At 30.8% G+C, this 72,089-nt stretch overlaps 3 protein-coding genes, 1 long non-coding RNA gene and 2 pseudogenes across 9 annotated transcripts; 2 read left to right on the forward strand and 4 right to left on the reverse strand.

Moving 5' to 3' along the window:
- Positions 1-2,148: 2,148 nt before the first annotated feature.
- Positions 2,149-3,504, reverse strand: LOC107641339 (uncharacterized). The gene has a single exon (XM_016344834.1). It carries the CDS (start codon positions 3,502-3,504, stop codon positions 2,149-2,151), a length of 1,356 nt encoding a protein of 451 aa, XP_016200320.1.
- A 20,132-nt stretch (positions 3,505-23,636) lies between these two features.
- LOC107641340 (blue-light photoreceptor PHR2 pseudogene) lies at positions 23,637-25,028 on the reverse strand (annotated as a pseudogene).
- Positions 25,029-27,423: 2,395 nt separating this feature from the next.
- Positions 27,424-39,991, reverse strand: LOC107644510 (lupeol synthase). Of its 6 annotated transcripts, none has more exons than XM_088488602.1 (19): positions 39,823-39,989; positions 38,552-38,747; positions 36,611-36,796; positions 36,292-36,381; positions 35,319-35,516; positions 34,725-34,809; positions 34,477-34,643; positions 33,376-33,564; positions 33,152-33,265; positions 32,273-32,392; positions 31,445-31,567; positions 31,211-31,309; positions 29,676-29,732; positions 29,336-29,382; positions 29,092-29,235; positions 28,701-28,878; positions 28,207-28,287; positions 27,898-27,981; positions 27,424-27,804 (listed from the first exon to the last, which is right to left on the reverse strand). In XM_088488602.1, the coding sequence occupies exons 1-19, from the start codon at positions 39,906-39,908 to the stop codon at positions 27,691-27,693; spliced, it is 2,358 nt and encodes a 785-aa protein (XP_088344728.1). In that variant the 5' UTR covers positions 39,909-39,989; the 3' UTR covers positions 27,424-27,690. The 6 variants fall into 6 exon arrangements, with proteins under 6 accessions (XP_088344728.1, XP_088344729.1, XP_088344731.1 ...); XM_088488603.1 differs by having other exon boundaries at positions 38,552-38,772; positions 39,823-39,959; XM_088488605.1 differs by having other exon boundaries at positions 38,552-38,754; positions 39,823-39,951.
- A 1,065-nt stretch (positions 39,992-41,056) lies between these two features.
- LOC148566235 (uncharacterized) lies at positions 41,057-41,790 on the forward strand. The gene is made up of 3 exons (XR_015883516.1): positions 41,057-41,112; positions 41,653-41,687; positions 41,769-41,790. It is a non-coding gene; the product is annotated as an uncharacterized LOC148566235 (long non-coding RNA).
- A 5,836-nt stretch (positions 41,791-47,626) lies between these two features.
- On the reverse strand, positions 47,627-48,833 carry LOC148566236 (uncharacterized; annotated as a pseudogene).
- A 15,248-nt stretch (positions 48,834-64,081) lies between these two features.
- Positions 64,082-65,686, forward strand: LOC107644512 (signal recognition particle subunit SRP54 2). Its single transcript, XM_021103026.2, is given in 3 exon segments — positions 64,082-65,586; positions 65,589-65,646; positions 65,649-65,686. Coding segments are annotated over 3 exon segments (1,473 nt in total). The 5' UTR covers positions 64,082-64,209.
- The last annotated feature ends 6,403 nt before the right edge of the window (positions 65,687-72,089 follow it).

Consider the following 72,089-nt stretch of genomic DNA (forward strand, 5'->3'; position numbering starts at 1 on the left):
ATTCTCTGAAGCATTTTCTATGAGGTCTTCTATATCATCCTCCCTTGTCAACAGTAAATCTGCAATGTCACATTCCGCTGACATGTTCAACCCTGGCTGTAGAGAAAAACCAACTTCAGCTTCTTCATTCTCTTCTCCCATGTCATACAAATCCCGTGGTTTCACATGAACCATAACACTCCATTCCTTAGCTACTTCATCATCCACATAGTATACAAGCTGAGCCTCCGATACCAATATGTACGGTTCATCTTCTTCTCGATTACCAGTGTGTATCAGACGAGAGAAATCAACGCTGGTAAACCCCAAATGGTCTTGTTTGATGCCTCTATTGGTAGTAGCATCAGCCCAAACACATTTGAACAATACCTCTGTGAAGGAACAACTATAATTCAATTCAATTATGTCTACAATTTTTCCGTAATACGGAACACCACCAACTGCCACTCTATTATCACGCATGCTTGCATAACTTCTTGTATTAGATGATACATATACTCCACTATTTTGTGTTTTCAGCCCGTTTTCCTTTGTGATAGTTCTAAACTTGTACCCGTTAACATTGTATGCCCCAAAACGTCTTGCTTGAATCATGGGACCGCACGCAAGCAACTTCAAATCTTTCGAATGAAGCGTACTTTCCATTGGAACTTGGAACCACATAACATTCATGCTTTATATTAAAATCGGTTTTCATATAGTACTAATTCCAGGCTAAAAACACATTGCTCAGGTTAGTATTCTGTCAACCTCATGCTTGAACCACCGAGGAAATTCTGCATGGACGACACTATCTATCTTAGCTTGCAACCTTGTCTGATGACACAAGCTTCGCTTTTTCTTTTCCCTAAATGTACTTTATGGGAGAAAAGAAAATTAGTCCAACTAGTCACTGGGAGAAAAGAGTTATATTGGTGTTTTAGAAATATATGTGTATACTTACTCAACAAACAGAACCACGGCATTGCAGTTGACTAGCACATGGCGATGAGCTTGATGTTTTTCCATTGGAGTGAGTTCGAAATGCGAAACAACCCCTAATGCCTTTCCAATAGCTGGGAACATCCTTTTTCCTGAATTATGAAGAACATCAACGGGCTCATCATCAACTCGCCCTGGTCGGTTGATTCTAGTCTTAATATTATCCAAATATCTAGAACAGAAAGTCAGAATTTCCTCAGATAAATAGTCTTCTGCAATTGAACCTTCTGGTTGTGCCCTATTATGAACATATTGCTTCAGACGTCCTAAATATCTTTTTTATAAATACAATAAAACGCTTAGTATATACACAATTAATTCAACTGAGTGTACTAAAGGGGTTTATCAGCAAGCTAACCTTTCTATTGGATACATCCACCGATAATATATTGGTCCACCAAGAGTAACCTCATCAACGAGATGCACTGTGAGGTGAACCATGACGGTGAAGAAGGATGGAGGAAAAATTATTTTCATCTGACAGGTTTGCACAACATGATTCTGAAGTTTAGCAAGCTGCATAGGGTTTATGGCTTTCCCACAAAGTTCTCAAAAAAAAAATGATGACAAATTTGCAATCACATTGGACACCAGACTCGGAAGTGCATTCTTCACCAAAATTGGGAGTAATTGTTCCATCAGAATATGGCAATCATGACTTTTCAACCCAGATAACTTGCGCTGTCGCAAATCAACACAACGAGCAACATTGCTAGAGTAACCATATGGAAAGATCACATTCTGCAAAGTCTTCAGGAATACATCCCTCTGTGAATTTGACATCGCAAATATTGCAGAAGGATATTTACCACCTTCCCCCGGCCATAATTCAGGCCTTATGCCCATGTATTGTAAATCTCTGTGAGCTTTAACATTGTCTTTTGATTTGCCGCTATCGTTTAGGATAGTGAAGACCACATTGTCACACACATTTTTTTTTACATGCATCACATCGAGGTTATGACGCAACATCTGATCCTCCCAGTACGGGAGGTCAAAGAAAACACTCTTCTTTTTCTAATGCGAGTCATCTTCATCTGCATCCTGACCATTGCGTCTTTTTTTGGATGTCACAGTTGAACTCTTCCCAAATGAAAGGTGCACATTAGACTGTTGCCTCAATACATCTGTTCCGGATAACTTCTTTGGTGGATCTCTACCTTCGACCTACCCGTCAAATCTATTTTGGTCTAGTCCGTATTTGTGTCCCTGATTCAAAAAATGACGATGGCCCATGAAACACCATTTTTGACTGTCTTTCAGCCGATGTGGCTTAGCGACCAAGTTACACGTAGGACAGGCTAACCCACTGTGCGTATTCCAGCCAGATAGGCTTCCCAATCCTGGAAAGTCGCTGATAGTCCACATCAGTGCCGCACACATCTTGAAAGTGTTTCCCTCTTTGGCATCATACGTTTCAACGACATTCCATAATTGCTTCAACTCATCTATCAAAGGCTGCAAGTAAACATCTATATCGTTACCTGGTATTTTCGGCCTAGGAATAAGCGTGGATAGAATGAGAGATGTATGTTTCATGCAAAGCCAGGGTGAAAGATTATACGGAATAAGAATCACATGCCAGATGGAATACTTTGTGCTCATATTCCCAAAGGGATTAAATCCATCACTCGCCAAGACTAGGCGAACATTGCGCAGATTCGTCGAAAAATTAGTATACTTTGCATCAAACTTTTTCCATGCTTCAGCATCCCTTGGATGCCTAAGAAAACCATCGTTATTACACGCCTGTTTATGCCATAACATATCACTTGATGTCTTGTTGAACATGAATAATCGTTGCAACCGTGGTATGAGAGGAAAGTAACGAAGAGTCTTGGCTGCTATAGGTTTTTCATTTCTCTTCACAGGTACGTTGAGCCTAACAATAGAGCCCTTTTTAGTCTTCTGCTTCCATCTTGAACATCCACATTTCTTGCACCTAGTCAAGTTCTCATCATCACCTCGGTACATCATATAATCATTTGGACAAGCATCTATCTTGATATATTCAATACCCAACTTTCTTATTGTCTTCCTGGCTTCGTACACTGTCTTTGGAAGTTTTGCTTGTTCGAATGCGTCCCGCAGTAAGTTAAGAAACATGGACATTGCCTTGTCACTCACACCACGCATACACTTGATATGATAAAGCTTCACTAAGAATGATAATTTGGAGTACTTTGAGCATCCGTGATATAACTCCTGCTCTCCATCTGACAGTAGATCGTTAAAATCCTGCGCGGCGCGACTTGGACCTTCATATAAGTACAGTAACACGTCTTCATTGTCTTTTGCATGTTCGATTGTTGTGATGTCCTCACTCCCATGTTGCATCATGAAATTGAATGCCTCGTTGACCATTTGGTGCATTTGATTCACTTGGGATACCAGATTTTCATCTACTCGTCTCAATCCAGATCTCTCTTCAACCGGCTTCTTACCATGACGCAGCCAAATAGTATATCCAGGGGAAAATGGTCGTAACAATAAATGATCGTATGCATCCTCTCTTGTTTGCATAAGTTAAAACCCACATTTAGGACATGGACACTTTATCATGCCGTCAGAGGACGCATTCGCAAATGCAAAGTCTAAAAAATTGTTCAATCCTTGCCTATATTCCACACTATTCTGTGACTTTGAAATCCAGGTTTTATCAATATCTAATATAGTATCAAAATATATCGAACTAATTAATAGTGGCATAAGAAAAATGAGAAAACAAACTTGTAAAAATTTTCCTCCATCAGAATTATCACGATTTAGTTTTAGCTAGCAACTTAGGTTTAGCGAATTACAGTTGATATGAAATTTAGTGAGGTTTGCACAATATAAAAAATATCTTTCCTTCACTTGCTACTATTTTCATAAGAGAAATTGTGACGAATAATACTTAAATAAAATACAACCACATATAGTCTTGTTAGCACTTTTTATAGTTTTGGCATTGTTATTATTTAAAATTTTTGTCAATGTACTTTAAAGTGAAGAATGTGTAACTAATATCTTTATTATATATTTTATTACTTCTACTTGTTTTAACTAAATTATGGTTTAGGTGTCATTCAACTTGGTCGAACTTGTTTTCATTTTATGTTAACTAATATTGAAAAATTAAATATTAAAATCCAATAATGATTCTATTGTTATTTTAAAAGAAATTATAAATTCAAATCAATAAATTATATTTTATTGTCAGTTACTTTCTAATTTAGAATAAAAGATCCCCTACGATTTCAATTTGGATTTCTCAATTATTAGTTGATTATCAGGCATTATATATTTTTTTAGACTATATTATTTTTAAATATACTTTAACATATGATAAATAACATAAAAAAAGATGATTCATCTCCATCATTATATATAACATGTATTTCAAATAAGTTAGTAGTTAAAAATTTAATTTTACTATAAAACTAAAAAAATATAAAGAACTTAAACTAATAGAAATATAATAAAATTCTTGCCCACAAAACAAAAAATATAACCACTAATAGAAAAAATAATTACAGAATATTGGAACCCTAAACGCGTTGCCTTTCGTGAATTTCATTTTAACTTTGGACCTTTTAATCATCGTCACGATATCTATTTTGGTTAAAAATGATTACTAAATTGCGGGTTGATAAAAAAAGATAAAATGAGTATAATTGCTTTTTTGACCTTTGTTTTGTTATATTTTTTGTTTATTTATATTTTCAAATTAGAAATCTAAATTTAACAGTTGAAATTAAATTAAAATAATAAATCAGCTTAGGTTATCTAACATGTAAAAGAAAATGGAGAGTACTATATGTACTCTGTAGAAAAAAATCGAAGACAACATGAGTAAAAGTTATGTGTAAATAAAAAATGGTGTGAAAAAAATCGAAAAATTGATTGATAATGACATTTTGGACCAAATTTTAAGATGACAATTATAGTTATCATTGTTTAGTAATTAGAATAAGATGAAAAAGTGAAAATTAGACTCCAAACTCTCTTATTCCCTTTATATATTGTTATAGAAATGGTTTGAGAAAGAAAAAATTGAACAAAGTCAAGATTTAATGAATTTTTATAATTTGCAAAAATTATTATACCATAATTAGTTGTAGTTGGTTTTATATTAAATAAAAAGATAAACTTAAACATAAGAAACCACTTCAATGCATCAAAAAAAATTTTACACATGTAATAAGACATAACTTATTCTTTAAAAAAGTGTGAATTATTTTTGCAATATTTTTTTATTTAGATATATTTTTAAAAAATAAAAGTAAAATAGTTCTTCATAAAAAAATATATATTTTTTAAAAAAATTAAATTTACACATAATTCCATTTCTCTTCAAATTATTATCATACAATTTTAATCATAATTATGAAAATCGAATCGGACCGGCCAGTTCAACTGAGTTAACCAGAAACCGATCACTAGAACGGTTCGATTCGTCCCAAAAACTGTATAACAAGAAACTGGTAAAAAAATCGGTCGAATCGGTGGTCAATCGGTGAACCGGCAGAACCGATCAGTTTTTTTAGTTCTTCCGTTTTTTTTTGTAAGATCTTTTGCATGTGTAAATTATATGGTTGATAAAATTTTCAAATTTTGTTTTTCACATGTTTATTTAAGCACTTCTCATTTATACGTAATTGCGACTACTTGTACTGGATTTGAGTGTCATACTTTATTAATTTAAATTAGCCTGTAATGGTGGTGGCATTTCTTCAAATTACCAGTGTTATGCTTGTTAGTTGGTCTTGGTTAATGACAACGTCAACTAATTGCAGCGGGTCTTTCATTATGTGGACGATGCCGGAGGAAAACTAAAGTGCGAAATTATGAAGAGGATAGGAAAGAACTGAAAGGATACAAGGCACAACTTGTATCATAAATGTTACAAAGAAATAAAGACTTACGAGAAAAATCTTGAGCAATGCCCGAAAGGAATAGAAGAAAATGAATGGAAAAAGTTCCTTGACTATCGCCAGAAGGAAGAAACAAAGGTAAGCTTTAGTATTTTTTATTATTTCCAAAAGAACATACATGTGTACACATATTACACCCCTTACCTTTTATATTCAACATCTCTTTCTCATTTACATTTTTTCTGTTATTTGTACATAGAAAAAGTGTAAACAGAATGCTTTAAATCGGAGCAAGCAACTTTACACACATACTGGGGGCTCCAAAACACTGGCAAAAAAAAAAGACGAAGTTGTAATAAGTAATTATTTACATTAAGATTTTGATTAATCTTCCTGAATATGTTGTTGTTGTTTACATAATTGTGTCGATATCAATGATATAGGAGAAAGAGCAAGGAAGGCCCGTTGGTAGAGGAGAGTTGTTTATCATGACTCATAAGAAAAAGAATGGCTCGTATATCCATCCCGATGTGCGTGTTGTTAGTGTAAGTCATGTTTGAAAATTTCAAGCAACTTAGCTTACTGTATATATCGTGCTACTATTTACTCATGCCTTTCTAATGTGTTGTATATTTGTAGGAAGCAATTGCGAATGTTGAGAGGCAAGATGAATCCTCTAAGCACCTTTCACAAAATGATTCGCTAGCACAAGATCTCAGAAAGGAGCACCCAGGACGAGTTCGTGCCCTAGGTGCTGGATCATATCCCACCCAAGTCTTTGGTAACACTGCTGGACAACCATTGGGTTCTGTAGAGCCCAATGAAGAGTACGAGAGGAGAATTGCAGAATTGACGGCCAAGCTAGAAGAAGAGCAGGCGAAGAGACAGTCGATACATAAGGTCTTGGGATATCTAGTCAATAGCAAGGAGGCAATTTGCCAGCTGAAGTTGCTGCAGAGCTGGCTTTTTTGGGCAGTACACTGAACTCGTCACGCGCAGGGCCATCTTCATCTGGCAATCACGACCTGCAGCAAAAATTTTGAATTTCAATCAATGTTCTTAGATACTTTTGCATTTAAGTTGGTTTAGTGCTTTATGCTTATTTTCTTCAAGTTAAGCATTCCTACTTTATTTTGGATGATGTTATGACAATCTAATTATATATGTTATGTTTGCATATATTTAATTTGGTTTGTTATGTTATTTGGCTATTTTATTTAGTTGCAATTTCTGTAAATTAATTGAAAATAAAAAAATTAAAATTTAATAAACAGACGTTTTCAAAAGAAGCAAAATAATTAAAAATCTAAAATTTTAATGGGAACTTTGAATTTGGCGGCGGTTAATAACCGCCGCAAAATAGGTATATTGTCCATAAGTTTGCATTTAGCGGCGGTTATCACCTGCCACAAAACAGCTTTGTTTTCAAATCACTTGCATTTAACGGCGGTTGCAAACCGCCGCAAAATTAGAAATAGCATTTTTCGTCCTCGTACTGCAGTGGGTAATAACCGCCGCAAAACCAATTTACATTTTGCGGCGGTTATTTCAGCGGTTAAAAAAAACCGCCGCTAACCATTTGCCTGCGCCTCATCTTCTGGCGTTTAATTAACCGACGCGAAATGTTAACCGTCGCAAAACGACTCTAGAAACTGCCGCAAAGTATCGGTTTTGTTGTAGTGATTTATAATAGGCAAGCAAAAAAGAATGAAAACAGAAGAGAAGAAAAAAAGTTAAAATATATAATACGAACCTCACATTTTTTTTATATTTTATTATAATTATTAACAACATAATATTATTATAATAATGTAAACTCCACTTTCATTATTATTATTTTTAAAAATCTTCTTTCCCTTTGACCTTTATGTGATGGTGTTTTTTTTTTTAATTATTATTATCACCGTTTCGCAAAACAAAACTGCTGCCCTTCCAATTATATGTAGAATGATGAATTAAAAGATAAAAACAAATTAGAAACAGCTTTTTATTTAAAGTTGTTAAATCGTGATATGAGAATTAGAAAATGCATACCTGTAATTTTATATGATCAGAAAGTTAGATAACAAGGGAATGACAATTTTTAGAATCTATCATTGGATTATTTTAAAATTTTTTAGATATACTTTTGTTCACTCTATTCTTTTTTGCTTACGATTTTATCCATCTACTAAATACATGCGTCATAAAATTATTTCTCTTAAAATTTAAATAAATAAGTAAAATAAATAATTATATTTTAATATTTTTTATATTTGTTTAATTTTTTATATAAATTTTATTTTTTATTTATCTTATATAATTTTATTTATTTATCAAAAATTAAATTTTTTTAAATATAAAATTTTAATATTATATTATAAAATTATTTTTTAAATTTAAATTAATTTTATTTATTACTCTCATTTTTTTGGTCACTCGCTCGGTGCTTCGTAACGGAACTATAATTAATAAGGAAGTGCAACTCATGTACTGTCTAAAAGCGGCGGTAGCTTCAACATTATCCAGTCATATTCATTGCTAATTAAATCTCTGTCAGAAACGGATGAGAACTACTTACAAATTAATTGGTTTTTTTGTTTATTTACTATATTTTTTAGTTTGATAGACTAAAAAATAATTTGTCATAAATTTAAGTTTTATTTAAAATTTTGTTATTTACTAATAAATTATTATATATTTAAAACGAAATTTAAGTTTTTAATATTTATTTAAATAAATAAATTAATTAATTATTTGATCAACTCAAATTAATTATCTGCATGGTTATTTACTAAGGCCAATGCTAGTGTGAAGAAAAAATCTGCTGATGAAATGTGTTGGCCTCATTGAAAAGGAATACGTGTTCTTTATATTAAAAGATCTCCAGACAAACGATGTCTTCTGCCGAAATATCAATTGGTGTCTAGAGAAGTGTGATGATGATAACGATGAATTATGTAGTGATTAATATGACCACTAATTAGTTAGGCTTTTTTGGTATTTCAGAAATAGTTTTTTAGTAAAACAAAGTTGGACCGAGTGTTTTTTGTTTGTATTAAAAGTTTTGTGGAACATGTCAAAATAATGAACTTATTAAAATTTTGAACTGAAGATAATAAATAACAATAGCCGATCCAAATAATAATAATATAAGTAAATTTGTTGTTACCAAATTAAAATATATCATTAATTTAAGTTATATCTATTTAAATTTAGTATGAATTTTGAGATTAATGGAAATGTTTTTATTTAAGCGTTTGTGTGAAAGAATAAATATATTATTTATTTTCAATTAGTCCAAGAAAGAAGTCAGGTCTTATATTAAAATTGATAATAACGAGTAAACTAATTCGGTGAGCGTAAAAGTTTAATTAATTTTCTGTTATGTAAGTAATTTTCATTTGATGAAATGCAGTAAATTAAAATTTTGAGTAAAAAAAGTTATATTTTAAAGTATAAAATTTCAGAATGTAAATTATTAAGAAATAACTTTGTTACAAATCAATTATGTCTATTATTTTGTAATTAAGTGTAGAATATAACATGTGTTAACATTTAACAATAATTCATTTTGTATGGAGTGCGTGGCATATTTAGGGTTGGGAGTGGATTCTTTTCGGTAAAAAAAATTGAATAGTGTGCAGTATTTAATTTAATTATTTATTATTTTTTTTATTTATTTTTGATCTCACTTATAGAATCAAAGATGAGAGATCACGTTAAATTCTGTCAAATATTAAAAAAATTAGAGAAGATCCAGTTCCTTTAGAGTTTTATACCCATGTTTTTGTTAAGTGAATTGTATAAAAAAATTTAATTTCAAAAATAAATTAAAAGAAAATCCCATTCGAGGATTGGTTTTTTTTTTTCATAAACTTGCCTAATAGAGGGAGGAAGTTGTGCAATTCATAGGCAAATTCGGCGATTGGCGAAGTCGCCTATTTACCAAAACTACACTCTTTTTTTTTCACTGAAAAGTATATCAATAGAACAGATAACAAAGAATTAAAAATTAGAATAATTACTCAAATCAGTCTCTGAGTATTTTAGAATTGGATATTTTAATCCTAAAAAAAATTAATACACAGATCAATCTCCAATCTTTTATTCCAACAGATAAATTAGTCCCCAGTTTATTTTCTGGCAGAGTAATTACCCAGATCAATCCCTAAAGGTTTTAAAAATGGACATTTTAGTCTCCAAGAAAAACTGATGTACAAATCAATTCCCAACGTTTCTTTCTGTTAGACATAATAGTCCTCCGTCTAAAAATAAAATAAAATAATTATTATTATTATTAATTGCACAATAATATTGTACTATATTTTTTGTATTTTTTGGACAAAAATAATAATAAATTTATTCATTAAATTCTTATATATATATATATATAGTCACTCAATAATAATAATAATAATAATAATAATAATAATAATAATAAAATTTTTAGAAATTATTTTATAAGAAATTTAAAATTAAAACTATTTGATATTTTTAAATTTAATATAATCAAAAGATGTCCTAGGTAAAAAAAAATATAAGTTTGTATTAAAAAATATGTATTAAAAGAAAATATTTTAATTTGAATTTATATTAAATACATATTTTTTTAATATAAACATATTTTTAAAATAATACATCTTTTAATTATATTAAATACAAAAATATCAAATAATTTTAATTTTAAATTTTTTGTAAAATAATCTCTAATAATTTTAATTTATTATTATTATTATTATTATTATTATTATTATAATAAGAATAATAATAATAATATTATACCATAATTTTTTATATTTTCTAAATAGAAATAATGATAAATTTATTCATTAGATTTTTTTATATATATATATATAGTCATTCAATAATAATAATAATAATAATAATAATAATAATAATAATAATAATAATAAATAATATTATGAGAGATTATTTTACAAGAAATTTAAAGTTAAAATCATTTGATATTTTTGTATTTAATATAATCAAAAGATGTATTATTTTAAAAAATATGTTTGTCTAAAAAAATATGTATTTAATATAAATAAAAATTAAAATATTTTCTTTTAATACATATTTTTTAATACAAACATATATTTTTCTTACATAGGACATTTTTGATTATATTAAACACAAAAATATCAAATAGTTTTAATCTTGAATTTTTTGTAAAATAATCCCTAATAATTTTATTATTATTATTATTATTATTGAGTGAATATATATATATATAAGAATTTAATAAATAAATTTATCATTATTTTTGTCCCAAAAATACAAAAAATATAGTACAATAATATTATGTAATTAATAATAATTATTATTTTATTTTATTTTATTTTTGGACGGAAGACGATTATGTCTAACAGATAGAAACATTGGGATTGATTTGTACATTAATTTTTCTTGGGAACTAAAATGTCCATTTTTAAAATCTTTGGGGACTGATCTGGGTAATTACTCTGCCGAAAAATGAATTGGGGATTGATTTGTTTGCCGGAGTAAAACCTTGGGGATTGATCTATGTATTAATTTTTCTTGAGGACTAAAATGTCATATTCTAAAATCCTTGGAGATTGATTTGAGTAATTACTCTAAAATTATTTAAAAAATAAGGTAATTTCGTTGAATGTTATTTTAAAATAAAGAAAGTTTTTACTTGATGAGCATGAGTCTTCATTGTCGTCTTTGACATGATGTCTATCACTTTATTTGTATCTCCTAAGATTAACTGAAGACACAAGATGTCTCGAATTTTCAACACCAAAAGATTAACAAAATTAGAGTTATTCTGAAAAGGATTTTGCTAGGTAAACAATGACTTTTGTGAACAATGGACTCTAAATTTAGCCTAATAAAGTAAAAATACACTATATTCCCAAATTATCCACCTAAATCTTAATATTATGATAATCATTTGTACATCTAATGAATTGAACATCCGATATATCCATTGTTCACATTGTTTAGTATTTTCACTGTTTACCTATACTTTTTCTTCTGGAAATTATTGACAAGAGTAAAGTTATCCACACAATTTGTTTCATAAATAATATCTCTTTGTCCTAAGTCTCACGCAAAAAGATATTCTCTTCAAATAGTAAACAATTCTCCTTGCAAAATATTACGACTCTCAATTGTATGAGTTTCAGTCTCATTGTCAACTTCCATTCCAATTACTATTAACACAAGTAAAACCAACACGATCACCAGTATCAGGATAACTTGCATCACAATTAATATTAAAAGTACCCATCGAGAAGGGAATCCATGAGTCACTAATGGTAGAGGGTATAGAAACTTATTGTAACTCAAAAACATTTCGAAACTCCTTTTCCAATGACAAAGCTACACTAGTCACCTTATTCAGGGCAAGACTCATGTGAATGAAAGATCTCATTATTCCTGAAACGTCAAATCTACCATAAACCAAAAAAGAATCTAAAAAGGCGCTCTTTGCTATGAAGCAAGAATTTGTTCATCAAATCCAGAGGTTGACTAGAAATCTCCGAAACTTGCCAAACTAGCTGAGCTTCCGGACAATCCCAAATACAATGAACAACTGATTCCTGGTCATAAAAATATCGTGGACAGCTGTCTGTCGATGAGATGCCCTTCCTGAAATGAAAAGTAATAGTGGGCAAAGCCTCCCTAAGACAAATTCAGGCCAAAAATTTATGTTTTTCCGGAACAAGTTGACGCCAAAGCCGAAGTCAGCTAATTTCCTTGGTCCTTGCAACCAAATTTCGTCTCATTGAGTTATAAGTAACCACTATGAGAGTCATAAACCTTTGATATCAAACCAAATCAAAATCATCCTACCATTGAACCTGCTTGCACATTCAAATTATAGAAAATAATGTTGTCTTGCAAAATTTAGATTAGAGGAGAATAGATATTCTGAAAGTGTCATTGTCCAGATAGCCAAAGATTCAAGATCCAAAAATCCGAATAAAAAATATAAACATAATCTATCTCGTAATAAAATTGTTCTCTCTTTTTTCCAATTAGAAAATCAAAATAAAGTTCTAATTTAAATCCCATTGCACTAAATAAAACTACCATCCTTCAAGAGATCCTAAGTTTATATACAATCTTTTAACTGAAATAGCCTTTGAAAAAAAAAACATTATTTTTTTGCTAATAATTAAACTTATAACTTATTTGGATGATGAAAAAAATTGTTAAACTAATTTTTTAAAAAGAGCTTACACAAAACAAATTTTAAATCTTTAAACTACCAAATTTTTTAGGGATGACCAACACTTTTCAATTAATCAGATAAAGTTTACACCCATATTATTTTATATTAGCTAGTTCTGTCTCTATATATAAATTAAAAGAAATGCAAACTTCCAAACCTTCTGGAGATGGATAGCCATGCATGTCCACACATTTTGATGTTGATGATAAATTATTAATTAAAGATCAAAACCCACCTACACGGCTACACATGGATAGGTCATAGGATAAGAATTGTTCTCGAACACTGGAAGAGTAATGAGAGCGTTCAATGCAAGAAGGAAGGTTGGAGCATGGAGTAGATGAGGACGTTGGATCCATAAAATTTTAGTAGTTGAGATCAAAAGAATACAAAAAATAATAAAAAAATAATATGAATTTATTTAGATATTTAAACTTTAAATTATATTAGTCAAGATTTTAATAATTTAATTAGTACATAAAAAATAATATTAATTTAACGGTATTTTTTCATTTCAATATTTAGGCAATGTTACGTATTATATTTATTATTAATACTATTGTTTAGTTGGATTTTCTATGTCCGTCAATCATATTTTTATTAATTATTTTTATATAACACAATAAATAATTATAATTCAATAGCTAAAAAAATTTATAAAGCATATCATTCGGATAGAAAAACTTTAATTTTTTATTATAATTATGTGAGAAAGATAAAAAAAATAACAAAGATAATAATTTAACAATTTTTTCATGTGATTGCAAAGTTATTCTATAATATTCATGGTAGAAATTTTTTAACTTAAATAATTATTATATGTGAGATGAAAAGTAAATTAAATAAAAAAAATACAAACAAATAAATGGTATAAAATTTTATCTCAATCAACTTTAAAAAAAAAATAAAGTATTCTTTTTTGTTCCTAATGTTTGGATGAGGTAAGTCTTAAAGTTGTCCCTAATATTTAAATCGTCCTATTTAAGTTCCTAACGATCCAAAATTGGCTCAATGTTGTCCTACCGTTAAGAATCTGTAAATAGAATTGACGGCGAGACAAAATTGAGGCGATTTTGAAACGTTAGCGACTTAAATAGGACAAAAATGCTGGAGACAAAAACGATACATATATAGAAATAAATTTTAATTTTATCTTTCAATATAATATCAATTTTTTACGGTACATAGTTATTCAATTATTTTTTAATCACATTTAAGTAAATTACACTTAATCACATTACTTTTATTCTAAATAAATTTATTTTTTTATAATTTTACTTTTAAAGATTTTTATTCAACATAAAATATTTGTAGAATAACTAGTACATAAATTTGTGGGAAAAAAGATACATATACAATAAAGTAATATGATTCTAGTCATTTTACAAATATTTCATGATGAGTAAAATATTTTAAGAGTATAATTATAAAAAAATAAATTTATTTAGAATGAAAGTAATATGATTACGTGTAATTTATTTAGATGCAATTAAAAAATAATTGAATAACTATGTATCGTAGAAGATTGATACTATTGAAGGATAAAATTAAAATTTATTTCTATGTATCGTTTTTGTCCCTAACGTTTTCGTTCTATTTAAATCCCTAACGTTTCAAAATCGTCTCAATTTTGTCCTGCCGTCAATTCTGTTAATAGATCTCTAACGGTAGGATAACATTGAGTCAATTTTGAAATGTTAAGGACTTAAATAAAACGATTTAAACGTTAGGGACAACTTTAGAACTTATCCCAAATGTTAAGGACAAAAACGATACTTTACTCTTAAAAAAAATATACTAATAACGGTTTTATTTATATTTCTGAAACCAGACTTACCTTTGAGTAATTAATTAATTAAATAGTATTACAAAATTCATTATTATTATTATTATTATTATTATTATTATTATTATTATTATTATTCCTTGAGCAGATTTGATTTTTTTTTCAATCTCGATATTAGATTAAAGTGTATAGACAAATTAATCCTTATAAAATTGTTCATTTTTTAAATTCGTCGTCGAAAGATTTTAATAATTTTATCAATTAAATTAGTTTTTTAAAAATTATAAATTAATTATTTTTATTTTTCAATCACTCGTTTAGCAGTTTTTATTAACGATTGATGATGATAGGAAATATTAACTCACGTTATACACATAACACCTAACATATCTAATTAGACGCTGAATAAATATTTATAAAAATTTATCAATCTAGTGTATATCGTAGGGGTGTGCATGACCCGGCCCGGCCCGAAGACCCGGCCCGGTCCCGAAAACTTTAGGGGCTAGTTTGGTGTGATTTCATCGGGTCTAGGGCCGGGTATGGGTCTTAAAAATAGACCCGGTCATAATTTCGGGTCGGGTCCGGGTCATAGCTCAGGTCACCCGAAATCGGCCCGGTGGCCCGGTCATCATATATAATTAATATTTTGTGTTATTAGTGATGGATGATGGCTATTATTATGTGAAATTTAAGTGTTGTAAACCTTAATATTTTGTGTTATTAGTCATTATATATAAGACTATAAGTTAATATTTTATGTTTAAAATGCATAAGACTTTAGACTAATGCATAATATTGTGTTATTTGTATTGATTTAAATATTTGGTGTTATTAGGTAATATTAGTATTGATTATGGTTATGCTTTAATTTTAGAGAAGAGTTGGTTCTTAGTATATATTTCTAAGTGAATTTTACCATGTCAAATAATGATTGGAGTCTTGGAAATTTGGATATTTTTACATGCTAACTTACAAGAAGGTATCAAGGTAATATAATATTAACGGCCCGGTTTTCACCCGATTTTTACCTGGTATAATCGTGGCCCGAAAGTGTATAGATTTCATCGGGTCTAGGGTCGGGTTCGGGTCTTAAAAATAGGCCCGATATATATTTCGGGTCGGGTCTGGGTCACACCAAACCCAGTTTCACCCGACCCACACACACCCCTAGTATATCATTAGGTTATATTAGAATTAAGATTTATATAATTAAAAAAATTGACTAATTTGATAGATTTTTCTAAATATATTTGTATTGAGTAACGAAAGGACAAAAGTTGGTTAATTTGTAATTTTTTAAAAGACTAATTTAATTAATAAATTTTTTAAGAACAAATTAAAAAAAACCCATTTTTAGAGATTAATGTGACCATTAACCTTTATATTAAACTTATGTATTGCAATAAATTTTATCATTGGGACATATTGATATTTTTTTTTTGGTGACTGGACATTGATATTTAATAACATAAATTATTCTCTTATATAAATAAATATTTTTAAATGTGAGAACAAACACATTATTACAATAGGAACCTTATATATATATTGATAAACATTTTTAGAGTCACTATAAGATTTTTGTTATTTTGTGGCGGTTAAAAACTTTCCACAGATAAATTTGTGGGAGTTTCACAAACTTCCAAAATTGGAAGTGACAGGAGCTTATTTTTAGTGGTTTTACAAAATTGCTGGACCTCATTTAATGGTGGTTTAAAACTTTCACAAACATAATATTTAATTTAAAAAAAATTGCCACAAATTAAACAATAGTCACTGTATGCAGAATTAAAAAAAAATCATGTCACACAATAATTAACGTTATTTAAATTTAAATTGACACCAATTAAAGTACTAAAATACATAATTACACGAGAAATAATAAATAATAAAATTAAAATTATGTTAAAGAGATATCAATTCCAAATCGTAATATATATGCAAATCAAAGATTCTCCTATCGGTTCTTTCTTTCTTTCACGTTTAATATGAGGAGCAATCTCTTATTAGTAGCATGACACTAACTAGAAATTCACATGACCAAACTAACTAGAAATTTACAATACATAAGCAAGAAACCATACCATTTTTGGTTGTGAATGTCCTCCTATATGTGTTTGACATACTTTTTCACCTCATCTTCTTTGAAAACAAAAAACAACTTACGGATTTTGGAGGCTCTCTTTGGATCTCTCATCCTTGGCTTTTCAATGTCTGTCAGACCAGATAAATCATTGTCACCCTTTTTCACAATTACCAAATTCAGAACAGAAAGGTCTTAAATTGAAAAAGCAAAATGTATACAACAACAAGTTTGTTTCGATCATGTTGCCTGTGATTTTGAAAATTTCAAGAAATATGTTAAGAATTTGGTGTACTTAAAAATGAGGTCCATATTGAATCATTATTATGTATCCAATTTTAGTTCTCTTCTGGCTTCATAACACTTTGTTGAGGAAATATAAATCAGATTGGGAACAAGGTTTATTGATTTCATTTTCACTAGCAATTCTCAATCTGAATAAACATGTGAGATGTCCAAAGCATGTCTAATTCAGTATCTTTAGTATAACTACATCTTCAATTTAGATGTCCAAAGCAAGTAACATACCTATTCTTTTCTGTATGACTTTTTCCAGAGCCTTCAGCTCAATCAACCTCCTTTGTGGCCTGTGAAAATGCTCATAGTAAAATTTGTATCACTTCTTGGTAGGGATGTAATTGGTTTGGTTTGGTTTGGTTTGGTTTTAGACCAAAAATCAATCGAACCGGTCTGTTCAGTTCTTTCACAATATCAACTATTTGGTTTGCTGTTTGTAGGACAACCAAATAGAACTGAACCGAACTAATTACGGTTTAATTCGGTCGGTTTTTTTATTTTTTAAAAGCTAATAATCAGAATTTCAATCACCATAATATGAAGTTTAAAACGGTCAATAAACTAAAATAACAAGACTACATCACATCCAAATTCAATATAATTTCAACTTGTCCTAATAATTAAACACAAAAATAAAGACAATTAGAAATGTGTAACAAACAAAAAAAAAGTAAACACACTTTAAAACTAAATAAAAATCGAAACAGCCACTTTAAAACTAAATAAAAACCAAAACAGCCACCATGCTTAATCTGAATCCACACCAGATTCATCAACTTCTTCGGTTGGTGCAATTTCTACAAAAATAAAACAAAGAAATCAATATAGATTATGAATTATAAACATAAACTATGAAAGGAACTTCAATTTTTTTTTTTGCATACCTAATTCAAGTTTCTCAAACTCCTCACTAAACTCTTCAAAATCAGTTGTTATTGGAGAAGCACGAAGCCAATTTTGTGTGCAAATCAATGCCTCAACTATATTTGGAGTTAAAGAACTCCTGTAGTTGTTAAGCACTCTTCCACTAGTGCTAAAAGCCGATTTTGAATCAATAGTCGAGGCCGATTTTGAAGCAACAGTCGAGGCCGATATTGCTAAGACATCTCTAGATATTTGGGATAAGATAGGATACTTATTGGAATTCACCTTCCACTAATTCAATATGTCAAAAGTATTTTGATCACGAGGCTTCTCTAAACCATCTATCAAATACAAATCCACCTCATTCTTGTTGATGATCTCATGAAAATACACCTCGAAAAAATTACCAGCCATACTTAAGCTTCATCCTCTCAGCCATACTCCCAAGTAAAGGATCTCGACTACCACAAGAAGCCATGAACACTTGCAAGATCTTACAAAACTCATGAAAATATTGAGAAGAAGTCGCAAGCAAACTGCTGGACACACTCATGAGATGGAGAGCGTTGTCGTCTAGCCCGACGACGGCGTGAACTGGACAGCATCACGGGTTAAACGACAACGCTCTCCATCTCTCTACTACACATGAAACAAAGATGACTGCTGCAGTTGCGACGACGTCCTCGACAGCGACGATGGACAACTTGCGACTGCAGGACGGCGGCATGATGTAAATCATGTTGCTTGTATGCGAAGTTTGTATTCGTAGGTTTTGATGAATGACAAACCAACAAACGACATGAAAGACAAACCAACAAACAACTTGAATGAACAAGCATGTTGAAAGATCAACCAACATTCAACGTTGAGGAATGAAGAGTTGAAAGCAACACAACAACAACAAGAAACTCAAGTCCACAACATTTGAAGACAAGTATAGTGTCTTAGGACTTAGGTAACTTCTGTTAAGAACCAATTGCTAAATCTCTCAACACACACTCACAAAATGTTTTGATGCACATCTTGCAATTCGATGCTAGCCAAATGGTTTAAAAACTTGTTTTCAAAGGTACAAAAGCATAGGAATTGACTCCAACAAGTTTGAGATCAATCCTAAGCATTTTGAAGTGATTTTAAGCCATTCTTTAAGGTTTGCATCGATGCACACTCATCTTGCATCGATGCAACCTAGCTGAAAATTCAAATTTCAGCTTCAAAGACACATTTGCATCGATGCAAAGTGTTATGCATCGATGCAAATGATTCAAAAACATAAAAAACGGCTAGTTTTAACAAAACGGATCCATCCCATTAACTCCCCAACGTTTCTAAGGTTTGGGGAGTCTATAAATAGATGGATTGAAGCCTTATTTCATATATGTGAGTATTTGCAAACTATCTTGTTCATATTCTTTCATTCTACACATTTTTAAGGTGTTATAATACACAATTTGAGAGAGCAATATCAATTGGTTCAATAGTGCTAAACTTGTAACCATACACTCTTCTAGAGAGTACTCATTTCATCTCAACAATTCTTTGAGAATTGTTTTCTTGTAACACTTTGTAAATTGGAGTGTGATCTCCAAAGTTGAGTCAAGAGTTATAAACACTATAGTTGGTGAGGATACCAAAGAAGTATACTAAGTACTCAAGGCAAATCTTAGAGAAGGTATCTCTAAGTGGAGTGGGTTAGTATACGAGTGGTGATCATATACCGTGAGGTGTTAGAAACTAAGGACTCGGACTGTAAAAGGTTTTGCGCGAGCACCTTGAAGCTTGGCAATAGTGGAACTTCTCAATAGCGATTGAGAAAGAAAGTGGACGTAGGACAAGGATATTGCCGAACCACTCTAAATAGCGTTTGCATCTCTCCAAACTCATCTCTTCAATATTATTGTCTTTTACCTTTGAGCAAATAAATTGTGATCGAAAAGTAGCTTCGTAAGTACTTAAGGAATAGCTTAAGTCCGATTGGTGAAAAGCTTGATCAATTTATTTGAGTTGGTGTCTATTGGAAAGTAAAAGCTCCTTATAAATGCTTAGCAATTGAGTTAAGCTCTTGGAAAAATACTAGTACAATAACACTTTTGTATATTGTCTTTAACTTTCGCAAAAAGATTAATTGTTGTTGCAATACTCAATTCACCCCCCCTCTTGAGTAATTGTGCATAGGTTCTACACATGACACTCTCTGGCTCTCTAGCTCTTTGGCTCTCTTAGGCTCTCATTCTCTCAGGCATGGAGGAGGAAGATGGATCGGAGTTTTGGGCTTGTGACTACAAGAAAGTTAAAAGGGAGTTAGAGTTAGGGATTTGGAGATTTTGTTACTAGGTTAAAGGGTAAACGGATAAAAAGACGCATTACTGAACCACTTCTTCCATTCGGTTTGGTTTTGCCAAGTCAACCGAAAACCGAACTAAACTGATCGGTTTAATTCGAAAAAAAAAACAATTTTTTTTTGTTTTCATTCGGTTCTTGTAAATTTCGGTTTGATTTTGCGATAAATTTCGGTCCGATTCGGTAACTTACACCCCTACTTTTTGGAATCATCCTTCATCTACAATCATTTGAACCAAGCTACAATAAGATACATAATTAAATAATTTATCAAAAGCCTAGAAACCAATGAAGAAATTAGACTATAATTTTGAGCTAATTGAATGTTTAAGAAATTAGATTCTAAACTTTACAGTAAGCACAAAAAAAAAACAAAGAAACATGAGTAGTGATAGAAAATTAGGAATTTAAAAACCCTAAATTGAGAGAAAATGTGAAAATATGTAAAAAGACCTAATGTGACATTAATGGATGGACTTGGCCATGCCGAACTTGAAGACGAAAATATGAAGGCAGCGCTCGAGGAAGTTCTCAACGGTGAGAGAGAGGATGTAATCGAGCTTATTCTGCATCTCGTCGAGAAGGTCGTAATGGAACATCCTCAGAGGCTTGGGCATTGCGACCAGATATGGATAGGCGATGAACTGCGGTGGCGACAGCAACAATGACGGCGAGGCGAGCTCTCTCTCCTCTCTGAATCTCTCTGTTTCGCTAGCTCTTCTCTCATATCTCCTCAGCCAGCAGCACTGAGTCCACGCCCAAAACGTGCTTCGAGTGCTTCACATCCGTCGGAGCAAAAGCAGAACAAGCGGCAAAACTTACTGGGGAAGAAGATGCAACAGCGACACTACGCAGATTTGACGCGCCATAGTGAGAGGGGGCTGGCCTTGCGCTTCAGAGTTCCGGCACAGTGGCACGTTGATGTAGGCTCAGATGCAGATGAGTCGGTGGTGGTGGAAGAAGTTGGAGATGCGGCATCGCAGTGTTTGTCCTCTATTGGAATCGAAAAATTCTTATTAGAATTTTGGAGTTCACCATTCTTATTGTTTCGGTGTGTTTATTTTGTTTGGATGTGAGTTTCAATCATGCGTAAATAGCAGGAGTTTGTCGATAATTATGGAAGGGAGTTTAATAAATTGCCATAAACAAATTATTTTATGGAGATTTTAAAAACTTTTATTAAAAATTTCCACAAATAAGTAAATATCCTGTAACGAGCATAATTAGAAATACATATTTTAAGAATAATTTGAATGAATTATTTTATTTTCAAATATTTAAAATTAAGTAAAAAATAATTATAGCCATAAATACTCTTTAAAGTACATATTATATATATTTTTTAAACAAAAAAAATTAAAATTGACTCTTATTCTACAGCCAATTTGAATAGCACCCGAATACATGGTCACTTTGTGAAAATGTGCATTTTAATAAATGCATACACATATTTGAATAATTAAAAAAGAAAAGTATTTATCTCCTAATTATTTACAGAAATAATTGAGACAATAAAAATCAATTTAAATCAGTCTAAAAATATTTTATTTTATATTCATTAATTATTTTTAAAATAAATATATAATATTAAATATAATAAATATATAATTTTAAATTTTATATGTATAAAATTATAAATATTAAATTAAATAAAATAATTTTAAATTATATTACAAAAGATTAATTAAATAGCTCACTAGTCCGGTTAAATAAGTGTCGGGGGTTCGAATCCCGCCTTGTGCATGCAGCAACCCATTGGCCAGCGGCAAACCCTTAAATGGAGCTCAGTACCGCGACGGATTAGTTCTTGACCTGCCGGGTTGGGGGATACCCCAAAAAAAGCAAGATAACTAATGATAGATTATTCTCAATTGCTACTTTTCCGTTATGTGAAATTAGTCCGTTACAAACTAAAACTAATTGTCACCATAGGAATAATAGGATGAGTTTTCCACTATTCGTGCAAAACACACCTTAGGGCGACTGTAAAGGAAAATGGATAGTTTTATTTAGTTAGAAGCAGTTAGGTTAATTATTCTAGATAAGGAAAGGTTGTTATGATAGTTCAAGAAGTCAGGATACATTCTTGGGTTGACTAGTTCAATGGATGGGTAGCTTGACTATCCTTCTAGCTAGTATATTCATGTATCAATCACCTTCTATGAAAGCTAACCATGCGTTTAGTTTATGTTTTTATTTTTTATTTTTATTTTTAGAATTGTATAAAAAAAAAAAGAATAAAATATATTTTTTGTTTTTAATATTTGTGATTTTTTTAAAAATAATCTTAACGTTTAATTTTATTCAATTTTATTCCTAATGTTTTCAATTGATTCAATTTTGTTCTTAATGTTTTCGATTTGTTTCAAAATTATCCCTAAACGTTTTCAATTTTGTCGTTAACATTTTAGATGAAATTAACATTTAGGGATAATTTTGATGCAAATTGAGAACATTAAAAACAAAATTAAATACAATTAAATGTTTAAAATATTTTTAAAGAAAATTACAAATATTAGGAGTAAAAAATATATTTTTTACTCCAAAAAAAAACAAGAGGTGAAAAAATTTATTGTTTTAGTTGTTTTCTTTTTTCCTCCACAAAATCTAAAAAACAAAAAATATTAAAAATAAAAACAAAAAATAAAATACAAACTAAATACACACTAAGTTTTAATTCTTCATTCATATACAATTTCTACAATACCCATTTTCTCGTATCTGCTTTCACATGACCATTATTTACTTGCTGCTCAAGCTACTATCCTTTCAGCAACACATATTAAAGACACTAATCTAGCTTGCTTTGCAAATAATAATAATAATAATAATAATAATAATAATAATAATAATAATAATAATAATAATAATAATAATAATAATAATAATAAGGGTTAAATACTTTTTTTGTCCTTAAAATTTAAGATCAAAATCAAAATTGTATCCAACCTTTTTTTATATTAAAATCATCCTTAACATTCAAAAACATTTTAAAAAGACAAATTTACTCTTGTAAAAAATAAATTATAAAATAAAAAATATAAAATAAAAAAAAATTAAACCCCATCCCAGCCACCATCATCATCAATTCCACCATGTTGTAAGTAAATTAGTCCACCATCATTATCTTTCACCTCCTCTTCGGCGTCATTATCATCCATTACCGTTCAACCTCACCAGTGAACCTCTGAACCTGACCCACCCACCACCACATGCACCCAATCACCCACACCTCTACCTTCATCCCACTGTCCCTCTCTTACCACCAGATATAACCCACAGGCTCTTTCTCATAATCCACCAACACTATCAATAGCAACAATAGAAAAAAATACATAAAGAAAAACAACAACAATAATTAATTTATTCAACAACAATTTTTTTGATACAACACCAACGACTTTAACAATCTCAACAAAAATAATTTCTGGTTTCCCAACCCTGACAACGAGATCTGACCCACGCTCTTGAAGATTCTTCCTGAGATTTGAAACCGATTGGATCAAGAAATTGGCACAAAAAGGACCGGTCTTATCGAATCCTGAAGAGAATTTGCCGTAATTTGAAGGGTCAAAGCAGTAAATAGCTAAGATTGAGTGTAATTCGTTGTGTGCGGTATTTAGGGTTTCATTGTTGTGGACGCGTAGGTCGTTACGGGACCACACGACGGCGGCACAGCGGAGTGCGGTGATGCCTAAGGGGTCAAAAGGACGGTGGGGGAGAAGAGGGAAAGGGGATTGAAGTGGATTGTGGGAGATTATTAAGATGAACGAAAGTTTGTTGTTAATGGAGTTTGAGGAGAGAGAAAGTGGGGTTGGTGTAGAGAGAGAAAGGTGGGCGAGAGAAGAAGCTTGGGTTGGGACTTTGAGCGTATTGGGTTGTTGAGGAGAGAACCAAGTTTGGATCTTTGGTTGGAGGAAGAAATGAGTTGGGAGGATAATGGAGAAAGAGAGGGATAATGAAGCCACTGCAAATGGTGGAGATTAATTTTTTATTTTATAATTTATTTTTTATAAGGGTAAATTTGTCTTTTTAGAGTAAAAATGATGATTTTAAAGTGATTTTGAACGTTGAGGATGATTTTAATAAAAAAAAGGGGACGATTTTGATTTTGACCTTAAATCTTAGGGACAAAAAAAGTACTTAATCCTAACAATAACAATAACAATAACAATAACAATAACAATAATAATAATAATAATAATAATAAAAATAATAATAATAGTTTTTTTTACTAGGAATAGAAGAACTATCAATTCAAAGGAGTCAAGATATCCATCAAGGCCAGGTTCATTACATGAGTAGTGCATCTTCCATCCCCACTCTGTTTGGATTGGTAAGAGCATATTGTGCTACTTTATGAGCTACTCTATTTTTCTCTCTCTTCACATGATTAAAATAAATTGATCTAAAATTACCTATTAAATATAGACTATCAGCAATGAAGGAACCAAAACAAGAATCATTTATCTTTCCTTGTTTGAGAGCTTTCACCACTTGCATACTATCACTCTCCAAAATGATGTTTGTAAAACAACTTTCTATAGCCATCTTCATTCCTCGATAAGCAGCATATACTTCTGTCTCATGGGCCTTAAGGGGGAAGGGAATAGCCCAACAAGTTGTTGCCATGACTTGGCCCAAGTTATCTCTAATAACAACTCCTACACCTCCCTTATTAATATTACCAACTGCTGCATCTACATTAACTTTCAGCATTTAGTTTGGTTAGCTCTTCTCACTTCTGCATAAGGAAAATAGGTGGGTTATGACTCTTCCTCAACTCTTCCATAGTAGCTTGGGTGTTTCAGAATTCTTCGAAGGAGGTCAAAGCTTTTTTTATTTCTTCCTCAATTGTTAGCACTTTCTTTTCAAAAATCATCGAATTCCTTGCTTGCCAGAGTTGATTTAGTAAGGTAGAAAAAAGGCCCTGTTCTTTCATCTGAAACTTACCCAGAATCTCTGTAATCTATCCTTTCACATTAATTTCTCTATTTTTTTAGACCTTAAATTGAATGGTGATGCAAACCAGAAACGCCTTGCAAAATCGCAGTGTTTGAAGATGTGTTCTTTCGTCTCCTCTCCTACCCAGCATCTCTCACAAATTGGTGGGCATTCAATTCCTCTGCGCCTTAGGTTCTTCATAGTTGGGAGGGATTTATGCATCAGTCTCCACAGAAAATTTAGTGTTCTTGGGGGGCTTTAATCTTCCAAATCTGTTTTCAGGTACCTTCCTCTCTCTATTCTTCTTGCCAATTTGTTGATTGATTCCTGTTTTGTGCTTTAATTTCGTGGTATGCTAGCTTTACTCTAAACAGTACATCTTTTGCCTTTTTCCAAATGAACTTGTCTGTTTGCTCTGATTTGAAAATTGGGATCTCTAGGATTTGTTTTGCTTCGAAAGGTAGGAAGACTTAGTTTATCAGCTCTGTATTCCATTCTTTTTCCTCTTCCTTCAGAAGCTCCTTTACTTTAGTATTCTTGTCTAGAGATAGTGGGTTGGGAGACCATACTTTTGAACCGTTCTGTTTGGGTAGCCAGGGATCTTTCCAAACTTTAATCTCTTTACCATTACCTACCTTCCAGAAACCACCCATTTCTAGCACACCTTTTGCTTGCCATATACTTCTCCACGTGAAACTGGGAGTGAACCCCAAATCTGCATTCAAAAAGGTTTTTCGATTGTAGTATTTTTTTCTCATGGTTCTTGTGGCCAGAGATTTTGAGTTCCGAATGAGTCTCCACCCCTGTTTAGCTAGGAGAGCTGAATTAAAAGCCTCAATGTCTCGAAAGCCTAATCCACCACTTTGTTTTGGATTACAGAGTTTTTTTCACTTTACCCAATGTATCTTTCTCTCTTCACTCTTCGAGCCCCAGTAAAACTTACTAATCATAGATGTGATGTGTTGACATAGGCTAGTTGGTAACCTAAAACACCCCATGATGTAAGTTGGAATTGATTGAACCATCGCTTTTATGAGCACTTCCTTCCCAGCCTTTGATAGAAACTATTCCTTCCACCCTTTGAGCTTTTTTCACACCCTCTCTTGGACGTACTCGAAGACTTGTTTCTTGAATTTTTCAACGAAAGTCGATAGCCCCAGATACTTTGATTGCCTTTCAACATCCTTTACTCCTAACCGTTCTTGGATCAGCCTTTGTCTGATAGTAGGTACATTTCGCCTAAAAGACAGCTCTGATTTTTCCATATTAATACGTTATCCCGAGGCTTGTTGGAATCTGACCAGCACTTCCTTTGTTGCTTGGATGTCCTGGTCCGTTGCTCTAGTAAAGAGTATACTATCATCTGCAAAGAAGAGATGGTTTATCTCTGACCCGGTTCTAGAGATCTTGATCCCGTGAATTATTTTGCTCTCTTGCGCCTTCATGAGGTTGCCCGATAGCACTTCGGCACAAATAATGAAGAGGTACGGGGAAAGGGGGTCTCCTTGTCTCAATCCTTTCGAGCGTTTGAAAGGTTTCGATGGGGCTCCATTCAGCAGCACTGAGAAGGAGGTTGTACTGACACAATTCCAGATTGTTTGCACCCATCTATTTAAAAAACCCATTGAAATTAACATCTCTCTTAGAAAAATCCACTCGACTCTATCGTACGCTTTCTCCATATCGAACTTTAGACCTACATAACATTTTCTTCTCCCTGTCTTCTTTTTTATGTAGTGAAAAATTTTAAAGGCAGTCAGATTATTATCTGTAATTAGTCTATCCGAGACAAAGGCACTTTGATTTTCATATAATAATAATAGTTACTTGGAGGTGAAAGCAATAAGCTTTTATGAGCATTATTTATTATTTAAACTCCTTATATTACTATCTTATATTACATAGTATTATATGTTTATATTCTCTGAGACATAATTACAATATGAGAAATGTTAGAAAGTTAATATCTTTATCATATTAGTCAATACTTGGTCATCAATATTTTATTCTTATATTATTAAAATTTAAGATTTAAAATTTTAAATTTAATTTATTGTTTAAAATTTAGACTGTTAGATAAATATTGATAAAAAATAATAAATTTTATTCACCATACAACATTGTTCATATAATATTACATAGAATTGGGAAAAACCCATTATTGTATCGTTATTTTGGATTGTATGATTGAGTTTTGGACTCTTGGTTGAACAACATATACATGTATAGTTTTCAACTTTTCATGCTGTAGAGAATAGAAAAAAGCATATTATATTGTTGATGAAAATGAAGAACAACGAAGAACTTTTGATGAAGGTGATGAGTTGATGCATTTGATCATCTTCTTAATTCATGGATCGTTTAAAACTCTGTGGCGATACTCTCCCAGAGCCCATATAGGAAATATGTTTCGATACGATGCATAGGTCAAGGCACAGTTCCTAAAATATACTCCTACAATATCCTGTATTTTTTTAGAGTAATAAAAAAAATGTACATTAGTGAAACATATATAATTACTAAATCCATTAGGTATTATTATGAAGAATTATATTACCTGTTCTGGAAAGTCTCCATCTTCCATTTGTGAATTGATTAGTACCTTCATTCCACGGTGTATGGGCGTAGCATCTATCTCAGCCTTTATTTTATTCATAAAAATTTTAATAATTAGCCCAGTAGCGTGTACTATAATTACATAAATAAAGAACGATTGTATTTGGTAATTACTTTAGCTAGTGTACTTCAATTTTTCCACCTTGACAAGACCATTGCAATTTGTAGGATCTCTATCCAAAAGACTCAAGAACTTAAAATATGTAATTAAAATATGTAATGGAAAAATTTATATTTGCCTACTTATTACCTGTCCTGCGGCAATTAGAGATAATAAAGCCCATGATGTTTGAATTATATTTGCACGGTTGTCTTCTAGATTTGTATACACCTATTTGACAAAAATAAAAATAAAAAATAAAAAGTAGCAAAATACCTTGAGTATACAATAACTTTGATGTGTGCATGTATGTTTTTTTTAGATCATTCGTATAGACTTGATCCAAAACATGAGAGAAATAATATCCTTTAAGGAAAAGTTTAGGGGCAGCAACTTTGTTAAATTTTGGCCAACATGTAACCAGCAAAGGAAAGTGAGTCATTGGATGAAATCTCACACCAATTTCACACCATTAAAACCATCATTGATGGCTATTTGATGGCTACAAATCACAAAAATTGCTGGCCCCTTAGCATTCCTCATTTTTTAATTTGTAGTTCATCTTTTTCGATATTGCCATCAAAGACAAACACAAATCACAAGTTTCATCAAATAATTGTAAAATGGATAATTACATGTGTTACCTTGTTTTGGCTTGACAAGTAACTTTCACCCCAACCACCATTAGGAAGTTGTTTTGACAACAAAAATTGACATGCTTTGCGCAATGAAGGACAGTTATGGTAGTTCTTTCCAACGGTTTTTAGTGCCTCTACAGCAAACCATGTGCCATATGTATAGCAAACCCCCCAACAACCATACCTATATATATATACATAAGTGCCTCTCATCAATTGTAATTATATATGTGTAAGTTAGTAAAACCTAGCTACAATAATTGCAAAGTAAACATAGAATAGGGTGTAATTTTGCACAAGGTAAAGTAGCTCTTTATCTAATTTTTTATTTTGTTAAAATCTGAGGACAACAAAACAAGAAGGACGACACATAAAACATAGTCTAGTAGTTAATTACCATGAGCCATCAGGATTTTGTGTGTCTTCAATGTATTGGATTGCTTTGGAAATACAATTATCTATTTCCTTTCTTCTATGATTCGGATATAGCTTTTTAAATAGAACCAGGGCTTGCACTGCCGATGATGTGCACTCCACATAACTATTATATTTCACCATATGGAACACAATTAATTAAGTGGCAAAATTAACCGTTCAGCATGATGCAATAGCAGTTGAAAAATACGAAATATATATCTTACTCCTTCTCAGTGAGGCAGTCCTCAAAAAACTCTGTTGGATTGAATTTCTGTCCGTGACAAATCAAATTTTTTTAGAAACGGGAACAAAAATAATATATGCATGTGTAATAAAAATTTCACATTGGCTTTGTAGAGTTATTGTATATAATTTTTTTCTTTTTTTATTTATTTTATATGTTTTTATTAATTTAGAATCAACAATAATCAAATTCTAATTTTTTAATAATAAAATTTTTAATGTTATAAAATTATTCATTCTAAAAATTAATAAAAAAAATATAAACAATTTATTTTATTAACTTAAATTTTTTAAATAAATAGTTTCTTTGATATATCATACCTCTAGCCAATTATAGGCTCTTCGAGATTCCCAAGCTGAGAATCCGCCGCTACTGCTCTGTATTAAAATGGGATATAACATATAAGATATCAAAAATGTTTAATAATCAAAATAAATTAGTCAAAAACAATCAAAATTTGCAATAATAATGAATACGAAATAAAATAAGTTCTGAATTTTTTTTGTCTCTCTAACATTACCATAAGATATATACATGTGCATCTAATAACTATAAAACTCAAAATTGGGAATTTAATGGTATAAAAATTTTACTTAGACCTTGTTAATTATATATTGATTTTAGTATGGGATCTATATATGCATCTAAACAACAATAAAGCTCCATTTACTTATTACATGTTCATGTAATTGCCAAGGGATTCCATCAATACGAGGGAATCGATTTCCAACAAGTTTTTAGCCTTGTTATACAGCCTACCACAGTTAAAATTTTTTGTCAATAGCCTTATTTAAAGGTTGGTTGATTAAGTAACTTGATTTCAATAATAGTTTTTTGGACGGGGACTTTCGTTAAATTATTTTTATAGAATAACCTTTTGATTTTATTTAAGGTTCTGGAAATTGGTTTGTAAATTAAATAAGAATTTGTATGGTTTAAAACAAGCTCTATGTGAACGGTTTTTGAAACTCAGTTCAATTTAAAAAAAAATTGATTTTAAAAGTATTAAATTTGACACATTTTCTTTTGTGAAAATACACACCTACATTTATCTTTTTATGAAAGTGTCATGGGACTAATAGATTTTGTGATTTGTAGCCATAAATTAGTTATCATTAGTGTTTTTATGAGTGGTGCAGTTCATATGCCAACTCTTATGATTAGATCTCTTTAATTACTCTATGTAGGTTCAGAAAATTCTGAAGATCCTATTTTATATTGATATGAGTAGATGCTTTATAGTATATCACCATCACAAGTTCTGATCTCTCATTTGTTGTTTGTAAGATCCTATTCATATTTTCTTGGCACTAAATTGATTTTTTGGCGATGCAACAAACAAACTACCATTAATAGATCAAGAACAGAAGAAGAGTTTAGAAGCCTAGCTATGTGTAATACTAGTTGAGTCTGTTTTAGTCTTTTGGTTAGTTTTCAGTTAGAGTTATTTATGCTAAAATTGGAAAAGAGTCTGTTAAGTTAATTTTGACTGCATTACAGTGTTGAATTAATCAATGCAAATTCTTGTATCATTTCTTGAGTGCCTAAGGCTTATATATTTGGCCCTTCACTCATGCAAATTAAAGCTAACTCACTGTAATTCACCAATTAATTCTGAATTCTCAATACAGATTGCACAAATTCTCTTCGTTTCTATGCTAACTTTCTGCATTTTCTAAGATTCGTTCATAGATATTAGAGATATAACTATTCATGTATCTCTTCCTATTAACTTAAGTTTTTCGAAGAAGTAGTATCATGACATGATATCAAAGCGACAGAACCTGGCTTATCTCTGTTCTTTATTTCTTCAAGAACACTATTAATGAGGATCTAAATTATTAGAAAGAAATACCTGGAGAGAGAGAACTACATTAACAGCATCATAGAATCTCTCTGTCTCCATGGCTTCCCCAACAAGATTTGTTGGCATTTTTGACAATAGGAGTGTAACCTACAAATTAATGTTGTCAAACTTTCAAAAAAAAAAAAAATCTAAATAATGGATATCTATTTTAGACCAATTTTTGTTTTGAAAATTAAACAGTTATTTAAAATTAGAAGTAGAAACCAAGAGATATAGGGAAACCTTTAATCCCTCGGCTGTGCAATCAGAGACGGTCAAACCTTGATCTGCCATGGAAATGGTCCATGCTCCTTTTGAAGTTTGTCTAAACATTGCCATGTAGTCTCCACTTGGGTTTTCACGAACCTTAAAGATAAATAATATTCAACTCTCATTTCACACTAATTACTAATTAGCATTGCTTCAAAAATATAAGTATAATCCTTTCCATTATCTATGTTTAGATATTTATATAATCCTTTCCATTGATCTTTGAAGCAAATTGATTGAAACATTTTTTTTATTATTTATCATGTCAGGTTAGGACTTATTGTGTGTTAGTTATAATGGTCTAGGCCAATTTTCCGTCAACTTTGTTAACTAAGCAACTGATGGAGACTAATATTAACAAGAATTTAAAATTTTAAAAGTTGTATGAAAATATCGTAATAATTTAAAATTGTCCTATAGCAAAAAATTATAACATAAATTAGTATTTTAGCGACGATTTCAAACTGTTGCAAAATATAAAAAATACTTCAATAAATATTACAAATTAGCAATGGTTCAATACATCAAAAACCATCGCAAATTACTTAGCATCACTTTTACCCGCAGTTGTCTAAACCCTTTACTAAGTGCACTAGTGATGCTCAAATTGACTATAGTTTTAATCGTTGCAAAAAATTTTACACTAAACAATAAACAAGTCATCGCAAAAATACTTTTTAGCATAGTGAGAGTGGTCTATAATAAGATATTTAGGTTTAATGTTTTAACAGTTAATTTCATTGTCGTCGTTATAACAATATAAAAAATTGAAATCACATATTATTAATAATTAATTACTACCTGGGATGCCTTTATAAAATCATGTGCTTTCTTAAGTGTAGGTCCATACTCTTCGTTCATATTGCAAGCAAGAATTGCCTGTATAGCAAAATTTGCATTCCAGGCTTGAGCACCAACACCCTTCATTCAAATTCATCAATAAACCAAAAGTTACAGTAATTAGTACTAATTAATAATCAAAATAATACTACTATATATTCATAAATATTAAATAGACCAATTCATTACATGTGTCAATCAAACTCTAAGAAATTAGTTAGTTATATATTTAGATCACTCTAAAGTAATAGCTCAATTATTCATACCATGAAATCACCAAATTAAATTTTTGGAATTTTCTTTTTTATGCATGAAAGAAATAATTTTATTAATTTGATATAAGAGTTTAATTCTGATGCACTGACAGTGTAAAATATTTTTTTTCGAAGAAAGGGAGCTCAACACACTAACGTGGAGCATGAGGAACAATACAAAAGTAAACAAGACAATAAATACAGAACGAACATAATATAATCCGATATCATCTCCGGCATTGCCATCAACAACCAAACGGATCAACACCACGCCATTTTCTGTAACTCAAAAACGACTTATTCTTGATACCCTCAACACCTGTCTCAGAGTTTTGGAATATTCTGCTATTCCGTTCCAGCCAAATGTTCCAGACAACTGACAGTGTAAAATATTATATATAATCGTGTAATCACAACCGATTTCTTAGATAACCATTCACATGATTAATATAAAAGGTAATTATTACTTTTGCTAATATGATATTATATGATTGGATGCACGTGTAAAACGCACGTGTAAAATAGTTTTACACTGACAATACATCAAAATTAAATTCTAAGATATTAAGAAAAAAAAAATGCAAACCTGAATTTTCAAACCATCTTCAGCAATCCAAAAATAATCAGGAACACGAGCTAAATGATGTTTATATGCCTTTGAGTTGGGATCATCAACCCAACATGCCATCATACACAAAACCTTCCATTTCCAATTCGTAATGAATAATAAGTAAATGTGCCTATGGATCAAAATATAAACAAATTCAATGATTTAGTAACGACTAATTTAATCTAATTATTTATATATACCTTGTCTACAACTCCAAATGAAAGGTAATTTGTATTCTCACTATCATAATATACATAATTAATTGAGCTGTGTAGTGCCTTTTCTCTAAGCTTAGTAAATGGCCAGCACTTCAACAAAGGCTCCCCAATGTGATAAAGAAATTCCCATAAGATATCTTGCATTATAGGGTGCGGATAATAGAGATCTTCCTGAAATTGAATAGCCGTTTCAGTAATTATTATTTCAGATTATTTAAACTTATCATGAGTTGTCTCACTTATGTATCATTTACTACTAGATCAAATCTGGCATTTAAAAAATTAGTTAGAATAATGTTGAAATTTTTCTTTTGTTTATTTAAAAAAAATTTAAGAATTAGCAATTTTAATTTATATTTATCAGTACTTTTAGTCAACAGTAGTCCAACTTCATATTTTTAATTGATATTTTTAAATATTATTAATTAATTATTGATAAAAAATAATAAATTATGTTAATTCTGTAGCATTATCATATTTTAAATTTTAGATTCTAAATCATAAATCTTTAACTATAAATTTTACATCATAAACCTGAACTCTAAAATTGCTAAATGTTAGTTAATTTCCTAAACTTTTTCAATCATCAGTTATGGGAACTGGAAAAAAAATATATATTTTTCGCATCTTCATATAAATTTGTATAAATAATTATTTTATATTAAATATAATGATGATTAGATGCTTATTTTCTCAGAATATCTTTTTCTCATTTGAGGGGATTAATAAAGAATTATATTATGTGTATACTAAAATCAGCCACCAATATAAAATATATGTTAAAATATAAATATATATTGAAAATAAATTAAACCATACATGTATTTATATACAAATACATTAGTGGCTGATTTTAATATGGAAAATACTATTTGCACACTAAAATCAGCCACTAAAATTAGCCACCAATGTATTTGTGTATAAATTTATGTGTGGTTTACTTTATTTTTAATGTGTAGTTATATTCTAATATATATTTTATACTAATGACTAACTTTAGTAGCTAATTTTAGTGTACTAATAGTATAACTCTTTCAATATACAAATAGCAATTTTGTTAATGAATATAAAGATTGCCTTAACCTTAGCAACATTGTTTCGAGCATTGTTCCAGTTGATTTCATGATATGGCTCATTGTACATCTCCTTTCTTAAAGATCTGACTAAGCCGGTGATAGGACCCACAAATTTCTTTCCATAAACATATGACATCGCCATATAAACCAACCGACAATAGGGCATGATCTTTCCTGCCATTTGTTTAATAAGGACAAGATTAAGAAATTATATAATTAAATGGTTCCTTAAAGAAATTGAAAATGATTATGAACCTGGATGAAAAGGGGTGGATCTAGGTAGAAGCCATAGCTCCGGTGGAAGTGGATTGCACCCTGACCACTCATAAACTCCAAGTACCTTTAGATAAAATAATATATTTTCATCTTAATAATAATGATCAAACCTCCTAAAATTGTTCTTAATCATATTTATTATTTTTAAAATTCTAAACAAGAAACTATTTAAATGCATTCAATATCTTAAAAAAAACTCACGTATTTTCTTTTTGAATTTAGAGATTAGGAAAATTATTAGAGAATGACTATTTATATTATGAAGATATATAAATCATGTTTAATTTGGACATACACTTGTTTATTTGGATGCACAATATCAATTAAGAAACTCTAGCAATTATAAAAGGATTAAATATAACAGAAAATTATTTTATTTGACCTATAATAGGTTTCATTTTTATTTTTATATGTATATTCATAAATAAAAAGAGTTATATATATAGTGTATCTTAATACATTAATTTATGAATATATCATATAAACAGAAACTATGTAATTATAATAATTTAGTGATGCTCAATAAAAATATAAATCAAAGATACTAATAACATAATTGATGTACTTAATTACCGAGACCCAGAACTTTCCCCATGATGGAACAGCTACTAAGCCACCATGGTCAAGAATCCATTTTCTGGCTCTGGCCATTGGCATGTTTTGATTATCTTCAAGTTCTTCTCCAAGTATTCTTAATGCAATGTAACTCAATGCTGATCCAAACATTGTGCTGTGTCCCTCTATATGGAACCCCCAACCACCATCTTTGTTCTGTCTCATTCATTATCATGGAAAAATTCCAACCAAATAACAGAAGTTAACACTGTTCAACAAGGCCTTAGCTTGTGTAGAAGCAGAATGTAACATGTTTACTATACTCTTCTCACAAGTTGGGTCAAGAAATAAATAAAAAAAAATAGAAGTCTTGGTTGTCTAATACAATCAGGTTAAGAACTAATTCGTTGCGGATCAAAATTTTATTTAAAGGTTTGTCGTCAGCCAACAGATTACTACATACACAAAGCAGAATTCGAATCTCCTAACACTTATTTTAACGAACTAGTAAATTAATAAGTAATTATCACAAAACCAAGTTAGTTAGTTAAACGGTTTAATTGTTAGAGAAAATAACAAATAGATCCTGACCTTTTGTTTCACGGATATATTCGTCCCTGACCATTGAAAAATACTTTTAAGTCCCTGACCTTCATAAAACTTGGACGGATCAGTCCCTGACAGAGGCATTTAGGATCAGTCCCTGATGGAGACATTTGGACGAAGGGACTGATCCGTCCAAGTTTTGTGAAGGTGAGGAACTTAAAAGTATTTTTTAATGGTTAGGGACGAAAATGTCTGCGGAACAAAAGGTTAAGGACCTATTTGTCCTTTTCTCTAATTGTTATATGGTAGTATATTATTTTTATTAATGTATTGTTTATTGAAAATTATATTCATAAGTAACACTACTTTGAAGCTAGCCTTGAAGTTCTGTTTGCATATGCAGAATCCTTGAGAAATGAGAGATAATAATAATTTTTATGGCTACCTGATGATTATATAAATATCGAATAATTTCCCTCTTATGCTCAGCACCTAAAATAACATCAAGTGATCCCGTAACATACAGTTCAATTACCTGCGAAACACACCACACAATATCTAAATTGTAAAACCAAAAGAAAAGAAAGTGATCGATATTATTATTACTTACAGTGTCCATATATTAAATATTTTTATCATCTATTTAATTAGTTATTATATATATTCATATTAAGTATATACTAAAATCAATTATTAATATTACTACTCACTAATATTACACATATATTAAAAATAAATTATATAAGATAAAAGTTGAAACTCACCAAAGGCTGAATGAAAAACAAAGGGCCAGCAAAGTCAGCAGGCCAATGACCATCATGTGCTTGAATAGAAGAATAGAAAGTGAGAGATCTTCTCATTGTTGCAAGCAATGCTTCTTTTCTTATCTTCTCTTCTTCTCCCACTTTCACTGCTTCTGGTATTGGTCCACATTGGTTCTCCTTTTTCAGCTGAGAATTAAATGCACATGAATAAATATCGAAAATGTTTGGTAAGTAAAGAAAATCAACCAAAAACAGCCATAATTTACCTTATTTAACATTCATTAATTATTGCGATAATTAATGAATTCTAAATAAAACAAGTTTTGGCTATTTTTTTTTTTGTCTACCTAGCATTACCCAATAAATATATACATGAGAAATCAGCTACTAAAATTAAATTTTATATATTTATTTAAAAATATATAATAATTATTTTAGTAGTTAATTTTAGTGTATAAATAATATTTTTGATAAAAAATATATGCCATTAATACTTTTTATTAATGTTAGTAAATATTTAATTAATATTTTATTTTTATATTATTAATATTTAGTATTTAAAATTTAATACTTAGAATATAAAATATTAGTCGTCAAGTATTAACAAAAAATAATAAATTTTTGTATTAGTTATATATCATTATTCTAAATAGATACTCATCAGTAATGTTATTCACGTATTTGTGTCAAGCATTAATTAATAAGATTATTCCACTCAACAACCACACAACAACTTATAATTGAAAAATAAAAGTACGAGTATTTGGAAAGTATGCATCATCATTAATGGGATAGCCTGATAGGTTCTGCTTTATATAGACACAAAAACCTATTACTAATAAATTTAATAATCTGTCATCATCCACTCATTCATTCCTGAATAATAATTCAACGTGTTTTAACTTTTAACTAAGCATTTTCTTTATATCCGATGTATCTCGTGTGTACTTTAAATATTCTACTTTTTAAATAAGAAAAAATATGTACGTATAGTATAATCTATTTATTAAAGTTTGACTAAAGTATTTTAAACTTTTAAAATATACAATTTAGCACTCTAAAATTGTCACATAATGCGATAGGGTTTCTCTATTTGAGTTTCATCAAGAAGGTTTCTTTTCAGAAAATAAGGAAAAAATATTATTATTATTTTTAAAGTAAAAAGTTGTTACATTTAGATATATAAAATTCTTTCTTAAATTTGGAATAGTTGTTGGAATTTCTTGGTGAGTTCTTTAATGATGATTTCTATTTTGGAGGGGATGATTGTGCCTTGTTTAATTTGGTATGTTGTTCTTTCTTAATCTGTTTTGAGTGAATGGTCTTTTCTTCCACAGAAAATTTTATTATATTGCCCTTTTTTTTAAAAAAAAATCTTGAGATTTTAAAGAGACCAATAATTAAAGATATATAGGCTGTGTCTATTTAAAATATGGAGGTTATGTGAACTTGTTTGCCTGTTTACAGGTTTAAGCCGTTATAATTATTATAAAAAGAATGTTCAAATATAATGTCAAAATATCCTTTTATTTTATTTTTGAATATCCTTTTAAAGTTATGAAAAATATAATTTTTTAAAAATTTATATACAACTTCTCAAAAAAAAAAATAGTTTTATTTTTTTGTGATTTTACTTTTATTAAATTAGATTATTCAAACAAAAAAAAAACATACTTCTAAACAAAAAATAATTTTTAACTAGAATAATACAGTAATATCCAAATATACTCTTAGACTACTTCAATGAAATAAGGATGCTCTTACCCAAAAAAGTAAAAAAAAAAAAAAAGGTGCTTATACGTTAGTCAAACTTCCATATGCATAATGCATAGTTGGATTTCTGGTTTGATTTGTAAACGGTGGATCAAAATCAATTACATATTATTTAAAATTATATCATTAGTTTTTTAATTAAAAAAATTTCATAATTAATTAACATACCTGGAGTCTCATTAAGAGGTCAGAACTTTGTTTAACGGAGAATCGATTGTTGGTGAATTTTTGGCGCAATCTTTCAACTTCAGCACGTTCTTCTTCAGTTCCTGCATTTGGATCAAACTCCCAATGTTCACGTCCAATGAAATTGTTCCCAGAAATCAAATATTCTCCATCTTCAGCTATCTTCAGCTTCCACATGCTTAAATCTAACGATTATTATGTCACTGGTGAATTTAAATACACTCAAACATTAACTCATCAAAACTACGAAGAAAAATGTTATATTATTATTATTCAAGATTTCATGTAATATCTATAAATGAAATTAAAGAATGAAGCTAAACATATATGTACCAGGAGAAAAAAAGAGCCTTCAATTAAAATTAGACAGAACACCGAGAAAATAATTAATGCTCAAAAACAAAAACAGCTAAAGACATATGAATACGTGTGATTATATCATTCTAACATATAACATCCGTACAATTAGTAGTTGGGTGTTTAATTAAGAGGTATAAATTCCTGTATATGTAGGTAAGTATTATAAATCTTAGATCTCTTAAAAATAAAATTTTTAGAGAATTTACAAACGTAGTTATTACTTACTTTATGAGTTAATTTTTAGAATTCAGTTAGGCTCATTTAATTTTAATTCGAAATATCTTATTAGAATTTATTCGATTCAATATTTGTTGAATCATCCACTTAAAGTTAATTTAGACCTATTCAATTTCAATTCAAATAATAAGTATTTATAATTATTAATCACTGCTAATTATTTATTTTTGGAATATGTATGTTTGGTTTGAAATTTTTTATTTTTATTATTTTATATTTTAAGAAATATGTGTATATGAAGAAAAGTGTAAAATCATTATTTAGATTATTTATTTTATTATTTTCACTTACTTTAAATAAATTTTTAAAAATAAAAAATACTAAAAATAAAAATAATACACATTTTCAATAACCAAAATTAAAAGAGTTAATCTTATATATTATGTATGCAATTTGTCATGAGTTTTTTTTTTTTCAAAAATTTAAACCGATAAACTCAGTCAAATGAATAATTACCATCCTAACACAATTATACATAGATTTTAGTACAAAGAAAATATAGAGAGATGAGAGAAGGTGGAACTTTGACAACAAAATTAATAACTAGGTTGATGTATAAATGTTAAATAAATATGAGAGATTTACATAGAAGAATGAACGAAATGGAGATGCACAAAACAACAGTAAGAATTGAAACTCTAGGGATGAAAAAGTACCTCAAATAATAGAAAGAGATGAAGAGGTTTGACAGATTCAGAAGAAACACCTGCACAGAGTTGGAACAATTGGGAGTCAGTATCATACCTTATATATCACGTAGAACACTTTGATATTTTTGATTGCTTGATTTATAGGGTTTGAACGGTGTAGATTTCTTTAAATTAAGGGAAACAAATAGATAAACTTTTCAAGTTAAGACTAGTAGTCTACTCTTCTTAGTACTTAATTATATTTTCTAAACACTATTATCGGAGGAAGAGAGTTAAAAAGGTGTTCAAAAATGAAATAGATAGAGAAATTTTTAATAATTACATCTAAATGTACATTTTAAAAAAGATAAATTTACATTAAAATATAAAATAAATTTTATTTTTTATTAAAAATCATTATTTTATATTTACATCTGAATATAAAATAACGATTTAATTTTTATCTCACGTTAGATGCATGATATATTATTATTTATGTATTGTTTGTTGATAACTCATATCATCTATATTGAATCACAAAAAATATAACATAATGCGGAAGCGTACCTTTACTCATAAGAGTCAGAAATTAATCAAAGAATTTGGATCTGTGGTTTTTTCGATCTTCCTCAACCAAAGCCTTCTGTATTTCTAGGTGGCTGAACTGTAACTCTTTTGATGGGGAAAGAGCAACAAAGGCAGCTTTGGTATATTGGGAACCGAAACCTGAAGGTCTATTTATATTTGAGCATGACACCCATTAAACCCTAAAGCCCAAATAAAATAGTATCTAAAGCCCAAAAGATAATATATCTAAAATCCAAAAAGATAATTATCTAAGGAACAAAAGATAATATCTGGTTTTATTCTCATTTAATTCCAAATCAAAAGTAATAATGATTTATTCAATTAGCATTTAAAATAATGAGATCATCATTATATAAGTCATTTAATTTGAAATAGCATAATTTGTGATTATAATTAATATGGGGCCTGCTACACATACAAGCAAAGAGGCCCTACAAGTTTTACAAGTTTCCAGCCCACACTTCATTAAACACGCGCACTCATCTCTCTTTGAATGGAACGTAAATTACACGCGCCCCACTCAACGGTTGCTCTTCGCAAAATAGCGCTCCTTAATGGCGCACTCTTCCACTTCTCCAAGCCCTTCGAAGAAAACACAAACCGTCCGTTTTCGAGCAACATTCCAAACTGCAGAGATAGGACTCGTCGCGAAGATTAGAACTCTCCATCAACACAACATAGAACTCTCGATCAACAATCTCCAGAAAAAACGAAGTTATAATACTCAAGGTACGTTACGTTACTATTTTACTCATATTGTATATTTTCCACATTTCGAAAATGAAGAACTAGGTTTTACTATTCTTCTACGTTCTTCTAGGTTTTACTGTTCTTCTTGTTCTAGGTCTCATTTTACAGTTTTTAATGTTCTACTTGTTCTAGGTTTTATTGTTATTCTTGCTTCTAGGTTATTCTGTTCTTCTTAGTTGTTCTAGGTGTTACTGTTCTTGTTGTTCTAGTTCTTCTGGTAACTGATTTTTGGGAGTATATTGCGTGATTTGGTGGGTGTATATTGAGTATTTTGTTGGGTGTATATAGCATAATTTGTTGGGTGTATATTTCTGAACCGATATACTGTAATATAGTCAACAATTGCAACTGTTCTAATATTTGCTTGTCCATGGGTGTATATTGCTTGACCTTGTAATGTTGCTTGACCTTGTATATTAATCCATGTTTGAGTGATATCTGACTGATATCTATGGGTGTATCTGACTCATATCTATGGGTGTATCTTACTGATATCTATGGGTGTATTTTCAATTTCAGAAAAAATGGCAGGCAGAAACCAAGCTGAAAAAAATGTAAGAACAAATATATGTCTTAGATGAAATCAGTTTTATATAATAGAAATATATCTGACTATAATTTTACTTTGTTTACAGCAAATCAAAGACCTTAAGTGTGCAACACATTTGTTAAGTGAGAAATTCAGAAACATGAGCGAGGAGAAGAAAACAATTGTTAGGAATTTGGGATTTGGTGGCCTGATGCACATCCCGCCGCTAAGGGTGCATCACCAAATTGTCAGATAGATTCTAAGGATATTGACACTGATTAATGTAAATGTTATATAGTCCTGTAACAAATTGAACACATGCTGTAAAAATTTTCTAATTATAATCCAGTTTATTGTAAAATTTCTTTCAATAATTAAACTCTCTCTGCTGTATTCAAAATGTATGAATTACAGGTACTATAATATGAAGGAAAACATCAAACCAAATATACACCCATAACCTGCTATTTTTTACACCCAAAGAAAGTTGAATATACACCAAAAAATCTATCTCCCTGATACTTTATCCTTAAAACCCTAAACCCTAAACACTTAAAACCTAAACCTTAACCCCTAACCTGTAAACCCTAAAACCTAAACCGTAAACCATAAAACCCTAAACCCTAATACCTAAAACCCTTAAACCGTTGTAAAAAAAACAAACAGTATTTTATAACATAAAAACAAGATTCTGAAGTATATATATGTATATATATGTAAAATGTGAAATACAAGAAAATTCAGAAATACACCCAAAAGAGCACTGCTTTTACACCCAAAAGAATGCATGCTCTCGCTCCTTTGTGTGCTTCTCATCCCTGCCCAGAAGTGGTGATCCAGATAGATTGGAATCTATCTATGACGGTCTTCATAGAGATCTGCAGAATACACCCAAACACAGACTATAAATACACCCGAAAAAAAAATTAAATTTACACCTCTGCTGCAGATTTTAAACAAACATTACCTGAAAGCCACTTGTTGTCCACAAGACCAAAATTCAGCAGAAAATCATTCCAATTCTTATCAAATAAGTCTTTAAGCACACCTACGCTTCTCGCACTTCTCTCGTAATGTAATTCCTCACATCCTTTTCAATAAAATTTAACAAACTGGTCATCAACAGAGAGAGGCTGCAGAATACACCATGTCAAAAACAAAAAATACACCCAATCATGTCTGATCTAATACACCCGAACGACAACAACTCAACTAAAATAACAAAAAAAGCCATAAACTGTAAATACACCCACACCTCCCCCAAAAATACACCCAAAAAAGTCTGATCTACACCCGAGCATCTGCTATAAATTGCAGATAATTAATCAAAACTAATACATTAGATTCAATCCACAGATTTATGTTCACGCGTTAGTTTCACAGTCAATGCTCACGAATTATTCAGTTACACAATGCTATACAAATAACTGCAACAAAATTCAGAGTAATCATATGTAAATCGCTCTCGCTCCTTTGTGTGCTTCTCATCCCTGTCCAGAAGTGGTGATGCAGATAGATTGGAATCCATATATGGCGGTCTTCATAGAGATCTGCAAAATACACCCAAACACAGACTATAAATACACCCGAAAAAAATTAAATTTACACCTCTACTGCAGATTTTAAACAAACATTACCTGAAAGCCACTTGTTGTCCACAAGACCAAAATTCAGCAGAAAATCATTCCAATTCCTATCAAATAAGTCTTTAAGCACACCCACGCTTCTCGCACTTCTCTCGTAATGTAATTCCTCACATCCTTTTCAATAAAATTTAACAAACTGGTCATCAACAGAGAGAGGTTGCAGAATACACCATGTCAAAAACAAAAAATACACCCAATCATGTCTGATCTAATACACCCGAACGACAACAACTCAACTAAAATAACAAAAAAAGCCATAAACTGTAAATACACCCACACCTCCCCCAAAAATACACCCAAAAAGTCTGATCTACACCCGAGCGTCTGCTATAAATTGCAGATAATTAATCAAAACTAATACATTAGATTCAATCTACAGATTTATGTTCACGCGTTAGTTTCACAGTCAATGTTCACGAATTATTCAGCTACACAATGCTATACAAATAACTGCAACAAAATTCAGAGTAATCATATGTAAATCGCTCTCGCTCCTTTGTGTGCTTCTCATCCCTGTCCAGAAGTGGTGATCCAGATAGATTGGAATCCATATATGACGGTCTTCATAGAGATCTGCAGAATACACCCAAACACAGACTATAAATACACCCGAAAAAAATTAAATTTACACCTCTATTGCAGATTTTAAACAAACATTACCTGAAAGCCACTTGTTGTCCACAAGACCAAAATTCAGCAGAAAATTATTTCAATTCCTATCAAATAAGTCTTTAAGCACACCCACGCTTCTCGCACTTCTCTCGTAATTTAATTCCTCACATCCTGAGGTTGGATCATCCATTATCTTCAAAACGAGTTCAAACTTTGATTTTAGAAACCAAAAAATCGAAAAGAAAACAAAGCTGGAGTTACAGAGAGAGGAACTAACGTCAATGACGAAGAACAAACCAGTGAGGAAGGAGGAGAAAAGAACGATTGAAAAAGTAGGGGAAGACGCGCGAGAAGAAGAACGAGCAAATTTGGAAAGAAGAAGATATATAGCGCGTGTAAGGGACGTAGCACTTGCAGCGTGTTTTGGGGGGTTAGGGGTTAATTGACTTGTAATGCTTACAAGCCCTAATCGTTTGTATGTAGAGCTTTTCCGAATTAATATATGTATTGCCCACAAATAAATTAGAAAATTAAATAAATTTCCTAACAATCTCCCACTTGGGCTATACATATATTCTTTCTTGATATAATCACATCTTATAAACTTTATGCGCGCATCTGAATGCTATTTCTCTCATTACTTTAACAATCTGGTCCGTCTCATATATTAGATATGGAACTACCGCAGCTTTAATCACATTAAATGCCGTGACTAAACCACGCCAATCACCATCCTAATATACTCAACGACATAGATCAAATTTGGATGAATAATATGGAAATTACATGCCAAGTAATCTCATGCATGTCTATTTCCGGCTGGTCCAACTTTAAAACTTTATTGAGATCAAACACAATACAAATATTGTAAAATGAACATTTCATATAACATGAAATAAACCATCAACTTAATTCTGCAGAAAAATAACTCAATATCTGTCATAGGACATATAACATAAACTCCCACTAAACCAAGGCATCACAACTATTGACACCCATCCGAGCAGTGTGCTCATGAAAGATTTTAGGGATCAATCCCTTAGTTAATGGTTCTGCTAGCATATACTCTGTTCCTATATGTTCTATGAAAATCTGTTTTTCTTGAATTTTCTCCTTGACAACTAAGAATTTGATATCTATATGCTTCAATTTTGTCAAGCTCTTATTGTTGTTGGAGTATAATACTGCTGACTTGTTGTCACAGAATATCTTTAATGACCTTTCAATGTCATCTACAATACGAAGCTCAGTGACAAAGTTTCGCAACCATATGCCATGAAATCGGAATCAGAGTACCCAATGATCTTCAAAATTTCTGATCTCCGATAAATAAGCATGTAATCCTTTGTTCTCTTTAGATAACGCATTACGCGTTTAACAGCTATCCAATGATCTATGCCTGGATTGCTCAAGTATCTACCCAACACTCTCACTATAAATGATATATCAGAATGTGTGCAGACTTGAGCATACATTAAATTCTCTAGTGCTGATGCATAAGGTTTATCATGCATTGTTGTCTTCTCAAGATCATTTTTAGGGCATTGTTTGAGACTGAACTTGTCTCCTTTAGCTACGGGTGTGTCCATTGGTCTACAATTTTCCATGCCATATATACTTAAAATCTTTTCGATATAGTTATTTTGTGATAATCCAAGAATACCTTGAGAACGATCTTTTAGTATCTCGATTCCTAATACAAAAGAGGCATCACCAAGATTTTTTATTTCGAATTTGTTCGATAGAAATTTCTTAGTTTCATGCAATAAGCCTATATCGTTGCTGGCAAGTAGAATGTCATCAACATATAAGACCAAAAAGATATATTTACTCCCACTGAACTTGCGGTATACACACTCATCTATGATATTCACCTCAAAACCGTATGAGGTAATGACTTGATGAAACTTGTGATACCATTGACGGGAAGCTTGTTTGAGACCATAGATGGATTTCTTTAACTTACAAACCATAGATTTTGAATCACCTGATACAAAATTTTCTGGTTGTACCATATACATCGTTTTATCAATGTCACCATTGAGAAACGCTGTCTTTACATCCATCTGATGTAGCTCCAAGTCAAAATGAGCTACTAGTGCCATTATGGTTCTAAAAGAGTCTTTTGATGATACTGGAGAGAAAGTCCCTTTATAGTCTATGCCTTCTTTTTTAGTAAAGCTTTTAGCGACTAGACGAGCTTTATATCTCTCCATATTACCCTTAGAATCCCTTTTGGTTTTAAATATCTATTTACAACCAATTGGTTTCACACCCTCAGGTAATTCTACGAGATCCCAAACGTCATTGTCTTTCATAAACTTCATCTCTTCTTTCATGGCATCGATCCACTTTTCAGAGTTAGAACTTTGCATGTCTTGAAGAAAATTGATTGGGTCATTTTCTGTCAAACCAATGCCATCCTCATGTTCTTGGAGATAGACAACATATTCATCCGAAATTACACTTCTCCTTTCTCTTATGGATCTCCTTAATGGCACTTCTTGAGGTTGTTGAGTTTGCTGTATGGGTTGGGGTTGAGGAGGGTTCTCATCATTTTCTTGTACTGTAGCAATATCTCAAGTAACAACAATATTCTCACTGTTCTCTTGTACTGCAACTGGATCTACAGTAGGATTCTCATTTTGCTCTTGTACTATAACTGTATATTGAACAACAATAGGCACAAGGATCTGATCATTGTCAGTTACAGAATCCTCATCAAAAGCAACATTCCTAATATTTCCTTCCCCCCAAACTCAACATTCTCAAAAAATCTCGCATTTCCCATTTCAAAAATAGGCCTTGATGCAGGATTGTAAAACTTGTACCCCCGTGAGCGCTCAGCGTAACCAACAAAGTATCAACTAATTGTCCTTGAGTCCAATTTTCTTTCATGCGGCCTATAAGGTCGCGCCTCAGCTGGACATCCCCAAATATGCAAATGCTTTATACTGGGTCTTTTCCCAGTCCAAATTTCATATGGGATTTTGTTAACTGCTTTGCTTGGCACCCTATTAAGGATGTACACTGCGGTCTTTAAGCCTTCTCCCCAGAGTAATTCAGGCAAGGAAGAATGACTAATCATACTTCTCACCATGTCCTTAAGAGTTCGGTTCCTTCGCTCTACAACACCATTCATGCTAGATTTGCCTGACATGGTGTATTGTGGAACAATACCACACTCCTATAGGAAAAGAGTAAAAGGTCCGGGACGTTGTTCACCTGAACCGTCATATCTTCCGTAGTATTCACCACCACGATCAGATTTGACATCTTTAATTTTCTTTTCAAGTTGAAGTTCAACTTCAGCTTTTGAAAGACTTGAAAACATCCAAGACTTGGGACTTTTCATGAATTAAATATAGATACTCGTAATGAGAGTAATCATCTACGAACGTAATAAAGTACCATTGTCCATTCCAAGAGACAGTAAGGAATGGGCCACATATATCGGTATGTATCAGTTTTAAGACATCTTTAGCTCTCTCGGCACCTAATTTCCTTTCGTTTATCGTTTTTTCCTTTATGCACTCAATACATACTTCAAAGTCTGCCAAATTTAGGGGTCCAAGAATTCCATCCGACACGAGCCTCTGAATTCTCTGTTTAGAGATGTGACCTAGGTGTTTGTGCCATAATGATGCCGAATTCTCATTTAATTTTTGTTTTGTACCCGTTTGCAGTATTTCATTATTATAGGAATTTAAATCAAGCCTATATAGATTATCCACCAAATGATCAGAGCACATATTATTTGAATTATAGAAGAGACTGACTTTATTGTCTCCGAACGAACAAAAATAATCTGATTTGTCCAAACGAGAAACAGAAACCAAATTTCGTCTAAATGACGGTACATAAAATGTCTCTAATAAATTCAAGTAAAATCCACTCGTGGAACATAATATAAAGGTTCCTATAACTTCGACTGCAACTATATTTCCGTCTGCCACATAGATATATCTTTCAGCATAATTTGGCGGTCGGCTCCACAGGCAACCCTGCATAGTAACACTTACATGAGTAGTAGCAGCAGAATCTACCCACCAAGTATCAACAGGTGCATAACTTAAACTAGCCTCAGAACAAACGAAAGTAAGAATTATACCATTCTTTACACGCCAGGTGGCATATTTGGTACAATCCTTCTTCATGTGTCCCACCTTCTTACAGAAGAAACAAGTTGAAACTTCATCTTGTTTCTTATCCTTTTTCTGCTGAGAAGGCACATCTGCAGTAGTATCACGCTTTCTGTTATACTGAGAAGATGAAGCTTTTATGTGAGCACTTTTAGTCTTATCTTGCTGTAGCCTCTCTTCTTCTTGCACACAGTGAGATATAAGCCCATTTAAGGACCAAGTGTCCTTCAGAGTGTTATAACTCACTTTGAATTGCCCAAAATGTGCAGGAAGGAAAATCAAAATAAAATGCACGAGTAAATCTTCAGACAACTCTAACTTTAGTGCTTTCAATTTCGAAGCAAGATGAGACATTTCTATAATGTACTCCCTTATGTTCCCTTTACCTTTATACCTCATGGAGACAAGTTTGCTCAAAAGACTACTTGCCTCCGCCTTTTTATTCTTAGTAAAGAATTTTTTAACATCTTTTAGGAACTGTTTGGCATCTTTATCCTCAGTAATTGAGCCTTGAAACGCCTCAGGAATTGAGTGTTTCATGATCATAATGCTCATTCGATTGGATCTCTCCCACTTCTCTATTTTAACCTCATTGAGATTTTCCGGAGTGGAAGTGGGTTTCTCCTCTCGAAGAGCTATATCTAGATCCATACAACCGAGGACAATCTCCACGGTATCCTTCCAAACTTTAAAGTTTGAACCATTCAGCATAGGAATACTACTAATTTGTGCAGAAACATTGGTAGCTAAAGCCATAGTTTCTGGATTAGAACAAATAAATATGCAGTAAACATTAGTTAAATAATGGGAAAAAATCCATATTGAGATATTTAGAACAACATTAATTTTCAATCTTTGGATAGAAAAATTAACTGTAAGTGATACTCTCATGCAGTAATCAAATATTATCAAAATTCCTATCACACATTAAGCATTTCTTTGGACCGACTTAATGCGCACATGGAGATTTAAACTTCGCAGCCTATTTATTACCACATATATTTTCTATTAATTGGCCAAACAATAACCTTCCTTTGAGTCGATTATTAACCGCATAATTAATAGAAAATAAACAAAAGTGTGCTATGCTTATTATTTGGTCAAACAATAAACTTCCTTTGGGCCGATTATTATCCGCATAAATAATAAGCATTACTTTATTCTTAATTAATTACCCAAACATGTATTTATATGTGTATATAATTCGGCCAAATATAGACCTTCCTTTGGGCTGACCAATATTCGCATGAATTATATAACACCATATTCCTAATGTTTTGAATAAATCAATTTTCACAAAAAAAAGTTACTTTGACAGCATAATATTCAATTAATTTATTTCAAAACCAAATCTTTATATAATTAGTGGATATAATAATCTTTATTATTACTAGTTTTCGTATATAACAATAAAAAAAATACTTAAATCCTAAAAGAAATTAAATTTTAATGATGTGTTTTCAAATTTTTTAAAAAATATGATTATCAATTTTTATGAGTATCAATTTTATATATATATATATAAACTAAAACGTGCTCAGCATACATTATAAGCACGCAATAATATATATGTATAATAAATTACCAACAGTGTATATATATATATAAAAAAACTAAAACGTTCTCAGCATAGATTATAAGCACGCAATAATATATATGTATAATAAATTACCAACAGTATATATATATATATATATATATATATATATATATATATATATATATATATATATATATAAACTAAAACGTGCTCAGCATACATTATAAGCACGCAATAATATATATGTATAATAAATTACCAACAGTGTATATATATATATATATATTATTAATCTTTTTCACATCCTGATTGATTGAAGATCATAAGTAACACCTTCAAGCTAAGCCTTCAAGTTCTGTTTGCATGTGCAGAATCCTTGAGAATAAGTAGTGCTTTGTCGCTACTCATGATTATATAAATATAATTTCCCTCTTATGTTCTGCTCCTAATTAATAAATAACAATAAGCTAAGGTTTCATCTATTTATAAAGTATAAGACACTGAACTAAAAATATAGGGATATAAAATTATGAATAATGCTATCTATTTAAGTATTTTTGTTAATTAAATTTAATTAAATTAATTTAAAATTAATAAAAATTAATTATTGATAGTATTATTTTAAATTTTATTATTTAATTTAGTTCATAAAAATTTAAATATATAATATTATTTTAAAATTATATGTAATAAATAAAATAAAAATAATTATCTTGTGTTTGTTCTATCGAAAAGAATATAAAAATTAGCACATCTTTTTTTATTGTTATTATCAAATTTTCATAATTAATTTTTTTATCTTATTTTTTTTAAATTTTGTGTTAAAAAAGATAAATTAGATTTTTTTATTATTTGTTCTATTTTATATTGAGTTTATCACCAAATAAAATATAAAATATTACTTTTATATTTTTATTTTTTGTATTATATTTTTAATATTTTATCTTATTTTGCTCTTAAAATTAAACGCAATCCAAGTGATTACGTAAAATTCGGTCAAATCGTAATTAATTAAATAATAAATTAAATAGGATCGAATATGGTTAGAAAATTTAGCAATCAAAATTTCATAATTTAAATATGATATTTGGATTCAGTGAATTTTTCTGAGTCAGAAAACATAGTTTTCTGCATAAAATGCGCACTGAAAATTTGACCGGCAGTACCGGCTACGATCTGTCTAGCTGAAAAAATTAATTAGAAGTAAATAATTTTAAGAAATAAGAATTTATAATTTGGAAAGATAGAAATATTTAAAATATGATTTAAAACAAAAATCTTAAAAGTTTTGGCCCAAAATTAGGCCAACGGACTAAACTAAGTGAACCGGGCCCAAGACCCAACATATATAAACATTAGTTATGAGCATTTCAGCTCATTAACCTTAAAGAAAGGGTGTGGGGCGCTGAAATGGAGAAGAGAGGAAGAAGAGAGAAAATCATAACTTCATCAAACTTCAAATCACCATAACTTTCTCTCCAGATCACCGATTGAAGAGTCGTTTGCAGTCACGCGTCGCTCTTCTCATTCTCTACAATTCTATCTAAGTTTTGTGGTGAGTATTCCACTGTCCTCTGCCTAATTTTCATTGTCCCCCTTAAATTCGAGTTTGGTTATGGGTGTTGAGTAATTTTATGATTTTGGTTGTTTAGGAGTGCTCTAGTATGAGCCATTGGTGAGTTCCATCAACCAATTTCGTGGGTTAAGGTAAGAAACCCTCTAATCCTTGTGATTTATCAATTTCATGAATCCTAGGTTGATTATAAGTGTGAAAATTGATTTGGGTGATTTTGATACACAATTGGAAGATTGATATTGCTTGTGGAGCCTTGGTGAGGCTTGGAGCTAAGGGTTAGTGCAGACTCCCAAGAAGAAGCTCAATTATTTTGGCTACAAGAGGTACGGTTTAAGTTTCATTTAAGTACCGTGTGGTGTGATGAGAATTCCTAGGCTAGATACCCCTAGGATTAAGTTTGGATTGTGTAAATGGTTGGTACCAATATGTATAGTTGATATGTAAGGTAAATTAATGATTGGGTCGAGAATTGTGTGAATTTGTATGTTTGGTGTGTTGAAAATTTGATGAATTGGATAATAAATATTGGTTTGTGGAATATGCATTTAAATTGAGAATTTGGACCGGAGGCCGTGAATCTTGGGCCGGAGGCCGGAAAGAGGTAAGGAAGGTAAGTGATGTATGTATTGTGTGATGTCATATGAGATTGAATGGATATTGAATATTGAGTGTGTGAGTAAAAGGGAGGAATGTGGAATAATAAAAAATTAGGAATTTAGGAGGGAAAGGTGACGAAATTGAATTGAATTGTGTAGATGAGGTAGGTTTGGTTATGGTTGAGTGTAATTATGTGAATGTGGTTGGTTTGCGGTCATTTGGATGAGTGAAAATGAATTTGGCTTATAAACATTGGAATAATTGGTAATTTCTATTTTTGGATAAAAACTGATTTTTGACCAACTTCGGCGGTCCGTAACTCGACCCTCAGAGATATAAATTCTTTAAAACCAAATTTTTATGAAAGTTCATTCAATGATCTTTCCAACGGTTCAGAAATGGTTGAAAAAGGAATTTTGTAGAAGAAGTTATGTGCGGCGGGAGTTTGAGGCTTGAAAATGAAATTCTGCAACTTTTTAAACTTAGTAAAATTTTTGGTAAAACATACTCTGACGCGCACGTATGGCCGATGTGCACACGTCACTCACGATTTTTACTCTCTCACGCGTGCATCTGGCCGATGCGTACGCATCGCTGTATTGATGCAGGTGCGTGGTATAAATTCCAGAGAGTTGTGATGGTAGCGTGCCGGTTTTGTGCGAGGAGCACAAAACGCATCCACACGTATGTGTGGCTGATGCGCACGCGTCACCCTACCTCTCTACTTCCCACGCGTGCGCATGGGCGACGCTTACGCATCAGTCGCTTTTCTCTGCTTCCCATGCGTGCGCGTGGGCGACGCGCACGCGTGACCTCATTCTCAGCAAAAAATTGATTTTTGAGTTTTTAAAGCCGAATTTCAGACATCTAAACCTCCATTTTCATCCTTTGAGTCCTAAATTTTTGTAGTATGCCTAGTAATAAAAAGAAGATAGGACATGTGGTAACTTGTGGATGAAGTAAAGTGAGAATCAATGATGAATGATGAGGAATGATGATTGTATGAGTTGCTGAGGATGATGGTGAAAGTGTTGTGTATGTTATGAGCCGGATGGCTGCGATAAGCATTGAATTATGGCTGAGTATGTATGCCTATATGACTAATGATTAAATGATTATGATTGATTGAAGAAGCTTGAACATGTGGCGAGTATGCCGGAGATGCATATATGATTAATGAATGAATGTGGTAAATGAATAATGATGGAAAATGTTGAATGTGAATATGCTTGTGTTTTCTCTCTGGTTGTAAGGGTGACAGGCACCGATACCCTCTAATGGTGACAGGGCACAGATACCCTCTAATTGTGATAGGGCACGGATTCCCTCTAATGGTAATAAGGCGCAACAGAGAGACTGTGCCCGGGTAGTAGGCAGTGGCATTGTCCACTTGCTCCAGGTTATGAGATAAGGAAGGAGAATTATGATAAATGAGTTTAATTATGAAGCTTTGAATGAATGTGTATTTGTGATACCTGCATAGTAGCAAGGATTGTGGTTCGTCCTGCTTGCTCCGGGTCAATGCTTGAGATACCTGAGTAGTAGCAAGGATTGTGGTTCATCTCGCTTGCTCCGGGTCAATGCTTAAGATACCTGAGTAGTAGCAAGGATGGTGGTTCGTCCCGCTTGCTCCAGGTCAGAGATTGTGACGCCTGGGTAGTAGCGGTAGTAGTAGTTATCCCACTCATTCCAGGTTAAGATTTTAAACACCTGCCTGGGTAGTAGCCGCAGTAGTGGTTGTTCCACTGGCTCTGGGTTAAGCGGGTAGTAGCAAAGGGGTTGTAGCTCAAGCCCACTTGCTCCGCATGAGTGTTTCTGTCCATGGTTAGCTACCAGGACGTGTCGGGTTGGCTATATATATAACTGACAGATGATATCATCAGCCATAGGACAGGCATACATCATTTGCATATGTTTGAATTGTTTGGGTTTGCCTATTTATTTTGGATTGCTATATCATATATGCTATGTTACCTGATTATGTGATACTTGTTCTACTTGTACCTTAATGTGTATTACTTGCATGTATTGCTTGTGTTTGTATAACTGAGAGGTCCCTCATGCTGGTGTCGGTTGACACTGAGGGCTGTTCTTGTTGAGATGGAGTAATGATATGATTAATTTAAAATGATGATTATTGAATGAGATAATTTGAGCTCCTTGGGTAGACGCAGTGAAGTAATTTTACTTGCTCCAGGTGAGGATATGAAGTATTGATATAGAATTGTTGAGACAGAATAACTGGTGATGGTTTTGTTTGTGATTCTAATTCTGATTCGTTGGAGAGTTAGAAAGTTGGGAAGCATGAGGAAGATGAATTAGATTTAGCATTCCCTTATGACAGTTGCCTATTTATGGATTAGCGAGAACATATGATGAATATTTGGTGAAAAGAAGTTTAGGATGCTTAGTGAGTTTTTATTACAATACATCGTATTTATTTGACACTTTTACCGTACTGGGAACCCATGGGTTGGGGATTCTCATTTCGTATATATCTCTTGTTTTTCAGATGTAGGTCCAGGTGCTCAGAAGTGAGCTGTGGTTCATCTAAGAGATGGCGAAGATCTTTATATTCTCTACTTTATATTTTGTTTAGAATCTCTCTACCTTCACTTTGAAATGCCTATATTATGTATTGAACTCTTTGAACTTGCCTATAGAGGTTTTATGTTTCTTTTGGGAGAGATTAGAAAATAATGTTGTCAACTACTGTTATATTGTACCCTAGCCGGCTTAAACTTCGCAGGTCGTGACTAGTGGCTATTTACTTATGTTATATATCTATATAATGTCCTTCTCTTATTCTTCTTTATGGCTTTATTTGTATATCGCTTTCGACTTCACGCTTTATCTTTAGTTGTCGATACGTGAGCGTTACGAATTCGCGATTTTATTTTTACTGCATTTTAGACTTCTCAATTAATACTTCTTTCAATTCTACTTATAAATTATGTATTAAAAATTCCCCCTTGAGAGTTGTACCACCTTATTATCAATGACTTATGACTCGAGTATAAGAATTTGAATATTAGAGTGATATAGATTCCGTAATATATAGTTTGAATAACTAAAAAAAAAACATAGACACATAAAAATTAGGGGTAAGTACGATTTTGGTCCCTTAAGTTTAGTGCCAGAATCGAATTCGTCCCTCTTGTTATTTTGCCATTAAAGTCGTCCTTAATGTTTTTTTTCGTATTAAAATCGTCCTTTTTATTTTTTTTGGACAAAAATACCCTTACCACTACCAACATAATTACTTCCTCCACCACCACCACCAACACCAACACCACCGCCACAACCTCCACCACCAGCACCACCACCAACACCGCCGCCGTCTCCCTCCCCCTCCCCCCTGTCCCCTTCCCCCTCCCCCTCCCTGCCTCCCTGCACCCCCACCCCCACCCCCACCCCCGCCCCGCGTTCCCTCCCCCTCCCCCTCCCCGTTTTCCCTTCCCCGCACCCCCACCCCCACCCCCACCCCGCGTCACCCCCCCTCGCCGTCTTCCCTTCCCAGCACCCCCACTCCCACCCCGCGTCACCTCCCCCTCCCCGTTTTCCCTTCCCCGCACCCCCACTCCCACCTCGCGTCACCCCTCCTCCACGTTTTCCCTTTCCAGCGCCCACACTCCCACCCCGCGTCACCTCCCCCACCCCGTCTCCCCTTCCCCGCACCCACACTCCCACCAGGCGGCCCCACCCCTTCCCCGTATCCCCTTCCCCCCACCCTCCACCTCCACCACCACCAGAGAAGCAGAAACAAAGCAGAAAATCAACAAATCCAACACAAATTTAACACAAGCAAAAATAGAAAGCAACAAATCAACAAAGAAGAAGAAGAAGGTGATGGTGGTGCGGTGCGGTGCCGGAGGGCGGCAAGGCGGCGGCGGGACGGCGAGACTGCGGCGGCGGGACGGCGGCTTCCCTTCCCCCTTCATCGTCATCATCATCAGAGTTCTTGAGGAGGAGGAGGCGACGACGAGGTCACGGCGGCGATGACGGAGGCTCCCCGGCGCCGTCCTCGTCCCCCTCTTCCCCTCCCCTCCCCTCCCCCTTCGTTTCGTAACCCTTTTCTTCTCCCACCCCCAACGCGTTTTTACGCGTTTTCTTTTTTTTTTTAATTTTATAATTTTTATTATTAAAATAGGATAGGGGTAGTTTAGGAATAAAACAAAAAATTTTATTGAAAAGGACGATTTTAATACGAAAAAAAACATTAAGGACGACTTTAATGGCAAAATAACAAGAGGGACGAATTCGATTCTGGCACTAAACTTAAGGGACCAAAATCGTACTTACCCCTAAAAATTAAAATATAAATACAATAATATATAGAATTATTTTCTCTTAAAAAATATTTAAGAATGCTTAATATTTAATAAAAAATAAAAAAATATATTTTTATATTTAAATATTTATTAATATATATTATTAAATTAAAGTACATATTATCAATATTCATTATTTTTGTTATAAATGCAGTTTCATTTGTGCTAGATATTTTATATCAATCTCAATAGTTTTAAAGTTAGTAACAAATAGCTTGAAATTAAAATATTATCTTTCTCTTATACAATGCAATATTTTTTTTGAAGTTTTATATATATGTATTATTAATTCAATTTTCTATTTTCCTTATCTATCTCTAACTATATATATACTAAATATTGTCTATTATTAAAAATTTACTTATTTATTAAAAATATATTTATAATATAGAGTTATGAAATAAAACAATTTCATGCAAAGTCGGCGGGCCAGATGGATAGTGATGACCATGTGCTTGAAGTCTTGAACAGAAAAGGAAGTGGTGACTGGTGAGAGATCTTCTAATTGTTTGTTTTGACTTTTGATCAATGCTTCTTTGGTTATGTCATCTTTGTTTCTCACTTTCAATGAGAGTGGAAATTTATGTATGTGGAATTGCTCCACGTTATACCTTGGTTCTCCTTTCTAATTTCTTAGCTACCACTCATAAATGCAACCACCACAAAAATAATTAATTAGAAAAAGATGGTGGGGTACTAAGCTAAAAAGACATCTATTTATGGAAAAAATTTTAAATGTTCTTGAAACGTGAATGTATTGTTTTAATAATTTTAATAGTTGATTTTAATTAATATTATATATATTATAATTGAAATTAATGATTAAAATTATTAAAATATGAATATTTTAAGAATATTTAAACAAATTATTTATATAATTGTTACTGATCATTTGGTTCTTGTCTCATGATGAGTCATTAAGGAAGGCAAGATATATATCGAGTTTTATATACAATAATATTAAAATTGAAGAAGGATAAATGGTGTTAGAGATATAATTATTTATTTATTTTATTAGTTTAAGAATTTAAAAAAAAAAAGTATTTTTATAATATTATGTTAAATTTGTATAATTGTTCAAATTTTAAATTATAATTTGGCCTGAAATATAAGATCAAATTTGTCTATTGATAATTTGGGTTTTAGATATGTTAGTTGATGTTGCTGTAATATTATATTCTGTTATTTTTTGTTGAAATTTAGATTGAAAATCTGATGATGATTCTTTTCTTTTTGTGTATTCAGAAGTTAGTGCTGAAATTTAAACTAAAAATCTGATGATGATGATGATAATGTTAAAATTTTTACTTCTGAAGTTGTTGCTTTTGGATTTTGGTTGAATTATTGTTGATCGGGTGAATATTTGGTTTTGATTTGGCTTGAATCTAGAATATTGAATGTTGTTGGATTTGTTGATTATTATTTAAGATTGTACAAATTTTTTCATGTATCTTATTCTGTTTTTGATAATTTAAATTCAAGCGTTGTAAGCTAGTTTGAATTTAATCTCAAATTGAGACGGATGAATCACTATAAAATTTTGACATAATGTTTAATAAAAGTACTATTTGATATGAATTTGTACGAAGAGATAGAGAATTAGATAAAAAAAATAGAAAAAATAAAAGAAAAATTTTTAGAATTAGAGGTCAAAGAAAAAAAATAAAATTTTTAATTACATCATGATTATATTATTACATCATATGATTATTTATAATATAATTTTCTAATTGAACTAGCAACTAGGTTTAATACTAATCTTATCAGAGCCATAAATTTTAATGAATTAAAAGAGCTAATAAAAAAGTATATGTGTTATTTATAAAAATTTAGTAAAAATTAATGTAATTATTCCTATCAGGAATTTTTTCTCCGGAAGAAAATGTTTAATTTATAAAAAAGTCAAATGATAATTATGGATCTCAAAGAATACATAAGTTTTTAAATTTTAAAAAAATTTAGATATTATTTATGTTAAATTTTATACTAATAAAAAAAGACATAATGTTCGGTTATAAAAAATTTTAATGAGTAAAAATATAGATAAATTTAAATTTTTTTGTTTTTAATTCTATATATATAAAATATGTTGTTATAATACACGTGAAATACTTTTTCTTTTGCTTTGACTAGATCTAAATATTTTTATAATCTAAAAATATTTTTATGCAAAAAAATTCTTTCAATATATCTTCCTTCCAAATCTGGAGAATTTGCTATCAGTATATCCAAAACACATACATCAATCATCAATATATTCGAGACACAAAAAATGACACTCTCTAATTAGACTTATATTATTTTGTCTTTATTATAGTTTATAAATTTATTTTGTTAAATGTAATAAAAATGTCTACTTTAGCTTACTATTATTAATTAACTGATATTGTTAGTTTTATAAGGATGTTTTTTAATAATTAAAATTTAACATATATAATTGATTAAATCATGTTATTTTTGTCAAAATTAAACTAGACAAATTAATTTGACCGAAAAATGGTGAATCAAATTTTAAATTGGTCTAAATTAATATTATTTTTATAGAAAAATGACTAAAATACTTTATTATATATATTAATATTATTTCTGCGTTTCACGTTCATGGTTGCTTATTGTCTTTGGAAAATTAGATAAAAAATTGGGTAAAGTATATTTTTTGTCCCTGAAGTTTATTAAAAATTTCAAAAATACCCCTAAGTTTTAATTTGTTTCAATTTTATCCTTAATGTTTTCGATTTGCATCAATTTTATCCTTATCTTCAAATTTTTTGGTCAAACTATGGTCAACATTAATTTTTTCCAATAACACCCCCCAGACCCTATTCTCTTTTATCATCATCCCCAAACTCACTCAGCAACAGTCCCATCCGGCCATCCCTCACTCCCTCTCTGATTATCTCTTCTGCCGTGTAGTCTATCTCCAGAACAACTCCCTCTCCAGCCACTTCCCTCTGCCACTCCTCAACCTCACCAACCTAACCTCGCCAACCTCCAGCTACTCAACCTCTCTCATAACCTCTTCTCCGGCACGCTCTTCGGCCACATAACGAACTTCCTCTGGTACCTCTCACACATTTTCCGGTGATGTTCCAATGAACTTCTCCTCCAAATCTCAACGCCAGCTCATTACCTTGTCCTACAATGACTTTTTCGGTGGGATTTCGGTCACCATCGGAGCTCTAAAAAAGCTCGAGCATCTCTGACTTGACTCCAACAACTTCCATGGAACCTTACCTTCAACACTGCAAACTGAAAGATATAACGCCCCATGAGAAGAGAAGGTTGTTGATTCCCAACATGATTCCAACGAAGATGATAAAGGTAGAATTTTTTTGTTGAAATCTTTGAGAACAAGCTTGAAGATATATACGGTACCCACAAAGAGAAGAAAGTAATTGAGAATCAGAAGGGACATGTACCTCTTATTTGTTATGGAGTTTTGATCTGTTGTTGCATGAAGCTGTTGTTGTGTTTTGTTGTTGTTGATGTTGCCGTTGCCCATTTTTTATTTTGCTTCTTCTTCTTAAATGTTGATGGATTCGATTTCAAGTGCTTCGTAGTACTTATTGGTTGGAGCCATGGTCAGGGGTCGGTGGTGGAATGCTGGGTCTTGTAATGGAGTCTTCTCCAGTTCTCCATGAAAGAGAGAAGGAGGATTTGATATACATCACTTGCGGTAGCCGGAGTTGGGGCGCAAACGGCGGCGGGGATTTTGGGTAGTTGTTGTTCTTGATAATGATGAAAGAGAGTTCTTGATGATGATGAAAGAGAATAGGGTTTAGGGGGGTGTTATTGGAAAAAATTAATGTTGACCATAGTTTGACCAAAAAATTTGAAGATAAGGATAAAATTGATGCAAATCGAAAACATTAAGGATAAAATTGAAACAAATTAAAACTTAGGGGTATTTTTGAAACTTTTAATAAACTTTAAGGACAAAAAATATACTTTACCCTAAAAAATTTATTTCTTTTTTACCAATCCTACCCTTCATTTTCTTCTATAAAAAGAATACCACTAACTATTATCTTCACAATAATTCTTTGTAGTTTTTCCTACTTCTTCATAGTTCTTAGTTACAATTTTTTTTTTCATTAAAATAGTTCAAATTTGTTTTAATCACTAGCAAATTGAATATTTTAATTTTTTATTATTTTTAATACTCATTTTCATATTTAAATTTTTATGTTTTTATTGTATTTTTTACTTATATTTTTTTATTTATATAATAAATATTTTTATATTATTTGTGTAGTGTTCTGATTTCTCATGTTATGTTTTTATAAGCTTTTCTATTATTTACTATACTATTTTTTATAGATATATTTTTTATTAAATCTTTTTTTAATTTTTGTTTGGCTTTGTTCATATAATTATTTATTTATTTTATTGTATTTCTTTTATTCATATGACAAATGTTGTTGACCTTTTTTTAAAGATATTTTTATTATTTTTTTCATATGAATTTTTTTTCTATCCTTTCCTGCATTATATTTATGTTGTGTATGAAATTTTTTTATTTTTTATTTAATTTTATTCATACGAATTTTATTTATTTTTTATTGTATTTTTTTATTCATATGATATATGTTGTTGATTTTATGGAATTTTTATTATTTCTTATCTGTATGATTTTTTCTATTTTTTAATGTACTCTATTTTTGTTTTGTATTAATTTTTTTATTTTTTATTATGACTTTATAAAAATTTGTAATTATAATTATTATATACTACGTTTATTATCAAAATTTTGTATAATATAAATTATGATCATATAAAAAAGGACAAAATAAATAAAAAATTAATTATAAGTAACAATAAAATCATAAATAATAAAAATTTATAGTCCAAAATAATACTAAATTAAAGAGTACTAATAGTACTAGAAAAATTATAGAATATTTTCTTTTTGTTTGATATTATAAAATTTATAGTACTCTCTTTCATATTTTTTTATTGTATTTATTTTATTTATATGATAAATATTTTTTATATTATTTTTGTTAGTATTCTGATTTTGCATACATATAAAAAAAATTTATTTAAATTGATGTCTGTTTTAGTAATTTTTTATCTAAAAGTGATTTTGAGTAGTATAATCCAAACAATATTTATTTTACTATAATCAATTTTGATATAAAGATTGTCAAACATAAATCACGTTAACTCAAACTTACTTTTCATCAAAATCAATTTTACAAAATCAATTTTATGCAAACTCCTGTTTACAAACTGCAATCCAAAACACTTATTTGGATTAGAAAGAGAAGAAAATATTTAAAAAATCAATAAAGGCACATGTTTTTTTTTTTTAATATCAAGCTACAACTGCAATGTCATAAAAGCTAAGCTAATCAAGTTGCCAAATGAGAATTACAAAAAGATTTTGGAAAAATTCAAAGATTTTTAACTGCCACAATCATATTTTCTTCAAATACATGTATGTTGGATATTAAAAATAATGCATTTTTTATCGGGAAAATAATTAGAAAAGATCAGAGTTTAGAATCAATAATCCAACATCATTCTTCAATTACGACGTACACTTTTCTCTCATTATTCTTCATTTATATATGTTTTATTTGTATTATTATGAGCTAATCTTGTTAAGTTAGGACAAAGTTGTAGTCTTTTATGTGAACTACATAGTTATATATCAATTTAATTAGGTATCCTTTAAAAATGGTTCAATATTCAGTTTTTTATTACAAAAATTTAAAAAAATTAAAATAAACACATTTAAAAATTATGAATAGATTTATTATCTTTTTAAAATTAAATACACATTCAAAATACAAACTAAATAAAATTTATTTAAATTTTAAATTTTTGTTTCATATTTAATATATTTAATTATTAATATATTATAATTTAAATACATATCTAAAAATAAAATTATTCAAAATTTAAAATTTTGATTTTAAAATTATAAAATAAACTTTAAATCGTCTAATTATTAACTAAACCCGTACAAAACACTCAAAGAAGTCATCCTCGGCGCACATGGAAAACCTCAGAGGCGTACATTGAGAAGTCATCGTCCACCGTCGTTCATCTGCGTCACCTTCCTCTTCCGCGCTCATCCTCGACTCTCCTTCCTCCTTCTCGGTGCTCATTCACAACGCCACATTCCCCTTCGTTAACACTCATCTTCGTCGCCGCCTTCTTCCTCCTCGTCGCCGTTCGTCCACATCAACGTCGCCACGCCAAGTCTCTGACACCGTTATTTTTTTTGGTGACTAACACTGTTATTTTTTTTATTATTCTGCATAAGTTTTTTATTTTTTTTGAAATAAAAAATCGAATAAGATGGCTTGAAGAGATTTTCATATATATTGCAATGTTAAATTATTTTTGCATGTGCAATTTCTGTATTTTGGAAGTGTTTTAAAAATATTTTCTGTATAACTTTATAATTTTAGATGTGTTACAATTGTTTTTTAATGTTTAAATTTAAATTTTAGATTTATGATTTTGGATGTGTTTTAAAAATATTTTTTGTATAACTTCATAATTTTAGATGTGTTACAATTATTTTTTTAATGTTTAAATTTAAATTTTAGATTTATGATGTTGGACGTATTTTAAAAATATTTTTTGTATAACTTAAAATTTTAGATGTGTTACAATTAAAAAAAACAAAAATTAAAAATATTTTAGTTTGTGTATATAATTATATTCGACCATTTATAACTAGAAAATAGTAAAACAGATTCTGTATTTTATCAAAAGTACAATAAGTAAGGGATTAATTTTTTTCTAAATGTACTGACTTTGAATTCTTTTTTTTTACAGATACAAATTAGAATATTGTAGCAGAATAGAAAAAAGAAGAAAACCGTGTTACAGAGAGAAAAAACGTAAAAGAAGAAAATAATAACTAACTATAAAGTGGTAGGAAGTTAGAGAAATTTTAGTTTTTAAAATTTAAATTAATTTTAATTATAAATGTGTATCCTACAAAATAGGAATATGTTTTAATTAAAAGATAATTAAATAATATTAAAAGCTGAATTTTATTATACAAATAGCATTTTTCATTATATATCAATGTCAATAATACTTGTTTTGATTTATGTGTATATAATTGACCTTAATGCTATTAAATATTTGATCACTATTTAATTTAAATGATATGTTGATTTACAATGCATTTAAAAAATAGTTTCTAAATAAAGCCTAATTATAAACATTATAAATTAAGCAAAAACTAATAATAAATACATGTAATTTATGTGGTTATTATACGAGTTTTACAAAATACAATCGTTTATTCATATAAGTTGACATTTATATGAGTTTAAAAAAAATTTTGACTGAAAATTATTAAAAACTAGCTTAGAAAACTTAACCAATGTGAAATCACAATTAAGAAGTGGAGTACCATAATTTTTTTTGGTGACAGTGGAGTACCATAATTATTTATAAATATCCAATTTCATAATATGGTAAAATTAATCATCCTAGTATTTATTTTACTTATTTAAATTCTTAATTCTAAATTTTGTCTTTAATTAACGTCTTTTGTATTTCAAAGATCTTATTATTATCCAATTGCAATTTAATTAAGTTAATTTCAGTAATTAATCATTTTTTATGAAAACGATACTCTATTTATTAAACTACTCTTTCACTTAGTCACCAAAAAAAACTACTCTTTCACTTTAGTCCATGACAAAATAAAAAAGTTTTGTGATCCACAAATTCAGCGTAACAGAATACATAAATTTAATTACAATTTTAGTCTTTATTATCTTATCTTTAGTTGTTCTTATTTTTAATTGTTCTTATCTTATCTTTATTTATTTTTATCTTTTATAAAAAAATACTCTATATATATTTAGTTTTAACTTTATAGTTTACAATTCAATCAATGTAACAATTAATAAAAGTTTCTAACGTGCTTTAGAATAATTTTCCTAAAGAAAAACCAATCTGCTGTGGAAAGCTTCATCCATTCTTTCACCCCTATTTTCCTCTTCCTCCCACCCTTGCTCTCCAAACCTTAAATCTCTAAACCCAATTTCTGAATCGATAGATTGATCGATTAATGGAACGATCCTCAGATTCTGCTTGAGCGTTTTTTAATCGGAAGACGCGAAGATGGTTCTCGCACAGCTCGGAGGGAGCATCTCGCGTGCTCTCCAGCAGATGAGCAATGCGACGGTGATCGACGAGGAGGTTCTGAAGGAGTGTCTCAACGAGATCACGCGAGCTCTTATCCAGGCTGATGTTCAATTCAAGCTGGTGTGCGACATGCAGACCAACATCAAGAAGATTGTCAAACTCGAAGATGTCGCCGCTGGTCACAACAAGCGCAAAATCATCCAACAAGCTGTGTTTAACGAACTATGTAAAATGCTGGATGCTGGGAAGCCTTCTTTCACTCCAAAAAAAGGGAAGCCAAGTGTCGTCATGTTTGTTGGTTTACAAGGATCTGGAAAAACCACAAATTGTACAAAGTATGCGTATTATCATCAGAAGAAGGGCTGGAAGCCAGCACTTGTATGTGCAGATACATTCAGAGCTGGTGCATTTGATCAATTGAAGCAAAATGCCACTAAAGCTAAGATCCCTTTCTATGGAAGTTACATGGAGTCAGATCCTGTGAAAATTGCTGTGGACGGTGTAGAAAGATTCAAAAAAGAAAACTGTGATCTCATAATCGTTGATACCAGTGGACGCCACAAACAAGAAGCTGCTCTTTTTGAAGAAATGCGTCAAGTTTCAGAAGCAACGAAACCAGATCTTGTCATATTTGTTATGGATAGCAGTATTGGTCAGGCTGCTTTTGATCAGGCTCAAGCGTTTAAGCAGAGTGTTGCAGTTGGAGCTGTAATTGTTACTAAAATGGATGGCCATGCAAAGGGTGGTGGTGCTCTTAGTGCTGTTGCGGCAACAAAGAGTCCTGTCATTTTCATTGGAACAGGAGAACACATGGATGAGTTTGAAGTTTTTGATGTTAAACCTTTTGTAAGCCGACTGTTAGGCATGGGTGATTGGTCTGGGTTTATGGACAAAATTCATGAAGTCGTTCCTATGGATCAACAGCCAGAACTGCTTCAAAAGCTGTCTGAAGGAAACTTCACCTTGAGGATTATGTATGAGCAGTTTCAAAACATACTTAAAATGGGCCCTATCAGCCAGGTGTTTTCCATGCTTCCAGGATTTAGTTCTGAATTAATGCCAAAAGGCCGTGAGAAAGAAAGCCAGGCAAAATTTAAGCGTTACATGACAATGATGGACTCAATGACAAATGAAGAGTTGGACAGTTCAAACCCAAAGATCATGAATGAATCTCGGATAATGCGAATTGCTCGGGGCTCTGGTCGTCAAGTAAGGGAAGTAATGGAGATGTTGGAAGAATACAAGCGTTTTGCGAAACTCTGGAGCAAAATGAAAGGGCTTAAATTCCCAAAGAAGGGTGACATGAGTGCCCTATCTCGAAATATGAATGCCCAACAAATGGGCAAAGTCCTCCGATCCCTCCTCAGATGATGCAGCAAATAGGTGGCATGGGCGGGCTACACAGCTTGATGAAGCAAAAGACATGATGGGAATGTTTGCTGGTGGCAATTAGTTTAATTATTTATTAATTGAAATAATACCACACATTCAAATTTTTTTTTTACTAATTAAATTCAACTAAATTAAATAATAAAATTTAGAATAATATTAACTATAACTAATTTTTATCATGTCAAATTAATTTAGTTAAATTTAATTGACAAAAAGATTTAGATGTATAGTATTATTTTTAGAAAAAGTATAGGAAGCTAATAAAATATTTATACAATGTGTACAATGAAAGTTTAGAGATGTCTTACTTAATATTAGAGATATAATTATTACTATTATCTTTTTCCATCAGCTGAAATTTTTGGAATGAGTGATATCATGACATGGTATTAGAATTTTAAATCCAAATGGTCAAGAGTTAATCCCAAAATCATGGGTGATGTTCATTTTTTAACTCATATAGCTCATTGTACACATTGTAGGACTCTTATTTTTATTATTTTATTATTTAAAACAATTCAATAGGTATCCTTTAAAAGTTGTACAATATTCAGCCTTTTATTACAATAATTAAAAAAATAAAACAAACACATCTAAAAATTATAAATAGATTTAGTATCTTTTTAAAATTAAGTACACATTCAAAATACAAACTAAATAAAACTGAAATTTAAATTTTAAATTTAAATTTTAAATTTTAAATTTAATTTCTATTTCAGATTTAATATATTTAATTATTAATATATTACCATTTAAATACACATCCAAAAATTAAATTAGTTAGAATTCAAAATTTCGAATTTAAAATTTTAAAATAAATCTTAAACCATCTTAAATCACTAGTAAAATTTTCGCTCTGTAAAGATCCAGAGCTGCCTCTCCTCCTCATCTGTGATTCTATTTTTTTAAATTTATGTATAATATTGAAAGTGTTTGTATTTTTTTTTAAATGTATTTGTGATAGTCACCAAAAAAAAATGTATTTGTGATTATAATTTTTTTTGCACTTATATGTTTGATTTGGAAGTTGTAATGTTAACCTAATTTAGATGTGTCAATATTTAATTTTGAATGTGTTTATATTGTTTATTATGTTCTTATGTACATATATAAGTTTTTTTACATGAGTTTTGAATGTGTTGATAAAATATTTAGAGTGTATTCTTATAATTTTTTATGTGTATTTGAGTTTAATTTTTTCTGTATTCAATATGTAATTTAGAACTATAATGACAATAATTTAGATGTGTTAATACATAATTTTAAATGTGTTTATGTTGTTTATTTAATTTTATATGTGTTTTTGACATGAGTTTTGAATGTTTTGAATAAAAAAAAATTGAAGTGAGTTTAATTGATTTTGAAAACTTCACTGACTTTTTAAAAATTAGAAAGTTGTTACAGTTTTTTGGTTTGATTTGCAAAATATTAATGTATTGCAAGTGGTTACAAATTTTATGATAATAAGTATTTAAAATAAAAATGGTTTCTTAAAAATAAAAAATATAATTAATTAAAAAATTAAAATAATAAAATATTAAATTTAAAAGCCAAATAAAAAATCACCAAAAAAAGGGCTAAATAAAGATTGAATTTTGTTGTACAACTAGTATTTTTCTATTTAAAACGATTACTGTATAGTTGTACTTGTATACGTTATTTACGTGTGCGTCTAGCCCACACTATCTATTTTAAATTTGAAATAGTTGTTGGAATTCGTTGGGGGCAAAGCTGAATCATAGGTTTTAATTAGACACAGGTTCTTGGTGGCTTCTTTAATGATTTCTATTTATTTTTGGATATGTTGTTTTTTTCTTTTGGTATCTTGTTTGGATATGCTGTTTTTAAGATACACTGGATCAATTTAAAATGGAAGTGGCTGTGACTTGTGAACTTGTTTACCTCTCTCATGTTTAAGCCGTTATACTGATTGAAAAAACTGTTTAAATATAATATGAAAATTTATTTTATTCATTGAATTCTAATAGTAATTTACTAATTTTAATTTAGACATTTCGCAACAACAACCAAGTCAAAAACATCTCAAAATCTCCAATACATATGTTTTTTTTTTTTGTGTTATTAATTTAAAGTAATATTACATGACTAATAAATATTATTATTTTTTATTAATATTTAATTATTAATAATTTACACATATATTTATAAAAATTTTATATATAAAAAATATATAATTTATATTAATATTTATCAGAATTTATACATATAAATTAATACTATTTGTACTCATATTTTTTAAAATTTATATATATAAATTAATAAAATTTATTTAATAAAAATAATTTAATATTTATATTAATTAAATAATGACAAAATATTAATATTGTTAGCCCTAAGAATTTCTTATTTATTTATTTATTTAATAAAAATAATTTAATATTTAGTTTCTTATACTAATTAAATAATGTCACACAACAAATAAATGAATAAAAACCCAAAAGACCAAGAATCACGAAAAGGGATATTGGGCTCATAGCCCTAAACAATAAAAGAACAAAACAAAACCAGGGAAGCAAAGAAAAAAAGAACTGAATTCCAACGTATCCAAAATCACACATGCAAAAAAAAAAAATAAAAAATAAAATTCATAAGCCCCGAAAAAGAGAGTGAAATATTTCTTGGTGCCTCAACGTTTTGCACCAACATTGATGCACAAATAAGTTAGATGAAAAGAATATAGATCTAACTGTTAAAAAATTTGAGGTTTAATAATTTATATAATAGCAGAAATATCAAAAATAATTTTTTTATAATCTGTGCAGTTAAATAAGTAATTTTAAAAATATTCTAAACAATAAATATAATGACAGAAATTAAATAATTAAACATCAGAATTTTTATTGTGAAAAATTTTTAAAAGAGGAACAAAAAATTCACAGAATTTAATTCAGTAAAATCTTTCACTATTACAATAACAGGTACATAATCAGTCTTTCTAGTAGCAATATGACAACTCAATAATCAACAAAATATATCATCAAAATTGATGAAATCAACCTAAACCCTCTACAAAAATAGATATATCAAATCAGACAAAAGAGAAGGCAATACAAGTAACAAATTATATCCTAATGTTTATCTCTACATCAAGAAGAACATACTAAAATTTTATAAGAAATGAAACAAATTTACTGGTTCAATCAGAGTACATTAAAACTGTCATTTTTCCCATTTTTCTCTTATCCTTTGTCGATCTCTTTTCCCTTACTCTCTCTGTTTTCTTTTTCCTTTTTCAAACGAAGGATATTCTCACTCTTTTCCTTTCCGTGACCTTTGCCACTTCTTTTCTTTTTCTTTTTTTTGGCTTGTAGGTCCCACTTAAGTTGGGACCACCAACAAATTTCCTCATTACCGATTCAAATGGAAGTAGGCCGTTCTACCAATCCCGCATTCTCTTTGCAAGAACAAACTTCATTGTAGATAAACTTTTAGTCATCATATATGAACCATTGTCATCGGTATGGATCTTCTCAAGTGCATATGATTTCATCTTAAGCGCTTAACGTATCCAATGATACCTCACCTCTATATGCTTCGATCTAGAGTGAAATGTCAGGTTCATACTGAGATGGATAGCACTTTGGTTGTCACAAAATAACATAAACTTCTCTTGATTGATGCCTAACTCTTATATAAATTTCTTCATCCACAAGAGTTTCTTAGAAGTTTCAACAACAATAATGTATTCTGCCACTGTAGTAGACAAAGCAACACATTTCTGAAGTCAGGATTGTCACCATACAACTCTTCCTGCAAAAGTTATCATATAACCAGAAGTAGACTTCCTTAAATCAAGATACCCATCTATATATGCATCTATGTAACCATCCAACATAGGTTGGTCACTCCCAAAGTATAAACAAACTCTGGAAGTACCATTAAGGTATTTGAGAATCTACTTTACTGCTTGCCAATGTTCCTTGCCAAGATTAGAGAGAAACCGACTAATAACTCTAACGGCATGAGCAATATCCAGCCTGGTGCAAACCATAGCATACATTAGATTGCCAACCGCATATGCATATGGAACCTTCTTCATTTATTTTTTCTTTCTCACTTGTAGAACATTACTGTGAACTCAACTTGAAATGACTAGCAAGTGGAGTACTAATAGGTTTTGAATTACTCATGCTAAACCTCTCTAAATTCTTCACAATATACTTATGCTGCTACAACACAATTTTCCATTCTTCCTGTCACGAGTGATACTCATGCCAAGAATTTTCTTTGCAGGACCCAAATTCTTCATAGCAAAGAATCTGTTCAAGTCTTTGTTAAGACTTTCAATCTTCTTAGTGTCATGACTAACAATTAACATGTCATCAACTTAAAGCAAGAGAATTATAAAATCACCATTAGAGAATTTCTTAACATACACACAATGATCAGAAGAAGTCTTACTATACCCATGACCTTCCATGAAAGAATCAAACTTCGTGTACTACTGTCTTAGTGCTTGCTATAACCCATATAAGCTCTTCTTCAACTTGCATACAAGATGCTCATTTTCTTTAACCTCGAAACCCTCTGATTACTCCATATAAATTTCTTTATCTATGTCACTGTGAAGGAATGCAGTCTTCACATTAAGCTGCTCAACATCTAAATTCAAGCTAGCTGCTAATCCAAGCACAACTTGAATATAAGACATCTTCACAACTGGAGAAAAAATCTCTTCAAAATCAATATCTTTCTTTTACTTAAAGCCTTTCACAACCAACCGAACTTTGTATCTTGACCGTGAGACATTTTTATCCGCTTTCAATTTGAACACCCATTTATTTTTTAATACTCTCTTACCTTTCGGTAGCATCACCAATTCAAACGTATGATTCTCATGCAAGGATTTTATTTCTTCTTGCATGGCCTTCAACCAATCTTTTTTATACTCATCAAACATAGATTTCTGGTAGTTCTCTGACTCCCCAGTCTCAGTGTTCATCACATACTCATGAGAAGAGTATTTCTGAGAAAGATGATGCTCTCTAGTAGATCTTCTCAATTCAAGCTCAACTGGTGGTTCAGGTAGAACTTCAACATCTAGTGAAATTTCTGCATTTGGTACCTCAGGTTGAGATGTAGGTTCATCATGCAAATCATCACCATCATTATCAGTTTGTACATCTCCTCCATCAACAGGAGGTCTAGTGGAAGGAACAGGTTCATCATTAGCAAACTGTCTAACAGTTCTTGGCTTATCTATTTTCTCAAGGTCTTCAACAGTTTGGTCTTCAAGAAAAATCACATCTCGACTTCTAGTTATTTTCTTGCTCACCGGATCCCATAATCTGTAACCAAAGTCTTCGTGACCATAACTCATAAAGATACATTGCTTTGAGTTTTCATCAAGTTTGGACCTTTCATCTCTTAGAATGTGAACAAAAGTCTTGCAGCTGAATACTTGCAAGTGACTATAGGAGACATCTTTCTCTCTCAAAACTTTTTCTGGAACATCACCATTTGGTGAAACTGAATGAAAAAGATTGATCAAATCTACCGCAATCCTCATCACTTCACCTCAAAAGGATTTAGGCAACTTTGTATGAGAGAGCATACACTTGACTCTATCATTGATAGTACGATTCATTCTCTCTACAACTCTATTATATTGAGAAGTCTTAGGAACCGTCTTTTCAAACTTGATCCCATGTCCTTTACAATACTCTTCAAATAGACCCTGTATTTACTACCATTATCTGCTCGAACACATTTCAATTTCCTTCCTATTTCTCTTTCAACACTTGCATGAAAGTGTCCTCGTCTTTAGATTTCAAAACAAAAGCCCACATTTTTCGAGAATAATCATCAGTAAAAATAACAAAGTATGATGTACCACCTAGTATTTTAGCATTCATAGTGCAAATATCAGTGTGAACTAAATCTAAAACATGTGATCTCCTATGAGGTCCAGAACTATGAAATAATACTTGATGAGCGGATAATTTATACGCTTTTTGACATTGTTTTTAGTATGTTTTTAGTATATTTTAATTAGTTTTTATTATATTTTTATTAGTTCTTATTTAAAATTCACTTTTCTGGATTTTACTATGAGTTTGTGTATTTTTCTGTGATTTCAGGTATTTTCTGGCTGAAATTGAGGGACCTGAGCGAAAATCTGATTCAGAGGCTGAAAAAGGACTGCAGATGCTGTTGGATTCTGACCTCTCTGCACTCAAAGTGGGTTTTCTGGAGCTACAGAAGCCCAATTGGCGCGCTCTCAATTGCGTTGGAAAGTAGACATCCTGGGCTTTCCAGAAATATATAATAGTCCATACTTTGCCCGAGATTTGATGGCCCAAACAGGCATTCCAAGTCGGCTCAAGAATTCTGGCGTTTAACGCCGGAACTGGCATAAAACTAGAGTTAAACGCCCAAACTGGCACAAAAGCTAGCGTTTAACTCCAAGAAAAGTCTCTACACATGAAAGCTTTAATGCTCAG

This window comes from Arachis ipaensis, chromosome B5 (assembly GCF_059453495.1).
Source record: "Arachis ipaensis isolate K30076 ecotype BB chromosome B5, ASM5945349v1, whole genome shotgun sequence".
Lineage (NCBI taxonomy): Eukaryota > Viridiplantae > Streptophyta > Magnoliopsida > Fabales > Fabaceae > Arachis > Arachis ipaensis.

Bases quoted from the DNA above. Each gene is read 5' to 3' on its own strand.
- LOC107641339 (XM_016344834.1), bottom strand. From the start codon at position 3,504: ATGCAAACAAGAGAGGATGCATACGATCATTTATTGTTACGACCATTT.
- LOC107644510 (XM_088488602.1), bottom strand. From the start codon at position 39,908: ATGATACTGACTCCCAATTGTTCCAACTCTGTGCAGGTGTTTCTTCTG. The intron at 36,797-38,551 runs GTATGTTAATTA...TTTAATTCTCAG, and splicing joins ACCTCTTAATGAGACTCCAG to CTGAAAAAGGAGAACCAATG. The intron at 28,879-29,091 runs GTAATTAACTAC...ATATATATATAG, and splicing joins CAAAATCCTGATGGCTCATG to GTATGGTTGTTGGGGGGTTT.